The 72089-nt window shown below is 37.8% G+C and overlaps 1 protein-coding gene across 1 annotated transcript; it reads left to right on the forward strand.

Moving 5' to 3' along the window:
- The first annotated feature begins 5654 nt into the window (after window positions 1-5654).
- Window positions 5655-60017, forward strand: tox3 (TOX high mobility group box family member 3). Its single transcript, XM_032561280.1, has 7 exons — window positions 5655-5756; window positions 37041-37106; window positions 46203-46451; window positions 56499-56762; window positions 56906-57136; window positions 57216-57296; window positions 57653-60017. The coding sequence occupies exons 1-7, from the start codon at window positions 5655-5657 to the stop codon at window positions 58454-58456; spliced, it is 1797 nt and encodes a 598-aa protein (XP_032417171.1). The 3' UTR covers window positions 58457-60017.
- Window positions 60018-72089: the final 12072 nt, after the last annotated feature.

Consider the following 72089-nt stretch of genomic DNA (forward strand, 5'->3'; position numbering starts at 1 on the left):
TTCCCAAACTCACAAATATGTATAAAATCAATCTTTCTAATAATATGCTACTCAGGTAAAGATGTTAAAGCAGGAAAATATTTTATCTTCATTAATGTTAGCATTACACTGGGATATTCATGTCAAGCTACGTATATGATACATATTCAATATTTTCTAGATTAAACATACCTTTTAAATGTTTTGTTTTCTGTAGCTAAGATGTTGAATTGTAAGCACATGTGGTATGAAAAAAAAATTATGATTATTTCATGTTTAAATAGTTTTTTCAATGTTTTTTGGACATTTGAATGTACTGTTGGTGGATATTTGACACTGAAGTTAATCAATACAAACTATAGTTTTGTGTTGAGATCTCTAAAAAAGAAAGAAGCAGATCAACTTCTTTAAGGCTCCTTTCTGCAAAACCCATAAAAATGAGCTACAATAAGAGTATTCCTTTCTTCGTAATTTAATTCTCTTGGCTGCTTTCAACATTCTTTAAACGTACAACTATGATAGTAAATTACATTTTTGTAACATAAAGACAAAAAACCCCCACAGATGGCAGAATTTTGTGAAGGTGTCTTGCTGCCAGAATCACACAATATCATGTGAATCAGGGGGTGCACAGTAAATAAAGATTATTAGGTTCATTAATTATTTTTGCATTATTACTCTTTTGTATAGCCATATAATTACTCTGTACCGCTTTAATTGAATCTGAGCAGAAGCCAGGAGGAGATAATTTGTTTTCTTGTTGTCGAATGGCTCCAGTGTTTGCAGGGCTGAAAGGAAATGACATATAGCAGAAAAGCATGATTCATCTGGCTGAGACACTGACAGCTAAGTATCAGAAAGGAAATTAATTCTGCTCTCTGGCTGCAGAGCAAAAAGCATTAAGAACAGGAATAAATAAAAGAACCAAGCTGCCTGATTTGGAAACATGTTGAAGCTTACTTATCTGATATGTGATGTGTGGGAGACTGTTTGGGGTCTTTATATGTCTGTATATGCTGGAGTGAATGAGATTTGATTGGTGGGAGGATCAGTATGCTGTACGTAAAGACATTGCCTCATTATGCATGCAAGTGCCTCTATCAAGCAGGAACATGATGAAAAATAGTTTGCATATGCATCAATATGTCCATAATTACAGAGCAGATTTCCTGGCAACTCTCATGGATTGTTGACCATCTCTAAGCAAGCACTGGAGAGCATTCAAACGAGGATTATCTCCTGCAGCGCAGCACAGCAGAGTTTATCACTCTATGTCATTGATTAAGCTTGCATATACCACATGCCAAAATCCTTACCCACTTGTGCAGGGGCTTCACTTTCTCATAAATACCACTTACACACATTCTCTTACAGACAAACATTTGAATTATCTGATTATGTTCAAATATACATAATCAGACTGAGCAATGAAAATAGCTCATTGCTCAAACAAGTACAAATCTGAGGCGACAAATTGTGGTTGCTGTGTAATAATTTAATCATGTAAATATTGATCTAAACATGATTGTTTAAAACGAAACATCTTATTTAGATGGCCAGAAGTAAATAAAGAAAATCTGTCATTTGCAGACAGTGATTAGGGGAAACGTGCTTGTGTTCGCTTATGACTTCAGCATTGATTTTTATGTTTAATCTGACCTCTTCTATTCCCTTCGCGGTCAAAATGAAATATGTTAACGAGAAAAAACCTATTATGTGATAAGTTGAGAAATAGTAAACATCCAAATTTTGTATTATGCTCCCTTGAACTGGTTAGAATAGGCCCTTAGGCTATGCGAAATATGCTCATTATATATATATATATATATATATATATATATATATATATATATATATATATATAGATTTTTTTGCACAATATAATTCTTAAATAATGAGATTTCACTTTGCTCATTTCTTTACCTATTTTTACTTCCTTTCAGAACAAGCTGTTTTAGGGCGTCTTGTCACTTTAAATCAAAATAAGCCGCTGCTGGCCACACCCCCAACTCAATGTTTACACTCTGTACTTTATACATGAAAATGCACTTGAAACATGTGAAAATGGCTGCAGATGCTCAGTTGTACAACAGTATATCTTGTATATCAGAGTCAGAGTCAGACCCAGAAGAAGAAGTGGGGCTTCCTGCACAACCATCAAGGATGGAGTAAGGGATTTCTGAATGATATGACAACAACGAAAGACTGGTCAGCACTACAGCAGTAAAACCAGCTTACCAAATGTGCTGGAACTCCAAAAGGCTACACACTACTAGGAGTGGGTTAGTGCCCACTTCTTTTGGCTTAATAATCAGAAGGGTTTTGAAAGGCTCCTTTTCCAGACACCAAAAACCATTAACATTGCCAGAAAAATGCTGTGTTGTTTTTGAAGCCATTAGATTGATTCAGAAGAGACCCAAACTGAAGCACGACAGAATGCAAAAAGTAAATTTTGCATAACTGGTCCCCTTTAACTCCTGTCTTTATTTGTAGATTTCTTGCTGCATAGTTTTGCTTTTTCATATATTTTTTTGTATATTTATGGCATCCAAGGTTTTTAGCTGCAGGGTGAGAGCTAAACCAGTTTATTAGACCCATCGCTGAAATTTGCAAGTGGTTCACAGTGTCGACTTCATAGAGAAAAGTATAATGTAGTATAATATATTTACTACAATATTTTAAAGATTATAAATTGCACTTAAATGGTCAAACTGTGCAAAATAATAATTGCTTCCTGGAAACACATTTATCAAGCAAATTACATACTTTCACTGAATGCAAAAATGGTGTCATACCATTGAAACTGAAACCTGAAACCTTGTTCACCATGATGACTTCATTCCCAGTGTAATTACTACAATGAAAAGCCCTGATTGTTAAAAATTAATCCAGCCACATATGTCAGCTAAAAACACATAATCTTACACAGAAATAATATCCAGGCTTCTCTGCTGAAATACAAGCATACCCTGGATATTGATTCTTACAGCATTGCGCAAAGACAGTGAAGAAAGAAGGAGACACAGATGTACTCATGGCTCATGGAGCATGTTTTTTTTAAGTTTTATTTTAGGTTTTTTAGATTGTTTGGCTTTTAAACTGCTCAAAAACATGTGAATTAAGGTTTCAGTAATGTTTAACATCCACATTCATTGGTTATAAATGTAGCAAAAATAATATACAAGACATGATGTTTATGCATTTGTTCACAAGGATCAAAGTAATTAAATGCACAAAAATGACGATGGTCGTACTGTTGCCACAGTCAGAAACTAAAATACACTGCAACGTTGGTGAGGAAATCAGCTAATAAACTTTAACTACTCTGATAAAAAAAAAAAGACTCAAGATTTTTTTTTTGTTTGTTGTCACAACTAAGCCTTGATAAGTATACCACAAAACAAGTTTAGTAAAGTTAAGCTTTCCTCAATTCAGTGTAAACAGGTGGTTATAATGTTTTGTTAGCTCAAGCTTTGTGCTTGATGTTCACATTCGCTTGTGTTTCATGCTTCATTTCACAATTTCTCTATTGAAAACACACTGATCCCAGGAAGTTCTTGAAGAAATTGATCATCTCAATACTTCTGTTACATAAATAGTACATACGAATAGAGAGACTAGTGTGAGGCGTGTATTAATGCTGTTGGTAAATTTGAAGATCTTAGCTTTGATCTTTATATAGAATAAATTGTAAATATACTTCTTTCAATGCATTGTTCATGATTGTCTTAGATGTAAATTCACTTGCTTTTTTTCTTGGACATTAAATCCACAGACATTTAAAAAGAAGAAAGCGAGCAGCCTTTTTCAGCTTTGTTTTTTGTAAAAAAAAACAAAAATGAGGCTACATGGTCAACTTCATTTATGGTTGTGATGGTGACGTGAGTCAAACAGCAGCTTCTCGCTGTGAAGGGAACGGCGCCTATCACTGAGAGAGATTTCAAGTCGTCTGTGTATTTATCACACTTCTACTGAGAATCATGCATGTTTAGGGTTGTTACTTGTATTCTAACATGTATTTGATGCTAATCTTGCTTGAGCATTGACTGAAGACCAGTACAGTATAGTGCATGGTATTTCTTTCTTTACAACATATTGCTGCAAAAACAAAAATAGTTAGAAGTATTCAGAAGCATTATCTTTATGAAATATTATACTAGCTAGGTTTTGATATACTTATTGCATTAGTTTATTTGCAGTAGACTAGTCATCTGTATGCAGGTAGCATGCTTATGATCATATAATTACTCAACTGTTATGTAGGAGCAACTGTGTACAAAATGTTATATTTTGTAATATAGACAGAGTTATTTTATTGTTATTGCTCAAAGAAACATAAGTAAAATTGGAAATGAAATGTCATCGCTCACACAGGCTCCTCAAACACACAAGTGTGTGTTTCTGTGTGTGCTCAATATTTTACAATATTTTCAGTACATTGTAAAACGTTTGGGATATTAAAATTATTTTCCAGTATTACATTTGCACTCTGTTTTTCCTCCCTTAAATCTAAGAACAAGGTGCACTGTAGGATTCAGACTTACTTGTCATAGTCCAAATGTGCAGAATAAGCTAAAATATGTGTGCTATGGAAATTAGTGATAACTGCTTGTTGAAGGAGCATCCCGTTTCTCTGTGGAATATTTTTCTAGTTAATTGGTGCAAATGGACTGGGAGAGTGGGGGTTTCAAATGGTGTGGATAATCCTACGAAATGGGATACAGCCTAAATATTTTAATGTTTTTAAGTGATAACAAATTCTCACATGTGCAATAAAAGTAATCAAACACAACTTTAAGAGGGGACACAAGGATGATATAAACTGTAGCAGTAGGCTACTATGAACAGATGGAAGAAAAAAAAAGAGACGTTAATTGTGATTAATTTCCACGCCAACATGTCGCATGGACTTAAACACGGTGTTTTCATTGGGAGTGGCTTGCTGTGTTTGGGGAGTGGCTGACTTGTTCGCACAGTTGCCTTGTTCATCCGCGGGACAGTCAGGTCAGGCAGAGCGGGGGCACAACTTGGATATCCACTGTACTATGTCAGTAATAGCTTTATCTGTGGAGAGCTGCTCGCCTTCTTCTTCTCCCGAGCCCAGCGCCCAGCAGCGGAGTTCATGCGGACAACAGACTCCTGTTTCCTTTTCACCAACTATTTTCTAAGTTGTTGGAGCGATAAACTTCTGAGAGGAGTATGAGCCGTATCTGAGTTCGCATCCGGTTTTGACTTAACTTTGCGCGTCTTGGTGCCACTTTGTTGCTGATTTCATTCATTTATTTATTTTTTCCTGCGTCCGAAGGGGAGGGAGAAGGAGGTGGACTCGCGCTCAGTCGCCGGTCTCGTGGCTTCTTTGTATACAGCAGCAGCAGCTGTGTGTAAATGCATGTTGGTGCACAGCGTCCGCCGCTCTGCTCCGTGAGCTTCCCGGGCTCCGTCCTACCTTCACGCAGGCTTCCTCAGACATGAAGCGACTGAACCAGGTGTAGAAGAGGAGTACGGAAACTTTACCTGTCCCCCTCCCCGCCCCCAGCTGCCGTGGTTATCCTCCGTCTCTCTGCCGCGCTTTCTCTCCATCCATCCCTCTTGCTCTCTCTATCTATCTGAGCGCTTGGATTGTGAAAACGGCAGAAACAAGCAGGCTACAACTGCGCGCAGCTGCCTCACACGACATGGATGTAAGATTTTATCCGACTGCCGGAGGGAATTCTATCCCCGGAGATCCGTCAAACCTGGATTTCGCCCATTGTTTGGGCTACTACAACTTCAACAAGGTGAGAAATCCCGGTTTTTGTTTTTGGGTTTTTTTTTGTGCGTTGTGTGACCACGTTGGTGCTAAAACCGTCGGTGCATCCCCCTGATTAAAGTGCAGTTAATTTAATTCTTTAGAAGTTGCTCATTGATCACTTCCCTTCCTGTTCTGAAACTTTGTTGCTTGTGCATCGGTGAAGAAAACTGCAGGACAAGTGTAATGACGCAGTGTTACTTTTTTTTTTGTTTGGCCTCATTGCACTACTAAACTCTGACCACAGGGATATGATCCACAGTCATGGGCGCTGTTGCTTTTACGGTTTCATGTTCCTCAACATCAGTGAAGGATCATTGCATCAGCACCTACTGTACATTACAGTTACAATGTGATGAAAAGAAGACACTCTGTATCAAGTGTCAAATGAACTGCTCACTTTCATGACCCCCAGCATGATGCAACTAAATTGCATGGTATAGAAATATCTTTTCGCCCTTCAGCTAAGTGTTTAACAGAGTTGTTGTTAATGGGATTTTGCAAACACTGGCTTAAATTAACTATATTGAATGGAATCATTGTGAGCAATGTCTTATGCTTTTACCTAACACATGATTTCAGCTGTAGTTTGGTATGAGGGTTAATACTGTAGAAAACAGTTTTATCTCTCCAAATACACTGTTTTCATATTTTGTTGCAGTTTAATTTTCAGTTATAAGTGTGGAATTGATAAATCCAGTTTGAGACAAAATACATGTTATCTGCCTACAATAAGTTACATATTTATCAGGGAAGAAAAAAAAACATTAGGCAAGAAATTATTCATACCCCTGACAGAAATAGGTATAAACTAATATTTTTAATTTGAAGTGGTCCAGCCAGATTTCTGACCTGACCTCATAACGAACTTTGGAGGCATCTAGAGATGAGGGTGATGATACGGAGGCCTTCCAAACCCCAACACCTGGCTCTCATCCTCAAAGATAAACTCCCAAAATAGCAGTGGAAAAATCCGAAAAAGTTGGTCCGCAGTTCTACGAAGGTATTTTTGCTGTGTTGCCAGTTACAATTTTGTTGTAATTGATTATTTACGAGGCTATAAATCATTTTTGACATGCCACATCCTTGGAAAATTGAACTGAAACATGTCTGTTTTCTCTTTCAAAATTCATAATTCAATGTTTTGTACTTGTGTAGAGAGATGCCTGTCTCATTTCCTAGCAGAAACAGAGAGATAGATAGATAGATAGATAGATAGATAGATAGATAGATAGATAGATAGATAGATAGATAGATAGATCTTATTAGTAGCTAGTTAGAATAAAAAAAGTATTAAAATCTTTACATTTTCTATTATGAGAAGCAAAAATTACACACCTGCTGTATGTGTTTTTTATGAACAATAGTACCTCGTACATCCTCCAACACATCCTTTCACAACACACACTCACACACACGTCTATGCACTACCCCCAACCCAAATTATTCAGCCCATTTCGTGCAGCTCTGTTTGCTGCTCAAAACAGTTACCAGGTTTGTCTCACAGTTTCATCAGCTCTTTGTCGTGTGGCCAAGTTGTCATATGTGCCCAGTTTCATCATGTCTTCATCACCCCTGTAAAACTTTTAACCACATTTCTTTGTATTGGTATGCATTTTTAACCCCTGCTTGTAAATTCCTTGGGAATAGAGTTTTTATTTTCCATCTGTATCTGTAATTGGCCACAATGCAAAAGGAGGGAGGGTGGTGTGAAGGTGCTTATCCAGTATCTTTACACAGTTACATTGGAGAAAGAAGAAGGGAGAGTACAAAGCATGTGTTCATGGTAATTACATTGCCTTTCCACATTCAGACAAATAGGCCCTTCTGCATGCATCCTTCAATTTATGTGAATCAGTTTGCTGAAAGATAGCACAAGGCAAAGCGGTTTGTCATTCAAAACTGAAACATTACTTCTTTAATCTACTTAAAAGCTGTCACAGCACTTTTTTTCCCCTTTTTCTTTTGTAAACAAGAGAACTTTAAACTAGTTTTTACAGTTTTGATTTGAAATCAGGCACAACTCTTAAAATTCAGGCTCAGGAAATGTTCAGTTTTAATGGCAGCAGAGACAGAAGGGCCCAGAGGCACTTTGAAACATCAGAGATTCTTTTAAATTTACAGAAAAATCCAGCCCGAATGGCACAAACTTAATTAGGTGCTGCAGTCATGACTAATGAAGCTGCTGTTTTTTTGGCACAGAGATGAAGGGGAAACAGAGGTACTAGAGGGAAACATGTCACGTCTTTACTCAGCTTATTAATGCTCATATAATAAATTGAGAAGGCAAAATATTATGGAGTTAAATGTAGGATTGGAATACAAAACTTTGGGTTTTCCTTGAAGCTTCAGAAATGTACTGGATTTGGTTGGAAGGAAAGGTTTTCATAAGAGAGTCCATTTCTATTGAACTACCTTATATTCATATAAAACATGAAAGAGCATATGCCCTCACCTTTAAACAGGAAGTTATGTCATTTTCAATTTACCTGATTATGATTTCTTGTTTCTATTACTCCCTGGTTTCTGCTCATATCTTGTTTTTGTCAAAAAGTTTTATGATCATTGTCTTACTATATATATATATATATATATATATATATATATATATATATATATATGTATGCATGTGTGTGTGGGTGTGTGTGTGTGCATGTGTGTGTGTTTTTAAACCTTCTGCTCTGCTTTGTCTTAGTTGTTTTCCTAAAGATATTGTTTGTACAAGGCTGCTGAGGTTTTGTGGTTTATCCGACAAACTTCTCTGTCACTCAAAGACAAAGAGTTGGTTGGGTTCGGCTGGTTTCTCTTTAGAGTAAAATGATGCTGACTTTACTGCTTTCATGAAAGAGCCTTGGTGTTATTCTCAATTTTATGGCCATCTGGTTGTTTTTTCAAGGTCTTAATAATGTTTCAAATACAGTATCCATTTATTGCTTAGCTTTCATTAGCTCCAGGCGCCAAGAAATTACCAACAGATGTTTATATAAACTTTTCACCTGGACTGGCCCACACTTCTGAGGTTTATTTGCAAAATGAGTACAAGCACTACAGGGACAAAATAATTACTTTTTGCACTGAACTGACTAGGTTTGTTTTAATAACTTCATTGCAGAAGAATATAGACAAAAAGCTTGACAAACAGCTTAATAGTTTTTATGTAGCTGCCAGTTTATTCACACCCATTGAACTTTTTTACATTTTGTCAATTTTTTTAACTGTATTGTGAAAGACCAAAATAGGTGCATACATGTGATGTGGAAGACATAGGATAGTTTGGGAAGCTTTTTATAAACAGAAAAATCTGAGATGTGTGCATTTGGCCTACCAGTCCGATACCTGAAAATAAAATCCAGTGCTTCAAGAAGTCATATAATTAGCAAATAGTCCTATGTGTAGTACTAGTATAAATACAGAGGTTTTGTGAAGATGTGTTAGAGAATAGGAAAGTGGTTTGCCTCAAGCCATGTAGGAGACTCAGCTAGCATGTGAAAGAAGGAGCTATGGTTAAATGGGAACTGGAACTTCACACAAGTTTTTTTATTCATGAAAGAAAACTTGTTAGATGCAAAAGGTTTGAAGTCTTGAGCAGAGGTTCATTTTCCAACACTAAACATAAAGTCAGAGCTACAATGGAGCACAGAAAGCATATTTATGAGTCAGAGTGTCCCAGTCAAAGTCCAGACCTCAAACTAATACAAAATCTTAAAAATTGCTGTTGATAGACAATCTTGCAAAGAAGAATGGGGAAAGTGTTAAGTCCTTCAATATGCAAAGCTGGAAAAGACACAAAGCTGGAAAAGACACAAAGCTGGAAAAGACACATCCCGACAGACGAGTATAATTGTAGAATGAAGTGTTTCTAATAAATCTTGAGTCAGGGGGCCTGCTTTTACAGGATTTGATTTAGGAAATGGGTAGTAGACCAGAGGGACCTGGATGGAAAATAATTTTTACAAACAATTTGAAGTATGTTATGTAATTGTAATTTAACTTAAACATAAAACCAAAAATACACGTTTGTGATTGTAACAAAATGTGGAAAGGTTAAAGAGAAATACATACTTTTTCTAGGCATTGTATCCATCCTTTGGAGCTCTGTAATATTATTTTTGGTGCCAATGAAATAATAAAAAATACTTGGATTTTTTTCTCTATAATTACATGTAACTCCAGTTAACATCCTTAAGTTTTTACCCAACTCCATATTTAAACTAAGTCTTAATTTATAGCAGTCTGCAACTTCACAGTTAAGCAGATCCCTTTTATTCCATAGTCTTTATCAGAATGGCAGATGCTATGTCATTAGTGTCCACCATTCCCCTACAGTATGTACATATGGATTAAGCATTTTGTGTACAATCACTATGAGTTGGAAAAAAGGTGTAATTTCCACTAATCACAAATAAATTCTTTAAGGAATGCTGCATGGTTATAGCTGTGGAGAACACAAAGAAAAAAACAAAGACCTTCTGACTAATTGATTTAAACTGCAAACCTGCAGTAAAATGTAAAAAATGTTGCTCCTCAGTAATGTGAGTTTATTTCTGTCTACATCTTGCTTATTTGTTATTATTTTAATATGGAAAATAAAAAGAAGAATTTTTTCAAAATCAACATTTTCTTACTACTTAGCACATTCCTTGTAGACTGGCTGTTTATTCAACTTTGCTGCTTAAAATTAAATTGAATGATTTTGCTGCAAACAAATGTAGCAGTTGCTCTTTTGACAAAGTAGCAGGTCAAGTTGTGTTTGCTGTAGTGCTAAACCACACAAGCTGTTGCAATTAGTAACCACAACCATTAACCAAGGTAAACAAATAAAGGAAAGTCAACTTTGACTTGATAATAAGAAGTCTTTTTCCAGAAATGTTCCTCTTTTAGTACACTTGTTCAACTTCCTTTTAACCAAATGTAGATAATGTTCTTTGGTTAATTTATTTATGATGTACTTTCCATTTTATTGCCCACTCACATATGCTATGAAAAACGAGCTGTGCTTTAAAATGACATGATGCATTTATCAAAGGAAGTTACTTAGTTTGTAAAATATACTGTCTTTAGAACAGTGGACATTTTTTACAGAAAGATAAGTATACAAGGGTAAAATTGTATACCCTTGTATACAATTTTACCCTCGGGAGGCAGGGAGGGGTTTAAGTAGGAAGCTGAGTTACTGTACTTCACAACAGCAAAGCCCTGGGTTAAAACCTCTAGGGCTTTTTTTGTTTTGCTGTCCTTTCTGCTTCTGGAACAGGGAAAGGGTTAATCCTTTGCTTGACCAGGGGCCATGTTCATCTTTCCCATGTACAGTCCCTGAAATTTCATTACACAAATTCTAAACATATCCAAACACAATGTTTGCGTATGTGTTGGTGTGTGGGGGTGTGTTGACGAGGTGGAGCGGTGTAACCTTAGAGGCTATCCAGTTTGTCCAACTTACCAGTTGATGGATATGACTCCAAGGTGTGTTAAAGGTTCAAATGTCCCAGAAAAGAAAAGCTGATGTGTTTTGCTGAGTCTTTTAATTGCAACTTGTCAGGGGTGTACATCAGCAGATTTATTAAGCACCTAATTTTCCTACTGAGACAAAAAAGCGATATTTTTAGCTTGGTGTGTTCATAGACACGTACTGTACTAGGAGGTTTTTGCCTGTAAGAAGGAGTTTCTTTGTATGGCAGACTGAACTACATCCATGTGTACCGTCATTACATGTTCACATTCTGATTGCTATGAAAATCCTGCAGGTCTGCAGCTCCGTATACATAAGGTGTACTTTAGTCCACTGTGTTGATACTTGTTAAATTCTAAATAAACGGATGCATAAAGTCTTCAAGTTCATTTAAAGTTCTCATATGGAAACACTCTCAATTTTACTTAACAGTATGGAGAACTGCAGAGGATATAAAACCACACTGACTGGTTTATTTATTAGGTGAGTGTGACAAAGGCAGTGAAAATTTAGACAGACATTGGGCATTACCCAGATCAGCACTCATAAAGACCTCCTGTAATCATGCCATCACTGCTCATAAATCCACTTCATTACATTTCCTCATGCATTACTCACTGTGGTTCATTTAAGCAGACCTCACACTCTGAAGCTAGAGACCAAAGAGCTTCCACATGGCTGAATGAGTTACAGTTAACAGAAATCATTTTTTGGTTTAGTCAAATGTTCTTAGCTGATCATTTCATGAAAATCTGCCAAATGTGCAATCATTTCATTCTTAGGTCTTTACGCACTGACACATTTCTTCATTCACACTCCTTCAGGTTTATGAAGAGTTAGTTTTACATCTTTCACTGTTCTTTTTCAGGTGATGTGCTGTGCAAGTGCCTCCTCCAAACAGGGTGTGTTCAATGACTTCCAAAGAGTTCAGTTTTGGTCTCATGTGTCCTCTATTCTTCAAGCATATCTCTGACCTGTGCAACATTTCTATAGCAAACTTTAAACTTGCTCTAACATTCCTTTTTTTTTTCAGAAGTAGAGTCTTGTGTGGTCAGAAGGCACAAAAGACTTTTCTATTACACTACAAAAACACAAAATCTTACCAGGTATTGTGGTTTAGTTTCTAGTGAAAATATCTTATTACATTTGAAACGAGATAAAACTAACTTAAAAGTCATTTTTCTCCAAAATATAGGAGTTTGTTTTAAGTAAATAATTCTTTAATATTGATTTAAAAAGTACTACTTCCACTGGTAGATTATTTCACTTTCACTGGCTTCACATGTTCTATGTGAACTTTTTCACCAACATTAAGAAATTATTGACTTATAACAAGCTCCTATTTCTTTCTGAAAACTTGTAAGTTAGTTTTGTCTTATTTCAAATGCACTTTCATCATCTTTATTTGTACTAGAAACTAGACAATACTTGGTAACATTTTGTGTTTTTGCAGTGTTGGACGCACTACTTATTGTTTTCATGTGTCTGCTAATTCCAGGCCTAAATTATGACCACAACATTTCTCAATGATCAATTCAGAACTTAATAGACAGTTTTGCAACCAGTACAGCCAGAATATTTTGCCACAATAAGGTCTTAGAAGAGCTGGTTGGTTTTATAACTTAAGTAAATCAAAACAAATTAATGGACTATGTATGGAACGCATAAAGAACTGATGGTGCAAAATGGCAGGAAAGGTGAACAAACAAACCAGCTAATATTTATCAGTATTTATAAGGCAATCCTGAGCCGTATCTGTGCAAATTTATACTGACTGGTTTAGTGCCAAGATATGACATAAGAAGCTTCTCATGATGGTGACTTTCACTAGCTCAATTATATACTTATAGAGAAAACTATTGTTATGGTCCATATTTATTTTCCCTGCTGTAAATTCTCACATTTTCACAAAAAGTATTAAAGCTTCCTCCCCTTTACAAGATGAAAAAAGTCACTTTGAGGAGAAGTTGTCATTTAGGTGGCAGTAGCTAAACTTACCCACATGACACTGTTCAGGTCAGTGAGGAGGGGCTTAGTTTTAGGATTTCATCAACTTTAAATGAGACTGTGATTCTACTTAACACAAATAACAAAAGCACTTGGTTTATGAGAGTCCTGCTAAGCCCTCTAGTCTGCATGTCACACAAATGAAAAAATAAATCTGCTGCTCTGGTTTGTTTATCTGGTAAGGTTCAGCAAATAATCTCCAGAACTAATTTCAAGGAGACATACATCTTTTAAATACTCTGTCCAGTTAAATCAAAGCAAAACATGGGCTAGTTTTATGTTTCCAGTATGATCTATTATTATGGTTTTCCATGTCTTTGACAGCTTAAACATTTCTGACTCATAATACAAACTCCCCATGGGCCCCAGGAAAAAGAAAAATCAGCTTTTTCTCTGAATTAAGCAGTTTTCTAAAGGAGCAGTCAATCACTTCGGGTTGGCTGATTCAATAAGTGTTGTGTCCCTTTAGTGGTTAGCCTTGCTGTTAAGACCCATTCATTTTTAAAGCTTTTCAGAGTGGCAGCCATCCCATGTTTCATGTATCTAATGTCCAATTCTCTTAATGGGCTCACAAACTGTATCAAAACACTTTGCTGTTTTCCTTTTAACTTGACTTGAGCTTGTGGCTCTTTTCAAGCAGCCCAGACCACAAACAGATGCCATCCTTCTCACACAGTTTGGGTAATGCTTTCTAGCCATGACAACTTAAATTCATTGCTTCTATTTTTGTATTAGGTTATTGGGGCCTGCCATGCAAAGCAATGGCAGGAACCTATTGCTATTGTCGGAGAAAGTGTTTCTTTCTTCTTCTTTATTTTTCTTCCGTAACCGTTAATGCGGCTCGTACCGCTGGGTGCACACCTACAAATGAGGTATCAAAACGTGCAGAAAATTCACGCCATTCCAGCTATTACTTTTGGTGGGATTTGGGCTTAACGTGGCGACATAATTCGCAAAAAACTACGAAAAAAACCCCATTATAAGTCAATGGGAAAAATCCTAGAAATACCCTATTTTTGAGGATTTTCTGTGTCGTCACAAATTCACCTAGAAATGCCATTCAAATTTCATTTTGTAGATACGTCTGTGATCTCTTCGAAAGTGAAGACGGCTCGTCGATACCAGTTACGGTTTGTCCACAATTTGTCTCTAAGCGACCCAAAGTTTCTCATTTTTCCTAAAGTTAGAGTGCTTCTCTCGCTGATTAGAGTGAGAGATGAAGACAACTTTTTCAGCCCAAATCATTTTTGAAATCGCCATCACGCCCACAAATATCGCACGATTGGTATCAAAATCGGTCCTGACATTGATACGCCTGTCTGCTCCGGTAAAATGTTTTCGAAATTTATCTAGACCGTACGGTTTTCTGTCACGGTGCTTCAGAGCAAAGTCATGCGACAGGATTTTCTGAGGCTCTCAGGCTCTTTCACTAACACTTCACACCTTGGTGTGAAACTTATTTAACATAGCAACGGATCTCAAGAGGCTATTGGCTGCTGATTTGGACTACAAATACGCATCGCTGTAGTTCTATCTATCCTCAGTTGAAACAGATCAGGACTGAACTGGCCTTTAGAACTAATTGCTGCTATGGGCTGTATATAACTGATTTAACTCAGTAACTGTTACACATGGGATTAGTTTTGAACTTTAAAATGAAGCTTAACAAAAATTTCACAATAAAAGCCTTGAATATTTTTACATCATGTAATTGCTCTTTTTGGCTTTATTTGACTTTTTCATCCAAAGCACTGTTACACATGGTATTAGTTTGGCCCTTTGAAATGAAGCTTAACAAAAATTTCAAAATAAAAGCCTTGAATATTTTTACATCAGAAAATTGCTCTTTTGAGCTTTATATAACTGATTTAACCCAGCAATTGTTACACATGGGATTAGTGTGGCAATTTAAAATTAAGCTTGATGAAAATTTCAAAATAAAAGCCTTGAATATTTTTACATCAACTACTTGCGTTTTCAGCATTATATAACTGATTTAACCCAATGACTATTACACATGGGATTAAAATAGACTGTTTTGCATGAGCAGCAGATAGATCCTCTATTGCACATGTGTCAAACTCAAGGCCCGCGGGCCACATGTGGCCCGCTACGTCATTTTATGTGGCCCTCTCCCCCCTACCACCGTTTTACAGCCCCATTGATTGACTTAAAATAGGTTTTGAGCACGAATTGACTACAAACTACATATCCCATAATGCCTTCCGATTCTTACCAACCAACATTACGGCTTCTCGCCACTAGAGTGCAGCAGAGTCACCTCAAGCTGATTATTAATTTTCCCAGCGAATAAAACTGAAACATCGACAAGCTAACAAGCTAAAGAGCGAAGTCCCGTGATGTTTCAATCGAGGACTTTTACCGTCTACTGCCCCCTGATTTGATGCCACAGCTTCGACTCCATGCAGCTCGAGTTTTTTGTCCACGTTTGGAAGCACCTATCTGTGCGAACAGATGTTTTCAATAATGACTTTAAACAAGACCAAGCACAGGTCGCGCATTACTGACGAAAACCTACACGCCGTTTTGCGGATTGCCACAGAATAGAACTAAAACCAGACATCGACGAACTGACCAGGGGAAAACGGTGCCTGACATCCGGCCAGAAAACATTGGTAAGCACAAACAAACTACATTGAAATAGAATGAATGTAAAACCAAAACTCAGTATACTGGAATATGCATATAGTTTATTGATTTTGCTTGTGTTTTGTTTATTTACAGAACACAATGAGGATGTGTGTGAGTTGGTGACAGGGTGAAGAGGGATCAGCGTTGTGTTCAAGGACAGGCAACGTCACCTCATTGTTTTGTTCTTATGTGAAATGCATGTTCGTTGTGTAATAAATAACGAAAAAGTTTTGTGAATGAAGTTGAGAGTTAATATCAAAACTTGTTTTTTATTATTTGTCTGCTTATCTTCAAAGCAGACAAAGAATAATTTTCCCAGCGAATAAAACTGAAACATCGACAAGCTAACGAGCTAAAGAGCGAAGTTTAGCTGAGCAGTTTAAAAATACTGAGCATATTTTTAAACTGCTCAGTTTAAAAATACTGTAATTTTTAAACTGAGCAGTAATTTTACATCCATGCAAACTCAAATGTAATATTTAAAACTTGAATACATAAAATCAGTTATTTAACAATATGAGGTGTTGTTTAAAAATAAAAAAGATAGCAATTTCTTTTTATTGCAGAGACATTAGATTCTTAAATTTATGGTATTCTTTAAATGTTGTAATTTTGGTTCATTGTAAACTTTACCTGTAAAAAGTTTGTAGAAATCTTTAACATAAGGTCAATATATATTTTTAAACTGTAATATGTTGTGTGTGTGCGTTATTGAAAATTTATATTTGTGACAATCATTAGGTAAATGCTAATGAACTGCCTTCCTGCAGTTTATGAGCATTGAACTGTTACTAAACAGTTCCATGCAAGGTTCATTAGCGTTAGCATTTTAGCTTCAATAAGCTATTAGCTATTTATTGTACTTTTTAGCAATGTTTAGTATACTGAATGGAGTAAATCAATTACAGAAAATATCCTAGTGATTTCCCACATACTGATGAAAGCAATGACGCTAACATTAGCGTTTCTGCTGATTTTAGCTGATATACTTACTTTATAATACTGAATGGTGCACGTCCGCCTCACTTAACGTTCTTGCGATTCTCCGCATGCCACTGATTACGTTGCGGCGTTCTTTAGCATCGATGCCGATTTGTAGCGTGACAACGCCGGGCCCAGACCCACGGGCGCGCCTTGGCAGGCCCCGGCTAAATTTCTTCCGAAATTTTCTAGTTTTCCTTTTGCTGTTCTGCCTTTTTACTTATTTATTTTACTCTATTGTTTCTTCACTATATACAGGGATTTTATAATATATGTATTAATATATATTTCATATCAAATTTGTCTATGAAATAAGTATTTCTCATAATTTCTTTCTATATTTAAACTGAGCTGTGATTAAAATGAAGCAACTTATATACAGAAATGTCCCTCACTGCATCAGCCCTTATTTTTGTAATTGTTCCTCTAATAAGAATAGCGCAGGCTGCAGGTGTGTAGTATTACATGTTACACAGTGTGATTAATCCTCTCTCTTTCTTTCTCCCTCACCCCCTCTCCCCCTGCATCACACATTCCCATAATGCAGCTTGTTACCAGGTTGCACTAAAAAGGCCTACAATAGCAGCAGGTGTGCAAATATCCCTCAGACCCATTGGACAAAGAGCTTAAATAATGCGGGTAAACAAAACTTTTATTTGAATGCTCAAATAGAAGGCATGTTGAAACAACTTGCCTCGGGGTTCAAGCAAGATTACCTTCAAACAGAGCTTGTTTATGACATGTACTGGTGTACATGCAGCTGGAATAAGCAACCTTGTTCCTCTTTTTTTATGTGTAATTCATTGTTAGTGTATGGAGGCTAGGTTTTATGACATTAATGTTTCACTGCCCCCAGAGATGGGGACTTGAGTTTGCGACTTATACAGGAGTCGCACTTAAATCACAAAAACAAGGTCTGTTTTAAATCTGCAATCTACAGACTTAAGATTCACTTGGCCTCCTGATCTGGGAGATGAGACAATTAGCAATCTGCATCTCATTTATTAAGAATTGAAAAGAAGTTGGTAGGTTTAGCTCATTTGAGTGAATGAGTCATACTGTGGGAGGAAAAGTATTAAACAGCTACCGAGTTTGTCCGTTTTGATTTAATGCTAACATTGATTAGCATTTGGAGAATGTAAGCAACAGACCACAGCTTGGATAGAGATGTGCATATATTTCATTTATAAATCAGCAACATTGGCAGACTGTGGATCATTACTGACTAATAGCTGTTCACTCTTTCTGTTGCAACAAAACAATGACCACAGAGAAGACTGATTTGGTGCTTCAAAATAAAAGCACTCCCTGTTTGAATAATCCAGAAATAAACCTTATTAACCTGGAGTTAAGAGCACCATTTTTTAAAGTATTATTTAAATGTTTTAAAAAATCTAAAAAAGGTTATAATGTGTTAAACTAGACTAAAGGTTATGTGTATAAATAACCTACATAAATGCAAAGCTTTACATGGAATTAATGCCATGTATCTTAAACGAGAATTTGGTTAGTAATCTGTTTTAACTCAAAGTAATTAGATCTACTACATTTTATTTAAAGCCGTATTACTGTGATACAGAGAAATTTGTGAGAGATATTTGTGCTCAAAGTTTTCATATTGTGTGAATATCATATTGGATCCCTCATAAACAAGCTCTGAACCCGAACTCTTTTTTGACACACAGTCAGTGTATTAGTTATCAAAAGTATTTGGTACAGTTGTTACAAAGAAACGCGAGGAGAGACCACATTTTGTGTGGTTCAGCTGACCTGTCAAGTAGTGAAAGAAAAAAAAGTGTTTCTACAGGAATGTGTTTGCAGTTAAGTCCTGCTTTAATGTCATGGTTTGTCAGAAATGTATTGTTTGTGGAGGACAAGAACAAACGAATTTAATAACTCGTGTCTTCTCTGTAATTCACGGTCCCCCTTTCTTTCCTGCTTAGTCAGGAATTTATCACCAGTTTTACAACCTTTTGGCCCTTTTCACTGCCTGAAAAGTCTGGTGTTTGTGGAGACTGTGTAAACCTGACCACAAGGCACAACACGCTGAACTTTTTCAGTATTGATCTAAGATGGCAATCTTTCCCTAACCCCTCACCCAGAGCTTTTTACGAGTCCCTCAGCCACAAATATATTAAGCATACTTGATTTGTCAAGACTGTGTCCTTTAGGGAAGACAAATGAAAGACGTTCTAAGTTATAAAAAACACAGATGACTTATTGTTTTTACATAATTATTTTAGTTATAATTGGCCATCAGTTGCCCTTGGTTAGATGAGCATGGCTCTCAACGTGTTACTGAAATAACACTTCTCTGAGATTTTCCATTTGATGAAAATCATGCAGTATTCATGAGTTTCTCGAGCTTTTATTCACGTGCACAATCAAAAGCAACAATGCACATGGCCACAGTGAAAGCTCTTGCCAGATAACAAAGGTGCATTCCCTGAAACCTCGGCTGGGAGTGTGAATGAGGTTCATGAGATTCTTGAGCCAACTAATATTTTCGAGAGTTGTGGTCAGGGCTTATTCACAGCGTGGCCTTGTTTGCTGCCTGTTTCTGCTGGCTTATGAACTCTCACATGCGGTCATACTGTGGGATGGCAGCAGTAGAAACGAGATCAAGGTCTGTGAAGCCTCAGCTTTGGCATAGTTTCCTTGCCTGGACAGCCACTCATGGTTCTTTCAAATGACATTCTTTCCATGAAAACTGATCTACCTTCTCAACATCGAAACCACTGGCTGCTGGTGTACCTGTGTAGTACCTGCACCCTCTTAAATGGGTGCCACCAACATTTTTCTAACTCCTGCTGGTAAACAAGAGGGGGAAAAGACTAAAGAAGCACTTTGTTTTAAAGGTATTTCAGGCAGCTGATTAAAGTGGTAAGTTTCAGTTAACCAAGGTTTACTCTCTATAATAAACCACTTGGAAAATAATGACACTATGCATGGTTTTATGAAGGCTTTTGGCTGCTCAGCTAAGCAGTTCTGACCTTCAGCAGTTCCCCCAGCTACTCAGAGCGATCCTTCTGCACCCGCATGGTGTTCAGACTCCATTAGGTTCTGATATGAATCCAAGAGAGTGGAACTCTGTGTTTTAAAATATGGTTTTGTCAATGAAGTGTCACCCCATATTCAAGAAAGCCATATCCAGTCGGGGGTGTTGATATCTGTAGACATCACAGACAGGCCAGTGTCAATTTACACAAAGTTCTGTAAAAAGTGCTGGAAGTTTCACAGTGTAACATGTTTTTAATAAGATGCCAGAGCAAGTGCTGGATTTACCAGAGATTTCTCTGGCTGTATAAAGCAACAGTCTTCCCTCAACTGTTGCTGTGCACTGCTGGCCAGCAGGGTGGCTATATTTTTTTCAAACTTGCAGAAAATACAATTTTAGTTTTTAAAACAAATATTGACTGTCCTGATGTGGAAACTAAAGCAAGCTCCTCAGTCACTCTTATCAAGGTAATTCTGCTGTAAAACTACAGTTGGCGAGGTGCTAGCTGTTTTAAATCAAAGCACATAGAACATGCACCATACATATGTATTTTTAATACTTTTGGGAAACTAAATCATTGTGACACAGGCATAAGAGATGATTTTAGCATTTTATGCTGAGTTTGGGGATACCAATCTTTCTTAAATCCTTTTGATTTTAATCTTTGCTTAGATTATCACAGATTATAGACAGTAACAACCAATTTCAGATCTGTTTTAAATGAAAGCACGTACATCTTGTATTGTATTTGTGTTTAATATATTTGTCTTTAAAGATATCCTTACATAGAAATTTTAAGATACTTTGAATAATTAACCGAGTTTACTGTGCTATTTAATAATTAGGATCAATAGGAAAGTATGTAGGACTGATTTGAATTTTTTTTTTTGTAGTGCCTTTAGACGACATTGATTGTGAATTGGCGTTCCATAAATAAACTTCAACTGATTTGAATTGAATTATCTTAATACTTTATTACAGTGAAATCTGTGTATCTTTCATCAGCTATTAAACCGTAAGAATTCTTGTATTTCACCCATTTCTCCGTACTAAACCTCAAATCAAAATGACTAAAAATGTTCTCAACTCAGCAAAAGACCATTAAATTAAGTTTCTGTTAGAATTCTGTGAATGATAATTGGTCAGTGGTTTTAATTTTAAAGCAGGACATATGGACAGTTCTGAAAATGGCAGTATGTTGTATGGTTAGATTTTTTTAGGTTGTAGCATGCATTGAAAATTGGCCTAAGCCTCCAGTGTACAATTACCAAGACCATGTCTAGCTTGAAATATGTTGGACGTCTTAGAAAACAGTAAAACTACTTTTTTTGTCTTGCAGCACAGTATGGTATCAATCCTTAATGTTATAAAAATCAAAGTTTCCTAGTAATTGTAATGGTAAGCTGTTTATTTTTGTCAAACTGCAGAGTGAGAGGGGTAAACACATAAAGTGTTTACTTTTAATTATCAATTCAGGTGCCTGGAGGTTGTATTTGAAAACTGCTGATACTGAAATAGCTTTTTATAATGGTCTGCAAGGATTTTGCTAATCAGTGCCATTTTTGTGCTGTGTAGGTGGGCTTGGCTCTAAGCAGAGGTGCATGCATGGAATAGGTTGGACGATTCAGCCATTACCTAATGCACAGAAGCAAAGTCTTAAAAGCTTAATTTATTACCCATGTATTTCCATTTAATTTTGATGAACACGCTTGAGCATAAGTTTGTAGTGAGATAGGCAGTTTGCATGGTACTAATATAGTTATTGACATAGATGACAAGCAGAGAGACAGCCCAGTGTAACACATCGCTGCTGAAGTTTGCATACATTTTCAGAAGAGCGCATCCCCAACAGGAACTAATTAACTAATAAAAATAATTGCCAGCTTCTTTCATTCATCACTACAGCCTCTCATAACAGGCAAGCTTCAAGCAAAAAGAACAAAGTCGTACATAAATCAAAGTAGTTTCCTTTGCCAAGCCAAAACCCCCTGGGAGGCACCTTGGTGCTTAATTAAAATCCAGGAGGATCATGTTTTAAGTGTAGGTGAGCAAGCACTGAATAACAATGACAAACAATGCCCCAGAGCATTAGTTGTTTAGTTTGCAAGAGAATAGCGGTATTTTTGTTTTATTTTGTCTTTCCCTTGTACAAAATAAATGAGATTTAATGTGAAAGAATAAAGCTGTTTTCAGAGCAATGTGGCAAAAGGATTTTTGTGAGCATAGCCTTCACTGGCTCCATGAACTCTGAGAACCAGCACTGACATTATAATCTTATAATTACACATTCAGGATTAGAATGAAAAAGCTCATTATTAGACATTATTTGATGGCTTACCCTTTCAGCTCACTGTTTATCAAGCCCGCTTTAAGCCTTTCAGTTCCTCATGCATAGAAACCAGCTGCATTATTTACCTCGATGATTGTGAAGAGTCACCTACAGACAAAGTAAACTTGAAAATGGTACAATTACAAATAGCTTTTTTTTCACACAATCTTATTTTTTATCTAACATGCTTTCAAAGTTGAATGAAATTTGACAACTTAAGATCGTCATGGAATAAAGATATTAAAGCAGCAGTTGAATAACAGAAATATGAGCTAAATTAGAGTTACCAGTATACTGAATTTCAGCATCAATCCTGCAACAATTAGTAGGATTTTCATAAATCTAAATGCACATTATGTATAATAATGTTGTATGTGAAATATTACACGGACTAACTTTAAAGACGGTAAAGCTCACAGAAAGTGACGGGCGCCTCATAGTTATGGGAAAAAGATGTGATGAAAACATTAGGCAAATCACAACCAAAGTAAACAATAAAATCCCAGCTATATGTCAGCATCATCCTTAATCCAAACCTTCATACTATTATTAAACATGAGCCAATGCAGGTAATATGAAACAAAGCAAGGCTGTTTCAAAAGCAAGTAGCTTTTGAGGTTGTTGTTATATTGTGCCATGATGCAATTAATTGCATGTTTGTGTAAGGATTCATTCCCCCAGCCCTGTTTGGTCCACTTTAATCAAACTCTGGTTCATTTGCCTAGGAAGTCCGGTTTGGTTGGGGAGGAGTGAATGAACTCAGATGACGACCAAACAAGTGATCAAAAGCTTCTTGGTTTTTGTGCAACATTCTTGTTGTGGTGGTTTTATGAATACTGTACAGCACTTTGGTGAAATTATAAATAAATTGACATTGACGCTGACAAAACAAATGCATGATCTTTTCATGTTGCTTCCATATGCAGTTGTTGGTACAGCGCCACCTCAGGTGATTGGTTGAACAGGGTTTTCAAAGATTGTGGTATGAAAGTGAATCAGACAAAACTAAAAGTGTAACAGATGGTCCAATTTTGGTCCTCAGTATAACCAAGTCTACCAAACATGTAAATATCAAGTAAATATATTGGTAAAAATCCATATTATTTTACAAAGCAAAAAGAAATGGACCAAAATTAATTTTGGTTACATATTTAAAAATTTTAATATTCTGAAAATTATTTCAAGTAACAGGATTGACTTTCAAAACTCTTAAAATACTTACAAAGATGTGTGTTTTAGAATACTTTTTTTGAAATTGCTTTCAAAGATATGTCTTTCTAGTGGTTTATGTCTGATTTTTAACGTTGGTAAAGTACTTTCTGTTACACTTGACTGTATGAAAATTACTCTGTCTATAGTTTTATTGACTATTTTGGATTTATTTGGCCAATCTCCATATTTTATTGCATGTCACCAGTGGAAGTGATATTTGAATTGCCAGATCTGACATTTCTGCGCCGACTGCTTCCTGGTTTTTTGCCAGAGGTACACTCAGAAATGATCAGATGAAAAAAGGATGAGCAGGACAGTTGGAATATAAACTGTCCTGCAATGATCTGTCACTGCAAGCGTCATAATTCTGATCTGCTTTGGCTCATTGCTGAAGTTAATAAAAAGAGGAGCACATTTCAAAAGGAGAATGTGTGCAGTTGTCTGGAGGAAAAGAAAAACCCTCTCCAAAGTCAAATCAGCTCAATTACAAAACTCCGGAGAGCTATCCCCAAGCAACCCTTCCATGGGCTAATCAGTCACAGCAAATTGTAGAGGTGAATATTTCAGACTCTGCCGATTTGAATAAAGACATCATGATTATTTCACCATTGTATTGTACACTTGAATAAATTTCTGAGGAACCTGCATAAACTACAAAATTCCTGATCTAAGAAGGAAAGGGGGAAAGCGGGCAAGGGAGTAAAGCAAGCACAAGTGCTGTCAGTCAGTGTGGTGAGCTAATTGGGTCGATCTCTTTAGTGGAGATGAATGAAGAGATTAACTCTCCCTATGTGTCCAGTGAATCTCCCCCTCTGGCTCCAGGTAAATTAGCCGATGACAAGTTGACTGTGGGAATTCTGTTCCTCACTCCGACTTAAGGCAGCAATCAGTATGTTACAGTGAATCTGCCTATTAAACTAAAATAGTTTCTCATGATTGGTTTTGTTCATTTATGCTTTTTTATGGCTAATCTCAGCTTACGGGTTTTCTTCACAAACTGTGACCAGAAAATCTCGTTGTCTTGCATACATTTGGATATATTTCTACCTATGCATGATATGGCAGTTCCTGATGCTCCCTGTAGACTGTGCACTGACAGAGTATTGGTAAAGCAGGTCAAACCAGACTAATGAAGACAGATGAAGAGTGATGGGAGAACATGTGCACAGGAAGGTGCAGCAGCACAGCAAACCAGGCTCAACTCTCATTTATTTTAGTGGAGAAACTCACAGCATGGTCCTAAAATAGAGGTCAAGGCTCAAATACAGAAAATGTGACTGACCCCTTTCTTCAACAATAGGATAAAAGTACTCAAAAGGAGCCTCGGTCAAAAGAGCAAATCAATAGCACTAGGAAAATGGGGATGTACACAGAAAATGTATAACTGATTGTGCAAACAGCATTTTGTCATGTATTATTTTACAAGACTTGTGTCTTTATTTGGAAACTAATGACTAAAATAGCTGTTCTTGACTCTCCTCACACTGGCGGTTATAAAACAGAAAATATTTTGGATCTTACTTGTGTTCTCCACATGTGAACTCTTTGCTACCTCCCCTCTTTCTTTTGCTTTAGGAAGACCTATTTCCACATGCCGGGGCTCCAGATTTTCTTCTACTTTGATCTCCAGCCTGTCGTTTTACACAGAGTAAAGGCATAGTTGTGAATTATGACAAAAATATGTCTATTGTTTCTTTGTTCTAAATCTCCATAACTGTCACCGCAATGATATGGGATCAAAGCTGAAGCGTCGTGTTCACTGTTATTTAAATCTGGTGTCTTAATCTGAAGAGTAAAGTAACATTTAGGGTTTAAATACTGTTAAAAACACCAGAGAAGCACTAAGCCGGATAGCTGCTGTCAGGAGAAAAACAATGACTGTAACTCAACAGCTGTCAGGTTTGCTAATGATGTCCTGGTGCGCTGTCAATCTAGCAGATGAACGGACAATAGTATGCCAAGGAGAAAATACTTGAAACAGCTAATTGCTTCTAAGAGCTCACTCAAGCATTCTGTAACTACTCTGTGTTCACAGATGTCTTTTCCAGCTGCTGTTTCATTATGGACCTTAAAGACATTACAGACTAAATGCATTTTTTTATGATCCTTCATTGCTGAACATCAAGTATTTATGATCATAGGTGCATTACTGCAGCCACAGCTGACAGAAGAAAAGAAATATCTAAGGATAGCATCTGTATTCCATTTAAGCATAGCAACTGTATTTGTGCATCTTCATTATTTAGCCTAATTTTCCCCCGTCATTCTGTTAATCTTTGCCAACTTGTTGATTGTCAGTTTGGAGGCACATTTCTGGAGACGAGCCCGAGAGTATTTGCAGCCGGACCTCTGTCAGAAGCGCCAAGCAACACAGCCACAAATTGGAATGTGGTACAGTTCTGGGAAAGTAGCCAAGATTTAAATTAGACAATAACCTCTGCTCTCTCTATATTGCCTCTCTTTTCCAGCTGCAGGCCCAGCTATTTGTTTAATACAGTCAGCCCTGTAGTATATAATAGACTGATATATGAGTCACCGCTCAGCAGTTTGTGCTTTTCAGATTTATAGAGATTGAACAACGGGCCAGTTTGTGCTTACTTTGGTGCTCTGTGAGGAATAACAGGAAAAAGAAAGTTGCACAGCAGCTTGGAAAGTAAGGAAGGCCTGGAAGTCTGGTACGGGCAGGGGCGGCGCCAGGAATTTTGGGCCCCATGACAAAAAATTAGATTGGGTCCCCCCACCCCCTGCGCAACTACTGTTACAGTTTCTTGAGTCTATCTGACCCATCAAAAGCATCACAATTTTAAAGGCTTGCAACTGCCTTGCTGTCTTTGGTCCAATACTGATACTAGCACAATATTTACTGCTAGTGAATTTTACATGCAACAGTCCACATACTGCATGCAAATAGGTTGCTTAATTTTTTTATTATTATTAGTTTTATCTCATTGAAATGTCTCTTCCCACTTGCAACAGTCACAAACATCATGCAAAATATACATAGAACAATCCAGACTTCTCAAAAAATGCTATGCTGTTGCATTTTATTCAAGCTGCAGTATATAACTTTAATAAAAAAAGTTTTCTCTATTTGTTAAAGTTGTCACATGTTGTGACAGTTTGCTATGAGACAGATAATCTGTGAAAAAAATCAATCTCAACCTCCTCCCTGAACTACTGTTGCTAGCTAAAGTAATGCACGGTTCTGACCAAAAACAACCAATCAGAACCAGGAGGAGGGTCTTAGTGCTGTTAATCAACTTCATTCACTCACTGCTAAATGTGCTAATGGTGGAGAAACAACTTATTGTTATAGGAAAACTGTTTATCTGCCATCATTGGTAGCTATGCTAACTAGACTGAGCATTCACAAGCTGTTGTGAATGCATAGCACAGAGCAAGGGGGAGGGAGGATGCGCAGCCACACGAGATTGTGATTGACAGCGCTAAAATCCGCCTCTCCTGCCTCTGATTGGTTGTTTCTAGATAGCAGGGAGAAGGCAGAGGAAACAATTTTTTCACAAATTATCTCTCATGCCATACTGTCACAACATAATGACAGTTCAAACAAATATGTAAAAAAAAAAAAAAAGTTTTTTATAAAAGTTACATACTGCAGCTTTAATTTCACTTAGGAGAGGACGGGTCAGGAGGGACGTGACAACATGTATCTGTAATTTAGATGCAAGCCAAGGTAAAACTGTGGACTGGCTGCAGTTCAGACAGGAGGCTGTTTTTTAAAATCATTTTATAAAGATTGTTTGAATTTCTGTCAGCAACAAATATATTGTTTTTGTTGTGTTTTTGTAGTGAGATTTCCTGGAATGATGCTAACTAGGTTGTCATTGGATACAGTGTTGCTCACCTTTTTGACTGGGACAGAGGTAAGGGGTTTATGTTGGTATCAGGGATTAGAGATGCTGCTGACTGACTCACCTGTTGTCAAGTGTGGTAAAAGGTACAGGGACAAGTTAAATATATGAATATCTTGGTATTTTTTTTCCTTAATTCATTAAATGCTATGGAGGCAAACAGTAGTCTGTAGCTAAGCTAACTATGCTAAATGGTTGATAATCTCACACAGTCTACTCACCTCTCTTGGGGAAAACTGTTACAAATAGACGCTCTTGTCTTTTTCTCTCTTATCTTTCTATTTTTTTTAAAAACTTGACTTTATTAATGTCACCTTCAAGCACGCTAAGCAGGAACAAACTATTTAACGCAGATACGGGGGGAGTTAAGTGTAAATATGAATGTGTGCTTTTTAGTCTGGGAGGGGTAACATTTCATTTTTACTGCTAAAAACAATAAAAAAAAACACAATAACAGTAGTTGACAGGGCCCCGATTTTTTTTTCTATTTCTGTAATTTTTTCATTTTTTTATGGGGGGGCCCCTGTGGTCAAGGGCCCTTAGAATTGTCACCACTTTTCCCTGGGTACAGGATTCAATAATCTGGGTTATAAGGAAGAGGGTTCAGCAGACTGCTAGCTGGCTGCACACATAGCTACAAATTTCTTTTACAATTGTCTGTAATATTTTAAATCCTTTCTTATGTTGGTTTTAAAATGAAATTTAGACCTAGTTGCTTATTAAAAACTTCAAAGTCAGACCGATTGGGCTAATCCTGGACCATAATGATTTTTTGATTTTGTTCCCTTTGGACTATAACCCAGTAAAGAGGGAAAACAATTTAGCAGAGTCCTTTGATAGAAATATCGGTTATAAATCCAAGCGAGGATTGAGATGATAGATGGGAACACATTGTGAATTACTTTTTCCAATCACGCATCACAGAAAATGTTCCGAACCTTCATCCCACTATCACTAAATTGAAAAAGTGCATCAAAATACAGACCAAAAATGGTGGAAGTTCTTATTTTAGTGCAGTTACCTAAATAAGAAAAAAATCTGATCAGTATACTTGTTGATCACCAATCAAAGGGAAGCAAAGAAAAAAATGACAGATTCCAATATCTGGCTGATTGATTGGTCCATCTGTACTCTCTATCATACAAGAGACAGAAATATTTTTTTTGGTTGTTTTGTCTGCTCTAAAATGTACAACAACATTTTTGTTCACAAAATCATATATAGTCTTCCACTGACTTCACAAGATAAGAAATAGATGGCTGCTCTGAGTTCATCACTAAAAGCTCTTGACAGTGCACATTCCCAAAGCCATTTATAATGAGTGCATTATCCAGTAGTGGCACACAGGGAATAGGAAAATGCATCAGGGCTGGCGGAGTAGTGCAAGAGAGGACTTCAGCTTTCAGTTGAGCTTTATGTGGATCTAAGTCCCAGAGCTCATAAGAACTTGACAGATCAAGAGAAATAGCATCATGGCCACTAAAAACAAACCTGCTTGTCTTCTTTTGTCTGATATCTGGGCATACAACTTTTACATATTCGGTCTCCTAACTGCACATCAGCTTCTTACATTTTAATCGAAATACAGCAAAGGATGCTTCATTTAAAGTCTACACCTTTACCATCTAGGGCTGCTGAGAGTAAACAGCCCTGAGAGATAGCTTAACAGTTAAAGAAAGACAACATCGGCAAGCCGAGCCTTTTAGATGCTGCTTCCTCAAGAGCTGTGTGTCCATGAAATAGCAGCTTTTGTGAGGAAGCTACACCATGTTTCTGAAGCCCTCTCCATCACCAGAGCCCCTTTGTGGCTGTGGGCCAATGGCTTTGCACCCTGCTAGATCAAAGATGGAACCCCATTTAGCTCGTGCTTTCTTTTAGGATTTGCTCTTAAGAGCACAGAGCAATTTTAACTGCGAGGGGAAAAAAGCCGGATGTTGGATACCGACCTGCATAGTAGTGAGACTGCAGGGCCCATTCTACTAGTCCATTATGAAAAATACTGAGAGCATCTTTGTTAGAGCTGCATTTGCAAGGCTTAAGCTTTACAGATAAAAAGCAAGAATTCTGGTAAAGATGAGTGTTTTTGGTATGTTGAATTGCAAGAATATATACTTTTTTATGGCGTTATCCGGATAAAACCATAGTCCGATGAAATACAATATCTAAAGAATCAAAATAACTGCAACTAAAATCCTCTATTAGAAAGTGAGCTGCCAAATCGTGGAATAAATCAGAGCAACCGGGTCAATAGTGAACTCTTCTCTAGTTCCATGATAATAGACAACATTTTTCCGTGATAACCAGTTCTGACAATCTCAGCTCTTTTTGTTCATTATTCCTCTAAACACAGTTCACATTTAAAAGCTTTTTTCCGAATTCTGTTTTGACTCTGGGAACATTCATTTGCAAACTATTCGCAGAGCGTAAACCATACTAGGTGTGATATTTAAACACATAAACACATACATTAAAATGTAACAGTGCAGGAAGAGATTTATGTGTAAAAACCACCAAAAGAAAAATCTGTAGACATGCAAGTATACGAATTTAACAGCGTCAGATAGAGAATAATATACATTATTTCAACATCCAGGCAAAATGTTTAGAGAATCCAATATGTTCTTACATAGAACAAGAAAAAAATATATTCCTAAAAATATAATCAGCTTTTTCTGTTTGAAAAGTAATCACAAAGATTAATAATATACATGCTGAAGATTAAGGATCCTAATTATGGATCTCTTAATTAACTCCTTTGGATAGTGGAAGAAAAGAAAAGAAATGTATTTGAGATGTTTGGCATCTTATCATCTACCACAAAGATAGTTTAAATAGAACAGAGATCATAGGCTCTAATTTGGAGCCCTGAGGAACTTTTATTGATACTGATAGAAAAGAGAAAGATCTGATATGATGAGTACTGTGTGTTATTTGAAAACTAGATGTTGATTATTTAGTTTGTTTATCAAAGCTGTGTGTTCAACTGTGTTGAAAAGGAAAAGAGCATAACTTTAATGTTTTAATGACATATATACTCTTTTAAAAACTCTACCAACATGTTTGAAATTCTTTACATACAGTTGTAGCCATTAGATTCCTAGGAATGTGAGGACTATGTGCTTTGCAATGGGACATTGTGTCCATGTCTGTCCCCTACAGTAGTTGTCTCGATGACTAAATGCTTGAAAAAAACAAGTACCATTTGTTTGAGCTTGAATTTAAGCGGCTTAGCACACAATAGGCCATTACCGGATTAACATCAGCATGTGTTGTCATCGAGTGATTCATAATTTACTAATATTAGCACCTCTGTGCCTAAATGTTCCCTTACAGAACAAGTAGGAAGGCTTTACTCTGTTGATACTGATGAAAAGAAAGCATAATGACTATTAAGAACTGTTATTAGATTTCAGTGTAAATGCCCTTGAGTAAGTGTTTCTCAGTGAACAAAAATGTTCTTTAACAAACTACAAGATATGACTTTGTGCTAACAGTTTACTCTCCTGTGATTGGCAGTCTTTCTGCCTAAACCAATGTGGGAGCCCATGCAGGAAAATTTATTCACAGGCAAATCTTATTCAGAAATCCTTAAAGTGACACACAGATTTCAACAGTGCCTTTCACTCTGGTTTGTTTACGGCTGCATGTTATCACTCTTTTACACCATGTCTTTGCTGGATATATTTTTAGCCGCATGGAACATGAACGCTCAAACTGTAGTTTGCCTTTCTACTGTCTTTCAACAGTGCCATAATGACTGGGGAGCCTGAAAAAACATAATGCATATTTGCTGAGCTGTGAAATAGCTTGTAAGTTTTTTTTCTTTATTTTGATAGGTAGGCTTGTAATTTTGGTTGGCAATACAAACTTAGGTTTATGCATCGTGACCGAAATATAATGCTTCTGTTCCATGTAGAGCAGTTTGAGGCTCTACTTTTGGGTTTTGTGATTCCATGATATGGACAGGATAGGTTTATCCAGGATAGGTTTATTCTAGGAAAGCAAGCTGCCATGACACTATTTGAGGTCACGGTGGTCTGTGTGGTGTGAAGGAAGACAATCAGTGCACAGGTTGAACAACTCTGTCATCAGTTTAATTCAGATCTCACATAAGACTTTCTGCACTGCTGAAGTAGTACTGACATTTAGAGGCAAAGAAAAAGCGAGATGCTTACAGTGAACTTCCCCTCAGTGGCACCTTGCGTTGTTGACGACCAGCAGTCCTAATGGTAGAAGACAGTGCTGGGCTGGGGGGGAGTAATGATTTTAGCTTTAAACTGAATTACCAATCGATCGGCCTGCAGATTAGAACTCAGCTTGCTGTAGACACGTGGAGTCGCTTTACAAACTGACCGCTACACACATTTGAGGAAATATATCTATATCCCAGTTTGGGCACTGCTTGTGCAGCGGCCTGTTAAGCGCAAAAAGCCTTGTGTTTATCATAGAGGTGACTGAGGGGTGTTTGTGCTGCATTAGGTTGTAAATATTAGTTGAGAATGAAACTTTTTCAGTGGCTAGAACTTTGTGATGCACTCAAGTGAGTAACTGAAAACTAACAGCAGGCCAAGCTTTGACGGAAATTGCATAAAATAACACAAAGCAAACGGCCGGAGGTTTCCCTGGATAGAGGGCCCGGTTTTAACTGTAGTGTTTTCACAGTCTTTTACTGAGGCCACTGGAGAACGTATTAGCACAAGTGTCATGTTCCAGGGAACACATGCTAGGCTGTGATTACTGGGCTCAAGCTGAACTGTAAAATCACTTGTCAGCAGTTGATTTGTTTCTGGAAAAAGCCTGGCCTCTTGATTGAATTAGTTTGGTGGTTTTCAGTGGGGAGCAAGAATGTGTCCAACTGTGTTACTCACTGACAGACAGCACTGATATTGTGACGTGTTGGTCATACTGTAAAACCAAGGGGAGTTTTGTTAAAGCTTATTTAAGAATTTATATTGGAAGAAGGCATTTAGAGTATTTTTTGTCAGCTTATGTTAAATAAAGTGGACGTTTTTCCTCCTGCAGTGTAAAAAACCCCGTCACATTTAGCTGTATAGATGGGAATTTGTATGCATGGAATGAGCTATAAGAGGCTCTTCAGGCATGGACTGTGCTGCTCTTTGTTGTCCAGTTCATGTTTACTGATAGGATCTGTGTGGTTACTCCATCATATTGAGGGTGAGATGGGGTCGTGTTGGTGCAATATTGTGTTCGCCCTGAGGTTGAAATAATTTTGTTTGCTGTAATAGCTGTAAAACACCTTATTTCCCACTGGACGTGCTTTCATACAAATACTTCTATGCAGGGATTGAAAAAAAAAATACAGAGCATTCAAACCACTCCAGCTGTAGTTAGAAACAAAAAAACTAATAATTCTGTAACTTTAGATTGCACCTGCTCTGTCTGATAATGAATGACTGATGGTTTTGCAGTGATTCAGCAGTTGTGCATGATATTTTGAGAGTAGGGGAAAAAATTATTTTCTGTGGATTTGAAGAAAAACCTAGAAATGTATATTCATGTCTTTCACTGTGCGGCTGCTTGGTTTATTCACTGTGTGCGTGTGTGTGTGAGATCATGCAGACACTGGAGTCTTTTCACATCAGGATCAGCGTCCATGTAAGCTCTTAATTCTCTCGTCTTAAACAGTTATAGAAGAAATGTGCTGCTGGTGCAGAAAGAGAAATAAAAACACTGACTGCCTGGCATTTGCTCTGCCATGTAGCCATGTCTGTCTCTCAGCTCGATTCATTTTACAGAGAGCCTTTAGCTGAGAATCCACTCTGTTAATAAAACCCTTAAAGGGCCACTTTTCTATGGCTTCACTGGGATTCTCCTCTGCCAGAACAAGCAAATCAAAGCAAGAATGTGACATTTTGTTTTGTTTTTGGAGCAGTTTTTTTTTCTCTCAGTGCAAATCCTTGGATTTGTTCAAAATGTCCATTTGCAAAGCTTCTTCCAAGTTGGCGTACATGCCGTTGTTTGGCCTCTTGCATGGCAGCCGGCACTCTCATCTAGCTCGTCACATCATTTTAATTACAGAGCCTTCATTGTCTGCGCTGACCCATTTTAGCGTCAGCTGCACAGACCCTCCAATCACACTTAATTTCTTCTGGCATTTGACTCAATCGGCATTGCTGCAAACATGAGCTCTGAGTGCCCCTCTCTCCGCCCCCAACCCTCACCAGAAAGGAACTGGGAATAACAACAACAATCTCCTCTCTGCTCTCATTGCGGCAGCCGGACCAACATGGAGTGAGCTCTTTAAGATTGATAACAGTGGCAGGGGACATTTCCTAGGATGTTAGTCAACGTTCTCCAAGGAGATTGGGAGCTGCTCTTAAACAATCTTTTAAACACAGTAAAATATGACTCAGAGAGACAGAGCCCAGGGAGATTCACATCACTAATTGGCACTTGGACTTAACTTGATTGTGTTTTCTCTAATGAAGCTAATGAGATTTGGATCAATGTCCATGCTTGCAATGTGTAAATTAGCCAAATCTCTTAATATGATGTTTGTTGTTAATGACTCATCACTTTTTGATTTAGACACATGGATATCTGTAAGGTTGTCATTGCAGAAGTCAGTGGTGTGTAGCATGATAAGTAATTTAGTTCATTATCTGTGGCAGTTAATGTGATCATCACATGTGATGGTAAAGCTTCAGCATAAAAACCTGCAACAGTTTTACAGCAAATAAAGAAGACAATACTGAACACATCAATGATTTTCTCAGTAAATGTATTTTGAAATCAGGGTATTGACATGTAATTCACACCATATTTCTGTAGCAACCCGAATGATCAACACAAATTAAGACATCATTTGTGACATATTCAATACACTGAATACATTTCACTAAGTGACTTTAATATTGTCCCTGTACCGACATTTTCAGTATGGAGATTTTTCTTCAGATCTTGAAGATTCTGGGACATTTTTATATTATAAACTTAATTTATTTCCAAAGATTTAATTGTATTCAAATCAGGTGAATGACTGAACCACTCCAGTAGCTTTATTTTCTTTTCTTCCTCTGCTACCCACAAAGAGTTTCAGGAGGAGTTTGCGATTATTCTCTTGGTGGAAATGCACCATGTTTAAGCCTCATCAAGAATGCCTCAGTATATTTTTCCCTCAAACATGTTCTGTTGCTCAGTTGTAAATGCTGAAGTATGTTCTTAACATAGTTTATTTTGGTGTTTTCCACAAAACTGCAATGGAAACACATTTTGTGCATCATCCCAGTTTGTAAACAGCATCAAAACGCTGTATTGCAGGCACTGGCTTCCTTAGCCAATGCATAGCTGTCTCCACCAGAGGTCTCAAAGCATTCCTCAGTTCATCAAAAGTTGAGTATGTGATTTAGGCATATTGAATTCATAGCTCTTCTGTAAAATAACTGATTACAATTTCCCCAAATGCCGCATTTATAAGTCCCCCTTCCAAGCATAAGAGGCTTGTTGCTCCAACGCCGGAATAAGACGCTGACGTCTCCTCTCATGGCTGGTAGTTGATGAGCTTTAGTGCCATGGCGGAAATATATAAATATATCTGTTCTAAGTGTTTACATTTGTCGCCGTCATGATTTTTAATGACACATCACATGAAAAAGCTTATTCACATGGAATTTTAATTGCATTTCTTATTTAATGGAAACAATGCAATTGCGACATTGTGTTTTTTCAACATTAGCAGAATATTGAAAAAGCTTTTGCGTACATTTGCAATGGAAACGCAGCTACTATTTACTAACATTACTCATCGTTATCATAAAAAAACAGTTTTTGCTACTTCCAGGTTCCTCTGAAGCTCTCTGTAAGTAGCTATTCACTGGTTATTCTGCTATTTTGCTCCTCCGTGAGACATTTTGCAAGGAGCACCTGCTCATAGCTGGTTTATGATGAAATAATGGTTATGGATTCAACAGAGTGCAGTGTAACATAGGTTTATTTTATTTTTTTTGGTTTTGACTTGTTATCACGTTCAATATTTACTTTACCGACTGCATGTGAAGCCGACAAATAGGAAGACTACAATTAGCTAATCTCTGCTTTATTGTTAGGACACTCTGTATTTTACCTGAAAAGTGTTTAACATGAGACATTGTCAGCTCCCTTTTCGAAACTGTACTCACAGAACCAGAAGAAGCAGGGTCTGCCCTGAATGTAGCCTTATCTTGTTCTAAATCAGAACAATTTTCTTAGTGCGTGCTTGAAGAGAGAGGGATATCGCTGGGACTTTAATTTATTATCTAAAAGAAGACGAGGAACAGAGAAGCACTTCCAAGATAAGGCCATGGTAAGGTTAATTACCAGCCGAGTGGCTGACGTAACCCAGCCATGTCATGTCTCCAAGTTACACACAGCTGGGCAGTGAAGGAGTTGTAGCAGTTGTAGCAGATGTTTCTCTTTGGAGCCATACACTTTTTCTGTCTGAACATTTTGACAGAAACTATGTAAACCCTGGTTTTTAAATCAGATGTAGTTCAGTGGGGCAGCTTCAGGCTAACATGGCACCAGAGGCCCGGGCGGGCTCGAACCACCTGCTTCAATAACGACAAACAGAGCTCATGGCGCCTCTACTCGTTGTTGCGTACCACAGTTAACACTTCTGCAGACTTCCCACTCTCTCTCCAGGGCATAGACTAATTAATGGATAACATTTGCAGCTGATTAGCAGCACTTCTTTCTGTAATTACATTCTCATACTAACCACTCATAAGAAAGGGCGTATAGAATAAAACCCACAATGCTCATTAAAATGTTCTCTTATTTAGATCTTAGTTTGTTACCATTGTTGTTTGGTGAATATTCTGATGAGGAGTGTTTTGAACTTGCCGTCATCCACAGTTTTTAAGTGAGTTTGTAATAAATGCACAGAACTTTTATTAAAATGGCATTCTCAGTTGAATCTCATAAAGATGTAGCCTCGCCATAATTCTGTCCTCCCTGAGTTGTGCAGACTGTTTGCTCTCCTCACTCTTACAGAGGTGCATTGTGCTCCTGGGCCCAGCTGCTAGCCCATAATTCTTCATTCTATGTCCCATTGTTTCTACCTGTCAGCGCAGTCGTGTCTCAGAAGAAACAAAGTGGCTACCATTTTGCCAGCAGGCTATGTGTGGGCTGGGAGAGGCGGGAACATGTTGTGGAAACATGTTATTTCTTTCCAAACTACAGGGTTTTAATAGCTTATCAGTTGCCTTAAATACTACCCAATCTTTACAGAGTGGGACGCACAAACTCTCTATTGTTTCCCACACATTTATATGAGCCATGTAGGCACCGGAGTTAAAATTTTTATTGCAGAAATTATGCATGAGAATGATGAAAGTTAAATAAAAAGGAAACCCAGCTGTCACTGACCAACAGTGTACCCCTCCCACAATAAACACACCCTCCACCTCTTTATTTCCCTCTAGTATCTCTCCTCCCATAGGTTATTTGAAGTTAATAACCTGCCACTGCATCCTGATACTTGGCTTTGTGATGCAAACATATCCTTAATTGCCATCCCATAAGAGCTGAATAGCCAGAGCAGATTCTCATTACGCTGGCTTGAATTGGCCATGCCTCTCTCATGCTTCTCAACGAGTAACAATAACAGCAAAGTGGCAGAATGCGACTGTGCAGGTGGTGGAAAGGGTTAATGCAAACGTTCAAAATGTGACAGTTTGTGTGAGTGACAGACGTCTGTTGAGAGAATGGGGTTGCCCACTCAATCCACTGGAAGTCATTGACTGATTGTGTTTTCTTTTTCTTCTTATTTATAGTTCCAGAATAACAACAATTACATGAACATGGCGGAAGCGAATGGCGCCCTTCTCGCTGCTGGGGATGTGAGTACACTTTACTTTACTTTTGTCCAAATGTCCTTTAAAATATGTCTGTGCAATTAAATGTGTATTTTGATTTCATACAAAACAACACAATCATCCAAAAATGTATATTACTCATATTAGTTGGCCTCATTCTGCCTTTTCTACATAAATGGGGGATTTTCTTTATGTAATTTTTGTACCAGTCAGAGATTTTATGGCCAATTTACTGTAATTGATTTCATACCTACCAATATAGATTTCAGCTGGTTCTAATTTCGTTTTAAGAAAAACAGAATTTCTACCCTGTAGACACATTTAAATTTGATCTGTTTTAAAGATAAACATTTTTAGCAAAATAGAGCAGTGATTTCTCAAAAACAACGCAAAGTTACAGAGATGTCACTCTACATCAGCAAACTTCTATAACTTCTTCTATAACTGTTTAAGTAAAATCCTCCACTTACTGCAAGAAGGTTTTGTAAATGAAGATCATCTAAGAAGAATAACAGCAAATCTCATTTACATCTCACCACACAGACTGTACCTCACTAACTTGTTTTTTTTTTTCATTTGCAACCCTGAAAGTGTAAAGTGTAAACAATATGTACACAAAAAATAAAATTCTTTGTCCAGCTTAATATTAAATAGAAAAAAAATTCCTGATATATGTTGGACTATTAAACCATTAATACTATATATATATAAACAGCAATTACAGCAATGTAATACAACAAAGACGACTCATGCATATATATATATATATATATATATATATATATATATATATATATATATATATATATATATATATAAACATATATTCATATTCTAGGTGCAACAAATGTAAAAATTATATCAAATTTGAGCAAAATAACTGATTACTATTGTTTTTATAATTGATTAGCTATGCTATTAGCATATTTTACCCAACAATTACACATGTAGCAATTTGAATTCCAAACGTGACCACCAGTTGTTCACTACATCCTTGTAAAATGATAGAAGCATACTCCTGCATGTTCTTAAATACATACAGGCAATGAAAAGATGAGCCAGTCTCATCCTACATTTTGGTGTCAGAGGTAACTGCTTTGTGATCTCACTATAAATGCACCATGTATCCCCAGCTTTCTGAGATAATGCTGCATCTTCCAAACACCTGTTTCTTTTCCTCTTTGTTGAGCTATAATAAAGGAGCAAAAAGACATTCCCCAGTCATATCACAGAGCTCTAAGTAGCTCTATCTGTTGGCACTTACAAAAAGTGAAATGTCAGCAACAGGATTTTGCTTTAGAGTTGCAGGAATAATACCGTAACATTCTTCCAGTGATTCCTATGGAAGTCTATTGCTGCCTCTGTGAGCTGTAGTCAACCTAACAGTGAGCTAAATTTACCCATTTTATTCCCCCTCCACCCACTCCAGTGCCCTGTCATTAGAGACAAGAGTACCAAAAATACCCGTCGTCCTCTGTGGCTCAAACGGTTCAATCTCATTCAGAGATTGATCTGGCTTCAAAAACCACAGCAAAGCAGTATCGCACTGCTCCAAAATACAGAGATAGATGTCATTGTTAACCTCATTGTTTTCATTCATGTCAACTGGGCAGCAGAAATGCAACTGTGACACACAAGACCAAGCAGCTACACACAGATACACACACACCCATACACACACAGTGCAGAGCATGTGACCTTGTCTTCATAGTGGCCTTCTCACAAAGCCACAGAGCATTAGAGAAGAAGTCTAATTTTCCCCCACATTTACGCTGACTGGGCATATCCTCTGTATCCACGGGCCACGTAGGCCCGATGCAGTGGGGAACACATCGACACAGTATGCTTGGAGAGCGTTCAGCCCCCAGCTGTGAGGGCCCACTGCGGCGGTGACGGGAAGAGGGGCTTTCAGGGGATCCTTGATACAAACAGTCCAACTCATTTGCATTTAATCAAAAGGAACAACTGTTTCCAGTGTTAGGGCACAGATGGTATTGTGCATTTAAAAGAAAGAAAGAGGGAGACAAAGTCATAAACATAGATCATTATTCCTAACATTGAAGTTTTCTATTGTGTGCTGCTGTGTGAGCTTTTGCCTTATATGTGACTGGATGTGCACTAAAAATGAAGGATCCGTTATTATTGCTCTATGATAAATAGAAATACTTTTACTGGATCAAATGGTATGATGAGATGTATATTTATGTTTTTATTGAAAAGGCCCTTAATTTAAAAAAAAAACAACATATCGTGTCCATAACTGACATAACGCTATCTTTGGCAAAAATCTTCAGACTGCACATTACATATTCCATCTGGCTATGATTCAGCTATTCATAAACACAATTTTGTAAAGTTTTAGTCTTCAGTATTCAGCTAATATCCGAAGTTTACTCGCACTGTAAAAAATAATTAAAATCCAAAACTTCTCTTGGGTGAGTTAGAATTTGCTAAATGCCAGAAAACATAGCAAGATTTTTTTTAAAACATTTTGTGACTTACTTTGAATTCAAACTTTATTACATATTTGCTCAGAATCAGGGATTATTGTTTTTTTAAATTGCATGTGTTAGGTCAAACGTTTTGAGTATAATTATAGTGTAAACATGGCAAGCATCTTAAAATTGTTCTCAAGTATGAACCAGACTTGTTTAGCCCCATAGTTGGTTTCCAAATCCCTGACATCATCATCTGTGCTTTCCTTCATTGTATAGAGAAATTTTAATCATTCTTCATGTAAACTCTTGAGTTTGAAGGCATTAATGAATAAATCTCTGACACATTATTTCTCTCATTAAAGTGGCATTTAGCAAATGGAATTAGTTGACATAAAATGACATAATGACATAAAATGAGAAGTTTAATTTTATTTAACTTCAGACAGTGAGAAAACAGCGTGTATGTGTCTTTGTATTTGGTGTATGTAAACTTGTGGTTTCAACTGTAAAAACTGATAGAGACACACCCCAAAAGACTTGCAGCTACAGTATAATTGCAGTGGAAGGTAGTTCTGCCAAGTATTGACTCAGAGGGGCTGAATACAAATGCTGCACACTAAGTTAAATAGAAACCTGTTTATTCTCATCTGCTGTTTGCACAATGTGTATAGTAAATCTCATGCTGTATATATTGCTCTGACAAGAAGCTTCTACTTCAGAACAGCAGCCCTTTATTTGCTGTGTTTGGATGGCCGGTGTATCATTTACCTTATGCACTTAGAGGATGAGATAAGATGACCTTGGTGTGCCTGGTAAAGCTCACATCGTAGCAGGGAGAGGTTGACTGCCTCCCTCAGGGAAAAGGGATACTGTACACTGCGATTGTATTCCACTCAGATGCATCACTTTACTCTTGCAATCAAATTAGAGTCATGTAATGAGCTATAAATATGTAGAAATGGACTACAAATGATCCAAATTTGAAATAATGCTGATTAGGGGTGCCATGCCTGATGTTGTCATTTGAGTAGCTCCACTCTGCCTGTCTAGATATTCGAAACTGGATCTTCAACCCCGCCTGTATTGATTCCGAGGCCTATTATAGGCAGTAATTGCATGCTGCTGCCTTTAACAAGTCTTGGTTATTGCATCTGTGAATTGGATTACTACGTTTATTGAGGGACTGGGACTATTGCCTGAAAAGCCTTTTCTTGCTCTTTGTCCTGTTATTGAAAAAGGTATCATGGCATCACCATGATAAAACACTGGAAAGGCGTTATTAACTGTTTCTCCCATCTGTTTTCTTCTGTTTTTTTATGTTTCATTAAGTTTATAACAAGTAATATTAAAGGGGATGTTTTATGCAAAATTAATATTTTGCAAATTTTTTTTATACTTTCATTTGAGTCTCAATTTGAGTCGGCTTTTATAAAATATCCTAGCCGTTTTTTAGCAAAAAAGTTACTTTTTTTGATGTCTGGAAAATTAGCTGTTTCAAAAACCTATGAACTGTTAAGTCACAGCCGACAGGCACTGTGCTGTTACCTAGCAACCCCAGTGAAGACCAGCCCATCACCTACCAAGCTGAGCTCCATAACATTTGGTCAGCTGGTTTTACCGCTTTTTGCCCTGTGCAGCGGCTGCTGGAAAACACAAGTGTTTTGCTGTTGATTAACTGTACAGAAACCACGCTGCATTCTTGTTGGTTGTGCATGAGGCTTTACTAATGCTTTTCAAAGATGTACAATTGCATATTTGCACATTTGTTTGCAGCCATTTTCATGTGCAAGTGTAGACATTGAGTTGGGGCCAGCAGCAGCTTATTTGGATCTGAAGTGACAGTCTAACAGCAGACATTCATAACGTGGAAACACCCTGAACAACTGCTATCATAGAAACTGACTAATAAAATAACAAAGTGTTTTTGTAAAGAAACCTAAAACTGAAATTGTTGATGTTTCAAGTGAAATAGTGTTATCAAGCCAAAATGATGTGAAGCAACTGTAACTGTAGAACATTTTTGATGAGGTAAAAGTAATTTGCTGGTCGGACTTTTGCTCTACATTTCTTGTTTATTCCCAGTGTTTTAATTTGAAATACAAATATTTGGGTGACACCGAAATGTATATATTTTTTCATTTGTTTACATTTTACTGAGGTGCATCCATGTAATCCCAGAGAGAAATGTATCTATAGGTAAAAATATGGAAAAAAGAATTCAGACAAAAAAAATAAATAAAATGTTAACAAGTGAACTTCAGCATTTAGCTCAAGTTAACACTCTAACATACTACTTATAACTAAATCTGTTTTTACAACAGGACTTTAAAGAGAGTCCTGTTGTAAATCTTGCATATTTTGTCATACAGTATCTTTGTTGGTTATGCTGACACAGACACGGTTACCACCAAGGATAGACAAGTGGGTATTTCCCACACAACTGTTTAGGATGCTCCCACAGGGGTAAATCAGGCCTCTCTGTTACATGCCCTGCTCTGCCCTCATACAACCGAACTCTGGCTGGCGGTGGAGGCACACACACACATCCACATGCACACTACTACTCTCTCTGTTGTGTTCCCTCTTGCCCACCCCTTAACATGTACATGCCTGCACACCCAAAAGCCAGCATCTGACTTGGCACTTAGCTGGGCTGAGCCTTTCAGAACAATTTAAATGGATAATCAGGCTGGTGATGCAAAGAAAGTGGATTGTGCATCTCTTAATCTCCAAACAGAGCTCCCTAAGCTGCTCCTGGTGCAGAATTAGACTGGCTTTATGCGAAATGACACCAGACAGTGTGTGACACTGTAACACTCTGTGGGTTCCAGTAAAATCTGGCACCTCTACCCTGGGGAGAAGGCTTTCTCAACACAGACAGCTGACATCTTCCATAACCCCCATATGAGACACAAACTCCATGTCTCTATTATCGGTGCCCCTGGTGTAGATGTTAATTTGCATCATCATTAGCAATGAGAGGAGAAGCACACAAGCACGGTCTTTGATACTGATCTTGCTCCGTCCACCCTCCCCCACTGTAATATTTTGTTTCCCTCTGTCGTTCTCCATCGTCTTCCTCTGTGTTTTAGAAGACAGTAAACACTAGCAGTCTTCTACACTGGCTAAGTATCTGTGTTATACTTAAAGGTCGCTGTCATGCTTGTGTTGTTCTCTTTCAAAAGTGGCTTCGACCTCAGCCAACTTTCATCTTTGACATTTGTTTAAAATCTCATGGTTAAGTTCATAACTTTATAGCACAGCTCTCCATATACTATCCATTATCATATCCATTCTAATTTATCTTATGCAATGTAACTACAGGAAATCCTAGTTCATTAATAGCACATGTGAGCAATGTTTTACCAAATACTTTTATACTCTTACTTGAGGAGTTTATTTACTTTTACTTGAGTGAAAATATGTTGAAATGGCATTTCTCTTTCTTGCCATTTCATACAAAAATTGAGTGCAATTTTTGGGTACTCTATGCATCTCTGCCCCACACACACCCTCCCCGAAATGGTAGCAGCATCATGCTGTGGGGATGCTTTCCTTCAGAGTTGATGGGAAGCTGGGTGGAGCTAAACACAGGGAAGAAAACCTGTTAGGAACTGAAAATTGCTTGTGACTGGGCCAGAGGTTCACCTTCCAGCAGGACAAAAAGTATAATCACACAGTGAGAGCTACAATGGAATGGCTGGATGGTTGCATATTTGATTCCAATTGGTTAAAATCCAGACCAAAATCCATATAAGAATTTATGGAAAAGAATGAAAATCGATATTCATGCAATGAATGGTTAAAAAAAATTCAGTCTATGTATGTTAGAAAGATATAGTACAAAAGAATATGGTTTAGTTCTAAGTTTATATAAAAATACAGTCATAGTTTCATATCTGGCTGCTGAGCACTCAGCGAGACTGACAGAAAGCATGCAGTTTTCTGCTGGAGTTATTGGAGTGGTGTTCAGCTGTCTTCATATTGCTGCATGATATGATCCAGATGAGACTGGAACCAGATCCAAAGACTGACCCTGCTCTATGTGGGAAGCTGAAAATGTTGAACAAAGACTAAAGATGGGTGATTTTTGATGTTTTCCATTTGCTACTGGAAAATTTTCCCATGATTCAAGACATTTTGGTTTGGTTTGGTTTAGACTTAAAATATTTGCTAATGTGCCTTCTGCTGAACACCTGCTGTAAGCTACAATCAGTTTTCTCTTTCTTGTAATCGACTAAAAGGAAACTATGCAAGAACAAAGCACTGACAGTATTAACTCCATATTGAAAGTGTTTATTATTGATAAGGACCTAACATTTTCTGTGCTACCAAAAATCACTACAAATTTGAATCTGGCTTCCTGTGGAAAGAGAACTAATTCTTTAGCCCAGAGGGAAGAATATAAAGTGGCACACAAACAGTCATGGAACAGGGGGAGACACTGAAAAGGGAAGCATAACACTCTTATTAGCTCTGCCTTCTTCAGTTTTTGTAAAGACAGCTGCCCTGAGTAGACAATGAATTAGTTTCAAGTGTCAATGTGCTAAAGCAAGCCAGGGGAACATTAATACTCCCTAATCAAGGTCTGTGTTGGCATATTCCCTTTCTTGTTTCCCTTCTGTTATTCCACCCCTTACCAGACAAAGAAAGGCAGAGCAGAGAAAGACTGGATTGTTCAAGTTATGTCTGCTGACTAATGTTAAAGTGTTTAATACACCTCGTGTTTTTGAGTGAAAAACCTTTATATATGCACGGGTATGAGCTTTATTTGCATTTACATAATTGCTAAGCCTGCAATGCATAATAAAGTACTTGGATTTAAACGCCATCAAGGCTTAGAAAAATGTAATAAATTCTTTTGAGAGTTGCATTCAGGTGTGTGTAAAGGTGAGTCAACAGATAAATGGATGTGCAAATAGCTGTAATCCAAGATTATTTTGTTGGCCAAATGGTTTCACACCTGAATTCCTCTGAAATTTAAATATATGATGAGTAGTGAAGACAGCTTATCTCACAACGAGGAGATAAAAGTGACCAAGAGTCAAGAAGCTCTTGAAGTTTTCCTTTCAAAGTCTGAAATCAAGAAATATGTAAAAAATAAAATAAAAATGAGGAAAGACAGCTCACTTGAGAACAAAAATGATAACATTATCTGGAACACTGAAAGTGGACCTCAGTGCATAACTCCAAGGAAAAGGAAACAGAAAAGTCTATAGCTCAGTTTATGTTCATATAGTAGAGGCTTCCAAGTTAATTTAACCAATGAGCACAAAGACGTTAAGTGAAATGCTGCCTGTGTGCAGCTGTTTGGAGACTTAAAAAACAGCCACCCTGTTGAGGGATTTAAAAGTCTCCCTTTATTCCAGAGCAGTGGCAAATGGACATTGTGACAAGAAATTTACTTAGAAATTAAATCTGGCACCATTTAGATTGAGGTATTTCTCTGCTCCTGTTCTTTCTAGCATTATTCTGATGTACACAGTCATCAACTCTCCCTTGTCACCAAATTGTAATAGTAAGCAATGCAGATGTTTTTCAAACTTATATGTATGTCTACAGTCATTTTCTAACATTTTGTTTGTCCATAAACCCCCCTCACGCTAATACTGCTTGTAGTTATTTGAAAGTCAGCCGTCATCTACAGTCGAACATTCACTCCTTAATTTAGCTCAAACGTAAAAAAATAAATCTGCTACAACTATATATCAGTAATTCCTGAGCAAAAGAACCACTCAAAATGAATTTATGTTTCATACTACCATGGTTATAATGTGACTACTAAATATGATGTTACAAGCTATCTAATTACAAGATTCAGAGCTTTTATTCTTTTTAAATACATTCTACAGTAGATACAGTTCAATATTTTAACACATTTAAGCTAAAATAGATTTTAGCACAATGCAACATAATGTTCCAAGTATTAGCATTGAAAACCATGTCAGTTTTAATAGGTGATGCGGTATGTGTGACTCAGCAGCAGAAATGCCTAGAACTTCAGGTCACATGCCGTGCAATAATGTGGTCCCACACTGTGGTCATTGTGGGAAAATGAATATTTTGGCCTTGCACAGAGAAGCTTATTGCAATATTACAGATGAAAACAAGACCCAAGTTGGTGAACAGCCCCATCTCCAAGAAGGCACATAAGCAAATTAAGCGTGACCAAAAGCTTTAATTCGAAAGGCAGAAGGATTAGGCTGTTTGATGAGCAGATTCAAGGGTGCAGGCGAGGGGGAACAAAAAGAAATACTTCTGGCCAGGCGTAATAATCTTTGAAAATGTTCTTTAAACCCATCTCCCTGTGACGTGCATTTTTCCTGCACTTCAACCCAACATCTTCCATCCCCAAGATTAAGGGCTTTTATCATGTATCCTCTCTTTTCTCAGTGATTGCTGCTTGATATTTCTGCTTTTGACGTCCTCCTCCGCATTTGCCTTTCACATTTTTTTCTTCCCCCCTCAAAGTGGACTTCAGTAGGTTTAGGAAATGTTAAATCTAACCACTCTTAGAGGCAAGTGTGTTACCACTCTACTAAAACACTCTCCGCTTAAGCAGAGCTGTTTCATTTAATCCCTAAAGGTGTACTTCCGGCAAATTTGATAAGACCCACCACAGCAAACGCTTCACTGCATTTTACTGTTTTATGATTTTCTCCTGTTTTCTTTTCTTTTGCAGACTTTTCATACGCCCAGCTTGGGGGATGAGGAGTTTGAGATCCCTCCCATCACACCTCCACCTGAGACTGAGTCCAGTCTCGGACCTGAAGTGAACTCGCCCTTTCCAGCGATGCCAGAGCCCCCACCTCAACACAGAGGTCCAATAATTCCTCAGTTTCCCCCACAGAGTCTGGAGCTGCCCTCAATTACCATCTCACGCAACATGATGGACCAAGAAGGGGTGTCTGTCAACAACGGCCAGCATGTGGTGAGCACTGCTATAAATTATGTTAGTTTTTTTTTTTTCAATAATAAAATTAGAAAATTCTAATGTCCCTAAATGAAATCCAGAGATTCTATGTAAATGAATCTCAGTATACAGCTTGTCTATGAAGGCAGGGGTTTGCTAGAGAACATTAGAGATCAAACAACAATATGTAGGAAATGAAGTTGTGGAGAAGTTACAAGCAGACTTGAGTTTTAAAACTACAACCCAAGCCTTGTACATCTAAAGAGATTGATCTGAAAATAGAAAGAACATAGCACATCTGCAGACCTATTAAAACATTGCTGTCAGGTTTGGTGGACATCCATGACCAGGAAATCTCAGCAATAATCCTGAGGCCTATGGTAGCTTTGAATGAGTTTGTGGAACTTTGGAGATCCACAGCTAAGGAGGGAAAATTTGTTGAAAGAACATTATTTGTGCACTTTACAAATACAGCTGTGGTGTCAAGAAGTGTCAAGTAGAAATACATTAAAGATGTTTTGTTGCTCCGTATGATAGGAACAAAATCAAATATTTTAGTATATGCCCAACATGCAATGTTGAAGGAAGAGGGTAATTCGCAAAAAACAAACAACAAAAAACATGAAGGTTGTAAAGGGTTAGTGACTGGTGCAGAGACTGACCTCAAAGCAGGGCAGCAAATCTAAGTGCACAGCAAGAGTGCTATTATGGTTTAGGTAAAGGTGTTTTTGTCAAACTGGTCCAATGAAAGTCCAGACCTACACCCAAAAAATGGCAAAAATTTACAGCAAAGTTGAAAGATGTTCTCCAAAAAAACTTGCAGCCTTAGTTGTAGAGGAATGAGGGCAGTGAAAACATAAGCACAGCACATTTTTCAGACTTTTACTGTCAGAAAATCTTTAAAAGACAATTATCATTTTCCCTCTATTTCACAGTTCTGCTCCGGTTTGTTTGTCGGTCATAAAATCTCAATGAAATATATTTGCTGTTGTAAAGTTGTGATGTGACAAAACACAAAATGTTTAAGAGATGTGTACTGCAAAAACCCAAACTCAGTTTGAAATGTCTGTAGTTTGTCACAGAAGCATCCTGTATTTGCAGCCGCTGCTCCAGATGAGATTTTTGATGAGATATGGAAAATGAAAAATTATGATTTAGATGGGTATAGTTCTGGAAACCACTGTTTTAGGTAATATAATGTCACCTTCACAGCTTTTTGTACACATCTTGTTGTCAGCACATCTGGCACAGCATCTGCCCTTGTTTACAACACAGGATCTATGTAATCACTCTGAGTAAATGTCATGATATTATGTTACTGCGAAGATTCAAAACACAAAACAAAAAACAAGAAAAATTACCATGAGTGTAGATGACCCCTCCCACTGCAGGATGAACAGATGTGAAGAGATCACAGGTGTTGGAGTACAAAACACATTCATCTCTGCTAGGACAGTGAAAATGGCACACAAAACTACCACCGTTTCTCATACTTATTCATGTTTTTTTCAGAAGCTTCTTTTGCCAGAGTGAAAGCTAATACATACTGTTAGTCAAAAATATTTAGTGTTAGTTTTGTTTCTGTAATCTACAGATTTTAACTAATGAACTTACCTGCCGTTTAGCCTAATCCCTTTTTTCGCATTGTATTAAAAGTACAACTTCACTAAATTATGTTAATGTTCATAGACAATCATTATAACTTCCCTATAAATCTAAAGTGAGAACCATTCACACATAAGTTTGATTAGGGTCATATTTAATTAGTAGCATGAATGATCACACTCAATAAAATCAGATTTTAGTAACAACTCAGAGCATCAAGACCTGCAGTGTGAACGTAGCCTAAGAATTAATTGGAGATGTTAGATTTTTGATCAGATGCAGACTTGGAAAAACCCACAAGTAACTATTATGAATGAAGATTAATCCCATCTTTTCATAAAAATGTATTTTGGGGACATCAGGGAGACTCTTGAGCTCCACAAATACACCAACAATAACAGCTTCTTTTTTTTTTTACTTTAGGCATAATGACTGTTTGCAATGTCACACCTAGACTCAATGTGTTGTAGGTGCATGTCTGAAAACCAGTGGAATTTAGTAATTGTTGAGAGACTTTTAACTTCTGTTAGTGATACAAAACTTTAGCAATATGTTCTTCTCCATTTCATGCTTTAAGCACAAATTGAACATTTTTATAAATAGAGATCCTAAAGTGCTCTACAGTATATGTATCACTGGTTTAATGAGAAACAAACCGTCAGAAGTGCTAATGAATTATTTAAACCTCCAGCCTTCATTACATTCTGTATGCATGGAGGTTATATTGCCAACTGAACTCTTGGCTGTTTAAAGAGCTCTGACTGTACCAGTCAGAATTCAGACTTCTATGGGAATTTTTGTATCAACAATCTGGAGCTTGGAAAATTTGATTTCCGAGCACCAAGTGAACACACCACTGTTTATCACTGTCATTTCCACAATCTTCCAAAATTACTAGTAATAATTATTTATTCCAAAGCTTCCTTGATTTCTAAATTCAACAAAATAAGATTATTAATCTCAATGGATGAATGAGGAACCTTCAATGTTCAAGACTCCTCATGGTTTGAAATGCTCTGTAAGATACTGATTGCTTTTGTAAAATCTGTGATCCTATGAGACCAAACTAAGTGACCTGCTAAGACACAATGCTTTAGGTTAAAGCTCACATCCACACTGTCTGCTCTTCATTAGAACATACTGATGATCAAATTTGGAACTACAGATTAAAATAATCTTGTTCTTCATGTAGATATGGTGCTGCATATTGTGAGATTGTCATCTGAGGGTGGAAATGCATTTTCAAATGCCACAATTGTAGAAGCACTGAGGAGGAAAAATGGAAATGTCACTGGCTGACTAGTTGTCTTACAGACCTATTACAGAAATGGAAAATTCATTTAGGAGAGAAGAAATAAAAGAACAAAAGCGTGAATGAGGACACAATGATACCGGTGCCGCATTTACTTTGCGAGCCACAAATCACATTGCATCAAACCAAGCAGTCATTATCATTAGAACTGTATGAATAAGTGAAATGTGTGTTAGAAGAGCTGCTCTCACACTCCCTGCTCTCAGATATTTATTTACATTCCATATGGGAAGAGGCTATAAAATTTTTACCACTCTTTTTCTTGCTTCTATTCATCTGGCATATAAAATAATTGCAGCTTTTAAAATATCTCTGCCGCATATAGTAAGTTAGCCCCAGAAGGGTTTTTGCCTAAGGAATTTTCATTTCATGGTCAGTTAAGCTTTCTGCATCTGGAAGAAACGGAACCTCGACACAATTACATTCCTGACTGTTCTGCCGACTTGCTGGAGGATTAGATTTGATTCTCAAACATTATTCCTCTTTAACACCATTTGCATGGCTCATGTCTCTGATTGTGCAGAGACTCTATTAAAATCTGAGGGGAGAATATGGGTCTGTGCTCCCTGCCTACCGGCATTGTCGCTGGCACACTGCTCACTTGTTATCAGTCATCGCACATTGTAGCCCAGCAAGGCTTGTAGTGGCCCTTCATTTTTCCTGCAAATGGGATTGATCCCCAAAAGTCTTATGATGGTGTCTATAGCAACTCTTTTCATCTTTGGCTTTATCTCTGCTTTTGCTTTGAAAGCAAAGCACAACTCCTAAATGAGATAAGTAACAGCGTCGTTTGTAGGGGCTTCCATATACAGAGACAATGATTTACGCAGGCCCTAGGAGAGGTGTTTTGTCATTTTGTCAGCACACTGATAAAGGAATGACAACCTTATATACATGATTACATTCTGTATTATTTGTTGTGGCTGCAGGGGCAAACAAATAAACTGTGCACTATTGCAATTACATTTTTCATCAAGCCTCCATGCTCATATTTTCCAACACTTATTTTGCTTTCTCTGTGTTGGCTTACTGGTGCTGACTACTTTTGGTGTGAAAGTCTCTTTCTTATCACAACTTAATGAGAAACCCATTCAGTGAATATACCTGGGCTGTTTTCAAAAGCTTCTTCCATGCCAGTGCATTGCCAAGTGTTGTGCTAATTCCTCTCCCCTTAATGTTGAGCGTATGTCTTGTAAATTGGCCACAGATGCTGGGCTCGTACGAAAAAGAAATGCATTTTCTCAGCTGCAGTGTGCCTAGCAAGCCCTGAATCTGAAGTCATTATTTATTTAATCTGCTCTCTTAACAAGCTTCTGACTCTCATTTTTGTCTCGCAGCATGTGTCCCCCTGATTTGTGATTGAGTCTCAATAGTGCCAAATAGTACTGGAGTTAGAGCTGCCAGTATTGCTTTATTCACAATTTCGTCTCGATTTTTTTTCCTCCCTGCTGCACAGCGAGGGTCTGTGGGTTCCATTTCAAAAAACACCTGGTGCCTTCACCACATTTTAGGGTTTTCTTGACACATGTAAGCGTGTTCTGAAATGGGCTGCGTGTCCTCTATGATTGGATCCGAAGCCTACAGTAGTCAACTGGTTGGATTGGATGTTAAAATCAATATTCAGGGGATCCGAGCCCCGCTGTCTCATCACATTTACCACCATGGGGTGACGCATTATGTATTTTTCATTTTATTCATAACTAGCTGTTTCACATGCCATTAGCTTTACAGCCGCAGATACGCTAATATTTAAGAGCAGTGAGTTTTAGTCATGCACGTCATGTAAGAAAACAGAGAAGCTAAAGAGCTACTGAAAAGAGCGCAATTAATGATTTTTTTAGTACAGATTTATCAAAGTATCAGTATCACTTTTGCAGTCAAAAATATGCTTCAAAAATATGGTTAAAAAAGTTAGTTAGCAGAATAAAATATTTTTAGCATAAATTTTATTGTTTTTAGTAGTACAAGTAGTCATAGTAGTGTTACATATGATATTAAATATGTTTTATGCTTTTAATGGAGACCTACTCTTATTTAGTGATGCTGTGCTTCCACACAGATTGTAAGCTATTGTAAAATATGTTTTTTGGTATTCAAAGCAATATTTGCTTTTGGCTCTTATTGTGCCATTTTACTGGAAGTTTTGTTTTTGTTTAAATATCTATAGCTCAGATGTCACATAAAACGAGTTGAATGAATTAACCGAAGTTGGTGGTTTAGCCAGTTTGGGTTTTTACAACCTGAGAGCCCACCCAGAGCCATGCTGCTGATTACATCATGCTTTGGTTATTTTCAGATCTATTAATAACCACATAAATCACCTAATCATCTCATTATCCCAGCAAACAGATGCTCCTATGTCTCTATCTTAATTTATTAATGCCATTTTAAACAACAAGGGATGTTTGAGAAAATTTCACAATCCTCAGTAAAACTGAAGCTAACCCTGCTTAGGGAAAGATTTATCAACACCATCTGGCAATATTAAAATAGCCACAGTTTTTAATAAGTGAGTCATAAACAGTGTTATACATTTAGAGGGGAAAAACATCAACTTTACCTGGAACTTTAGCCACTGACCTTTCCTCTAAGACAGGTCCTATCAAAATAAATAGTGGGAACACAAGAGATGTTAATCCAGTGTTAAGTTGATGTTAAAAAACTTTCATTCAATGCAAACTTAACAGCTTTTTCATAATAATTAGGCAGATCCAAAACAACGGCAGTGGAACGAGAAGGAACTGGTTCTAAACAAACACTGGAACCAGTTTAGCACTAGAACCAATTAGTTGGTAAAACAACTGAAAACAAAACATTTTAAATAGATGAACAAAAAAAATGCAGTTATTGTGTATGGTTTTAATAGTAATTTCTTTTTTTTTTTTTAAAAAGCAACATTAAGTGTGGAAAATTTGATTGCGTTTATTAATTCAACTGTATCATCTCAAGTTTGTTGTTTAGATATCCTTGGCAGATTTCCAGTGAGTACAATACCTTCACTACTGTCTGGTCAAAGCCCACTATATCCTGAATGAAATGGAAAATGTGAGCACTGTTGCAGAAAGCCTGTTTTTCTACACATCCCTCTTATCTCCCTTTCAAGCCACGAAGCACTGACATGAGTTGTACATCAATTTAAGAGAGTGGATTTTTTTTCTTCTTTTTTTTCACCCCCTTCTCTTTCTTGACAGCAATTGTGACATATTGGGTCAGTCAGAAATGAAAAATATTCATGCAGGCATGCAATACTTGTAATGAAGTCTCAGCTTGACCTTCTGCATGATTGATTTTGTAATTTACTTTTTTGTAAGGTTCTCAAACAGAAATGATGTCATGTTGAACAAGTTTTAAATACACATAATCTATAAAAGAGAAATGGTAGAGAGGGGTATGGGTCAGTGGCTGTAGCAGACCGTGGGGAGGAGAGGGAGCCTATCGGCCTGCGAGTCCGAGAGCAGAGGCGAGCAGAATGAGGGAGATATGTTTTTAAGTGCGGGTTAGGGGTGTACGAGACATATAGACTGATTTTTTTTAAGACAGTGAAGTGTGTTTGACTGAGATGGCACAGAGGGAGGGGGGGAATCATCTTCTGCTGTTCTAGCCTTTACCGGCATTCAAAATTCCATTTTTCTCATTTGGCTTAAGCACAGGCTTCAGCAGGTTGCAGAAAATGGAGGGGAAAAAACCCCCGATGTACCCGTTTAGAAGCAGCGTAAAGGAATATGTGCAGAGCGCTGATAAACTATCTTTAATAGGACTGACCTTTCATGCTGGCGAAAGTTACTGGGGGATTCATCCTTATAATTACCATATAGATGATTTTACCCCTCTCCTGCCATGGAACATTTCCAAGAGCTCTGGCATTGATTGAATGGAAATTGAACTTGTTAACATTCTTTTCAGCCTGTTACAGCTTGGCACTACTGTTCATAAATTCCACCCAAATTCAGATTTCCAGTATCTTAAAAAAGACTCGAGGCTGTTTTCATGGGCATCAGTGTTGAGATTTTTATCACCCACTGAATGCAAAACGTTGCATTCAGTCCCGCTGCAGTGTTTACTGTGGAAAAGGTTTAGCACATTGTCAATACTTTGTGATTTTATTTATTTTGTCCTTGCTTCCTTTTTTGGAGTTTAAGTGGCTCCAGCAAACAGGATTGGAAACATTGTTTGCTTTATATGAAGCATATGACTGGCAGCATTGTGTTGTTATTGTTTGCCGTTTCATCTTTGACTTAGAAAACAACACAGTAGGGAATATTACAAATGGCATTTACATTCAGAAACCCTTTAATGATTAGACAGAACATTTCAGCTTCATAGCAACACACACAAAGATGGAAACACACCGACACAAACATGTAATTCTAAATAAGGGGGGCACATCTGGCCGCTGTGTTCTCAAGATAAAGACTTATTTGCAGTTAAATGATCATTATCAAAATATCTCACTGCTCTGACTGCTGGTGATACTGCAATCAAAATGCAAATGAGCAAGCTCAGGGACAGAAGTAAACATGAATTTGTCACATTTATATTCACAATCAAGACATCTGTTACTTAATATATCTAATTTGTCAAGCTTTCCTTTAAATCAGGAATTCTAATCCTGGAATTTCTTCAAGATGCACTGATTAGGATTTTTTTCTGCGATTTTCTTTTAATTTATGACTTAAAGCATGTGTTCCGAATCAGACCCACACAAAATTTGGAAATAAATATATTGCTATGTTATTAATAGTCTATATATTTTTTTGTCCCTAAAACTCTGAAGGTCCCTTCAATTGGTCAAATACTTTATTTGCAAGGAACGGTCCCTAAATATACCATTCAAGCAGTTCTATGCCATTGCAGTATTGAGTGCTTTGATGCAATATCCAGTGCAACTCTGTACCCAAATTTTATCTGATTTTTACTCAACCAAAACAAACCATATGATCTATATTGTTAAACTGTGGACAGCGGTGTTTGTTTTGCTGAATGTGCAGCATCTATCTGGAAGCCAATTGGGAAAAATTCACCAAATTACTAATCAGAATTGTCAACATCTTAAAGTCAAAACTGGTCCTTAAGAATTGTCCAAAAATGTTATTACTGTATACAGATGACCACAACTAATGGTGTGTGCCTTTGATGATTGCAGATGGTACAGAACAAATTGTAAACCATTTACTGCTCAGTAATGACAATGGCCCTTGCTGAAATGTAAATCATAGTTGTTTGGTTGCAGGTCTGTTTACAGCAACATTTATTTGCAAGATTTCCAAATGGGCAGTATCACAACCTTATTGCTTTGATTTATTTCCCCAGCTTTGCCCCACCTTTTGTAGAAACCTGCTCGCACTTGTAAATATAAATCTGTTCTCACTTGGCATATTGTATTTATGATAAGCAGGAGACGCAGCATATGAGAAAGAAATGGATTGTAGATCCAATATGTGCTGTCTGCAATAGTGTTACAATATTGTTTTTGAAGACGGGCATTCATAAGGTTCTTTCAATAAAGCCAGGTGCATGGGTTTATGATGTGTTGATGTTGGGAGAGATTGAGTTTGCACTGCTGAATACCAGATGGATGAACGCAGGGAGAACAAATCACCTTTTCTGTTCAAGTCTCCTTCTCTGTTTCATGTCAGCTCTGCTGGCTCCCTGATCAGTCTTCTCTCTGGAGAGCTAGCAGAACTTGTAATTTCATTCTTGTCACAATCAGTGTAAACATGTTGTTTGTAACATTAAGAGACTTTGAAGAACTCAATGTTTTAGTTTGACCTGTAGAAAGTCTTTGGCTTGATACCTTCAGATTATGATTCTTTCCAGTAAAACATGTGGCATGAAAGGTACACTTCTGCAGCGTTGCAACCTAAAATAAGGCACATATGTGTTACTAGACTAACTTTGTGGTATGTACAAAGACTGTTCAATGTGCCTTTTAAAACTGCAGACAACAGTTCCTTTGTGGCGTTAAAGACTGGTAAATCTAAGCTCTGAGCTATGATTTAACCGAGAACTGAGCTGGGTGGCCATCCAATACTTATTTGTCAGGATAATTTATCATTTCTTGTAAGAGACATTTAAGAGTCAGGACATCTTGACATGAGATCTTCCACATAGCAATCCACCGAATCGAATGACCCATTTTCAGGTCTGGAAAAGGGAAACAGGTTGATGAGTTTGTGCAGGAGGGTGTTACACCGAGTACAGCTTGAGCTCAGAGATGAGTCTTGTACAGACAGATCAAGGCGCATGAGGAACATTAGTAATAACTGCAATGACACAAAATGCATTACTATCTGCAGAATCTGTATCAGGTTCCTCTTTATGCAGATCATTTACTTTACTTAAAATCAATTTTGTCACTCTTGTAGGTTATAAAAATAAATGTGCTCAAAAGTTCTCTTTTGTCTTATAAATCAAGACATATTTAGACAAAAAAATTTCTTATTTATAATAACCTCAACAAGCCTTCCTGAAAAAACAAATGCAGTGGAGAAAGACTTGCATCTTCTTTTATCAAGTTAAAATTGGTGCTAATTCTCACGTTTTGTAAATTCAACATTATTCAGTCCTCCCCAATATTTATTACAATTGAAGTTGGTTCATAGAGACCACCTGTCCAAGTTCAACTGAGTAAGGGTCTACTTGATCTACATGACTTGATAATCCCTATGCAATTTTTGGAGCTAGGTTTTCCATACCTTGACTAAGGTCACTGACTTAAAACAGACCATCAAACCTTTACTTGGAGTCTTTAATCCAGTGGGTTAGCAAGATAAACATATTACCTACGCAGAATATTGGGTTAGGTTCTTGCGGGTCTCTTTTGGCAAGCTTTGCTATATTAATGAGATAGAAAACCACTACCTCCCTCATCCCTATTAATCTGTCTTTCAGACATCATATCTTTTCTAAGTCTTAAAAAGATTCACTGTTCTGCTCCAAGTCATTATGTTAAATTTGATTGAATCTGTGGTGCTTTCCTTACATGTTATTCATAACTTAGGAATGCTTTCATTGCATTAAAGCAGATTGATTTCATATTGATTTGGTTATCAGCTGTTTGTTTTTTATTTTTTTGTCTTTATAAAAATGTTTCAACTTTAAAGGCAGTATTATCGTCTCATCTTACCCTGTCTTTATTTTTCCTCTAGAATATTGGGCCCGGTCATCTGCGTCAGTATCCATCTAACCCGTCCATGGTCATGAAGTCCATCATTAGCATGAACAGTCCTAATGGCATGATGTCACGGAATCAGCTGTCCACCATCAACCAATCGCAGCTCAACGGACAGCTGAGTTTGAACATGGCTGGACCCAACATCAACCACACATCGCCATCGCCCCCTGCCAGCAAGTCAGCCACGCCGTCTCCATCCAGTTCCATCAACGAAGATGACCAGGAGGACAGCAACAGGGTGAGTATCTTCCCATGTTCAGTGCCTTCTTGAAAAACAAGTGTAACTTGACATAAGTGTAAGGCAACGAATGCACAGTGGCCTGGCAACCTATTTTACCAACTTTAACTGGGTTTTATTTTTAAACTTTTCTTTCGTTTAAGGTTATTGGGGAGAAGCGGCCAGCCCCAATCGATCCCACAAAGAAGCCCAAGACTCCTAAAAAGAAAAAGAAGAAGGATCCCAATGAGCCCCAAAAGCCGGTTTCTGCCTATGCCCTGTTCTTCAGAGACACCCAGGCTGCAATCAAAGGTCAGAACCCCAACGCTACCTTCGGCGAAGTGTCCAAGATTGTGGCCTCCATGTGGGACGGCCTTGGAGAGGAACAGAAGCAGGTATTGTAAAATTTTGATTTCGTCATCTGAACGTATCTGCAATTTTTACTCATTTAGATCTGCTTCTGTCTCTTTAAAGGTTTATAAAAGTAAAACAGAAGCTGCCAAGAAGGAATACTTAAAGGCCCTCGCTGCTTACCGTGCCAGCTTGGTCTCCAAGGTGAGAACCCTTTGTTTGTTTACCTCAGAAATGTATTTAACAAAGAAATATTTTACTTGTGGGTAGAGTACCCAAAATTGTATTCAAGTAAGAATGGCACTACTTCAAATTATTTTTACACAAGTAAAAGTAAAAAAGACTTATGAAACTAATAAAAACTGCTGGTGTCCACCGAGTTTGTTCATTCAGGGAAGTTACTCATAGTGAGTGGAGTGTACATCATAATAAAGTTCCTCAAGTAAAAGTAAAAAGTACAGCATAGTAAAAAATATTCCTAAAAGTAATTGTTTTTTCAGAAAAGTTACTCAAATAAATGTAACTAGTTACTACCCTTCATGTTTCTTCACTTTTTCCAGGCTGCAGCAGAATCAGCTGAAGCTCAAACCATCCGAACCGTTCAGCAGACCCTGGCCTCCACCAGTCTGTCCCCCGGCCTGGTGCTGCCCACGCCCCACAACCAACACCCTGCCATGCCGTCGGCTTCCCAGGCCCTGCAGCAAGCACTGCCACGGGCCATCGCCCCAAAGCCTCTGCAGATGAGACTAGGGGGCAGCCATGTCGTGACTTCAGTCACAGTTTCCCACCAGAACATGTCCTCCGGGATGCCTCAGCAGCTGCTGGGCCAGATGGGTGCCGGTGGGCCCATGGCGGCAGGCGCACAGTCCACAGCCGTGTCTCAGATGAGCCCACCCATGCAATCAGTGCAGCAGCACACCATGCAGCAGCTCCAGCAGCAGCAGCAGCAGCAACAGATGCAACAGCACCTCCAGCACCATCAAATGCAGCAGCAGCAGATGCACCACCAACAGATCCAGCAGCAGATGCAGCATCAGCATTTCCAGCACCACCTCCAGCAACAGCTGCAGCAGCACCACATGCAACAGCAGCAGCAGCAACAACAGCAACAGCAGCAGCAGCACATGCAAATGCAGCACATGCAAATGCAGCATCAACTGCATCAGCAGCAGATTCAACATCTCCAGCAGCAGCAGCAGCAGCACCAGTCGCAGTGTTCTCCACCGCAGCACTCTCCTGGTACGCCACATTCAGTGGGAGGCTCCGCGTCTCTTGGTAGTCCGCAGCCAGCTCCTCAGCAACATCCCCACCCCTCCCAAATCCAGGCCCACGCACAGGTCCTCTCCCAGGTCAGCATCTACTGAGCCAAATGGAAATCCTAGGAATAGAATAAAAGCATCACTCCATGTTGCTTTTCTAAGTTGCACTTAAGAAGTGTGTAAAATTTAGAATGTTATGTAAAGAACCTGTTTATTGTTGTAGACAGATATGCACATACATGTACAGGGGGGTCACCATGTTAGCTGGGGGTTTTGTCTATGAAATAGGCTGAGAACTGACAGCAGCCTGTCAGGCTGAGCGCCCAGTGGTTGTTTGTGACGTCTTTCAGTTGTTCGTTTGAACCGACCGGCTTCACAAAATACTGAAAGACGTTTATCTCCCACTATTTTATTTAACAATAAAGCTTTATTTATGAGGCCAGAGATGTGAGATCAGTACAGCGCGGGGATATTTGGAAAACATTTTTATCACTCCTTGCTTGGACTGAGTGACTCACTAGATCTTCGCTGGAAACCAGGAACCCACACACCAAGTCTTTGTTCCCACACTGGCCAGTATGTACAAGACTTTCTTTCCTCCATCTTTCTTGCAGATCTAACTGTTCAAGTCATCACACGGGAGGTGGCTCGGTGATATTTAAAGACACTTTCAAGCTATGTCACAAAAGCAGACAATGTCTTTGAAGAATGAAGAGAACTGGAAATAAAAGGTCTTTGGAAGCAGTTATCTGGATGAATGACTGAACTGACAGAGACAGAAACTGCCATAAATCATTTATGTCATCACACCATCAAACTGTAGCTGTAATCTGCTGTACATGTTTTGTAGAGAGGGGAGAGACGAGATCTCCTGTTTGCAGCAATTCACCCTCCAGACGATTTGCCCAAAAGTGTGTAACTGGCTTTTCCCACCCTTTCCCCATCCAAAAAAATAACTTCTTTAATTAATCTTATTGTTTTTATGTCAAATGTATAACAGTTAAATTATGTTTTTTTTATTATGCGTAAGAAAGGGGATATTTTATGGTAAACACAGATTTCTGGATCAAGGTAGATGATTTAAGGATCCTTGTATTTTTACTCTGCTTACCAACACTGACATTGATGGAAAAATACTGCAGAGCCAGTTTGTTGCACTGCCAAAGCCAACTCAAAAGATATTGGAGTTTGTTTTTGTGGGATTTCTTTTTGTTTGCCAGTTGTACAAAAGTTCACGAGGGAAAAAAAGAAAATGTAAATTTTTTCATATCACCTGTTGTAAAGTTTTAATATGTGAGGCTTTAATTAAAACATTGTTTTAATGACCTGTGGATTGCTGTATCACATAGCGCATTTCTGCTCTTTTATACTTTTTTATGAGTTCCAATAGCAATTAATTTTCTTTGTATTTTGCTTACAAACCAAGTACAGTTGAAAACTGTCCCTAGGATAAATGCATATTGGTATGGAGTTCTTGGAAAAAAAAAAAAAAGATGTTTGCAGCTTAAAGTAGGAAACGTAATTTAATGTTGGAGTTTTTTGCGCAGCCATGAAGACAATTCCAGAGACATTCCATCACTAATATGATCGTAGCCATAATTTTGTATGAAGTATTATATATTTCTTTGTGTCTCTGTTTAAAATTAAACTATCAATCAAATATTTATTCGGAGGAATCAGTTTTTTTAGGCCTTCATTTCTATAAAATGCTTTTACATCCCCTTGTTAGCTACTAAATGCAAACATATTACAATACCTGGCAAATGCTTTTTAAAAAAATAATAATTAAACTTTTTTCACGTTTTGTTATATTGTAATCCAGGCAGACAGGTTAGGTTATAAAACAATATCCCAAGCTTTATAACATTCAAAAGAGTTATATACAATACATCTTTCAGCAACAGAGAAAGTATCACACCACTACAAACCTATGGCCATATAGAATAGAATAGAATACAATAAGATAATTCTTTATTTACTGATCCAGCGCTGCACACAAAAATCTGTTGACAACTATTAGTAGTACAACTTTACAAATCATATCTTTATGGCACAGTGTAAAGAAGGAAGTCATTAGAAATCTCATTTGCAGTTAGCTGCATGCTATGTTGCAGGAAACAACAAACATGCGACTGAAGATGATTGGATAAACCCAAATCTTCTGGTCTACATTTAAAAAACATCATGTGTTGAAGAAAGCTAACATTGCTCATCACCCTAAAAACAATCCATGCAGTGATTATTTAATTTCCCCTGGGATCAATAAAGTAGTTTTGAATTTTTTTTTAAACATCATGGTGGCAGCTAATGCTGTGTTTTTTTTGTTTTTTTTTTCAGCTTGGGAATTTGGTCAAAGTTTCGATACCAGAAGATAAACTGCTAAAGACTTCAGACTGAGCCAGACAGATTGAAATGGTTTAGATTGAAGATCCCTTAAGTGTTAGAATGGCCCAGTCAAAGTCCAGATCTAAATCCCATCAAGAACATATGGCAAAATTAAGCTTGGTCTATTTAGACAAGAACAGGCAAGAATTTCAGCCTCTATAGGGGCAAAGCTGGTAGAGACTATAGTGTGCGTCTAATTGCACTGAAAGGTGGTTCTACAGAGGGGCTGAATGCATATGCAATCCACTTGTTTCAGATGTTGAGGAGTAAAAACTTTATACTTCATAATTATTACCTAATTTGTGTAAAAAAAAAAGTCTGTGGTTGCATTGTCACAAAATGTGAAAAATCGTTAAATGGGAAGCAGTACGTCTGTGAACCATTATACACATTCTCAGTGGATCAAGAGGTATATGAGAGAAATATCTGTATGTTTTTGTATTAGGGCTTGTAAAAGGAAATCATTTAAAGTGATGCATAAGCATTCATGCTGTCTTCAGTGTGCTGCTCTCTGTTTCTCAGTGTTTTAAATTGGACATGTGTTGTAGCTGTGTGTAGGAACAGAGCTGACGCTGGACGAGGTCAGCATGTAAACAGGCACTTGTCTCAATAACAGTCCCCCTTCTCACACACCAGTGCATTGGATTCTGCCTTTCTTAGTCCCTTCAAAATCGCTTCATTTCCAAGACATCCCCAGGGGTTTGCTGAGCTCCCTTGAATAAAATGGTGTGCGGGGGAGGGAAGGCAGGCAAACAATAATTATCATATCTGCACAATAGGCTGTGAATCCATTGGCCAAGAGAAGACCCTTCTTTTCCCCTCCTTCACAGCAGTGGAGAGATTTTAAACATGGGTTAATGGTAGTTCAAATTAGATCAAGAATTTACTCCTGAGCTTCGCTGATAGCAGCTTTGAAGAACGTTAAAATTTTCCGTTGTTTTCAATTAGTCAGCTTTCAGGAAAGCGTTTGGAACCTGGAACCGAGGCCCGTCGCCGCTGCTGCAGCGACGGGTTCTCGAACTCGGGATGGAAATGATGCCTGTTTCGCTGCCGTGATTAATTGCGGCATCTGTCCCGTCAGAAGCCCGAGTGAAGAGGTCTGCAGGAAAGCAGAAAATAAGCACTGGCAACAGTCTTAAAGTGCTTATGATGAAATGAAAATTAAAAACAGCAAGTGCTTTGCATGACCTGAATCCTAATAGAGAGAGAGACAGAGAGAGAGAAAGGAGGGTGGGAGAGGGAAGAGGAGGAGAATGTGAGAGCGGGTGTCCATGGATACCAAACACACGCTTTAAAAACACACAGTAATGAGGCTCTGGGAAATCGCTGTTATTATTCTGAACAGATTCACAGCAGAGCCCATTAATAATGCATGCTGCTCCTTGTTATTCCATAACCCCTCAGTACTGCGGTCACTGTGTGTACAAATATCTCACAGCCAGGGTTGGAGTTATGGGACTGTGCAATAAAAAGGTTACATATATTTTCAAAACTCTGTTATCCACACACATCATTTACAAGAATAATACACTGCTCCTCCTGTAATGGAGCTTGTGGTAATTTGAATTGGTGAATAAATAAATCCCCCCTGTTGTATGTGATACACTTTTACTTATTTATTTTTTTTCTTTTCCCAAAGCAATGTGATCATAGAAACATGAAGCAATCAATATCCTCCACTCATCTTTCTTCCTGTCCTCATCATTAACCAACGCTGATGAAACGCATGAAGGGCACCATGACATTAATGTGTCATTTGAGTAATGCAATCATGAAGTGACCTAATTGTCCCCCTCTCTCCCGCTGAGGTCAGTTGTTCGGCACCGTGCCGAGGATGACTAAGGAGTCAGATGTGGAAGCTGAGGGATTGTGTATTTTAATGATTTATTTGGTTCCTTTGTTGTTTTCCCGTTCACTGCACAGATACAATGCAAGTGGAACAAAAGCCCGGCTGACACTGACCATCTGACCATCGCGCCCACAGTGCAGCCCCTCTCACGTGTCTGGCCACAGATGCAGAGCCGGACACTGGGATTCGACAGCATCAACTTAAGAGAAGCACAACAAAACCGAGTGTCTTTATGCTCCTACTGTGGCTCGGTGCCGAGACATCCGACCCTGAAAGCCCAATGTCAGACCCACTTAACAAGAAGAAATTAAAGCTGCAGTCAAATGCTTGACTACATTTAAGGAATTCTTGACCTTGTGGGGATGATCTTCACAGAGAAAGCTCCTGACCTCTGAGATGAATAGTAAACACTGTTTATTAGGTGGGGGTGGGGTGTGTTGTTGTGGGCTCTGTTAGGCTGCTGAACTGCTGACATCCTTGACATGTCGAAGTTTGTTTAGAGAACTTTTGACCCGTCAGACTGAAGAAGCAGCAGCTGCAGCATCAGAGCAAAATTAGCAGCAAATTCACTTGAGTTTAGATACATGTAAAAATAAATAAATACATTGTTCCTGGAGGCTGCTATGTTTTCTCTTCATTTTAGCAGATATTCTTTTAAAAAAATTAAGCCATCCCAATAATAACCGGCAAAATAAAAATCACTAAATAGCCAATTTACTTTTTAAACCCTAATGACCACAAACCTAAAATCATTGAACTCCTGCTGCAAATTAGGTTCAGTGGAAAATTGCTCAGGTGTTTGAAATTAACAAAGAGCTAATCCTAAAGTTCTTTATTTTTCAAATTCAGAACAGAATTCCCCATATGAGCATAAATATGAATATTATTAGAATCAGCTGATGCATCTAATAATGCCCTTGATTGGTTTAGTTGTTGCCATGACAAAACACTACAAATACCTGAGCTGTTGACTATAAGGCTTCATAGCATGATAAAATGTCTAAATAATTGTTCCAAGAGTTCAGAGAAGAGATCGTTGCCTTGTAGAAACAAGGTGCTAAAAAAATTCACCCATCAGGAAATACAGCTCAAGTTTATAGTACAGTAGAGGATAAAACAAAACTACATCCAGATTCCTTGTGGTCATAAACTGCAGACTTGACATGATAGGTTTTCAGTTTCCACAGTAAGGCAATTACGATACTCTGAATGCTCCATGCCTGAACTCCAGGACGTTCCCATCTACTGACCCAAAGGCACGTATAGAGTTTTTCTCAAAACTTCAGAGGTTGGTTGAATAGGGTTGGGGGTTCTAGTTAAAGGTGGGCAATATCTCGTCATTGATCATTTATCGTGATAAATTTGTCATGATTGGCTCATGTGTTTTGTGAAGATTTTCATTCATCACTGTCGCAACAATGATCTTTAAAAACTCCTAAAACTGTTGGGATTGTTATTTTTACTATTTTTCTCCATTGATGGTGCATCAATAAATATGAGCAATTGCAGTTAGATGCTGCTTTTTTGATTGCATTTGTAATATTAGATGTATTGAAATACTTAAACTGTTCTTGTTTGATTTGTTCATTACAAACAGCTGCAAATTTGCAATTTCGGATGAACGATTTAAAGTGCACCCAATTGTTACGTATTACTTGTGTTTGAAAATGCCTCTCATATTTTTATTTCCTTGGTTATTTGCCCAGAAAGCAGATGGACTGATTCAACCTTTTTATTGAACTGCCATCAGGTGAGCCTGATATGTCACACAGAAACAGTCCGTGTTCTGCTAGTCGACTGTTAATGACTAATCTTCTCTTCTGACGAGAGTAAATGATTTAACAGAATGTAATTATCAGTATGGGATGGAAACAGATGCTAGTTTGTGTTTAGCTCATGCAAAGACATAGAGAACATTCTGAAAAGTATTTATGCCACCTGGACGTTTTCATAATTCTATGTATGAGCTTTATGTCTCTCCCAGCTTTGCCAACTCTTCTGTTCAAAATAATTAAGTCAGTCAGAGTGGATGGAGTGTTTTGACACAGATTCTCAATTGGATTTATGTGTTAGAATGATTCAACTCCTCAAGCACATCAACAGTCATATTGAATAAATTAGAACATGCCTTCTGATGAGGGAGATTGTCAGATTAAAAGTGCCTTTTGAAAATAACATCTTTTAAGCAGTAAAAATATGCTTTTTTATTACATCCACATTTCTCAATTAAAAAATTTTTTTTGGTCTGATATAATATTCTTATCTTAAATGTGAAGTATTCACTAGCTGTCGGAGTGGAACATCATCATAATTAACAAATGAAGACTTGGAAAACATCAGTCTATGTTAGGAATCTATGATATCTTTCACTTCATGAACCAGGTAACTAAAATAAGTTTTCTTTACAATAACATCCCAGTTTATTGAATACAACTACACATGGCTCAAATTTTTGCAGCCTCTTACAAGTTTTTCTCTTAGCAACACTTACCATCAACTCTGACCAGCTCTTTTAGCTGCTTAAGAACAGCATTTACAAAGTGGGCACTGCATATTTATAGAGATGTGCGGTGTTGTTTTATCTTCACACCTAGTTTTTTGCATGTAGTCCAGTTTTATCTTCCATGTTTTCTGTCTCCTATTTAGTTTGTGACCATCTATAAACAAGGCTTTTTATGGCGATTACTTTATTGTTGCTACTCTTCCAAAAAGATGAGATTGCGAAGGGAACAACTAATAATGAGTCTGAAGACATGTTCTCCAGAGCTGTGCTTTCCTGCAGTTTCCCCAGAGCCACCATGTGTCTATTGACTGCTTTTCAAATTAATGTTGTAATTTTCTTGAGTTGTCAGTAAAGGTGGATGGCCAGACTTTGGCAATGCAGTTGTGCTACACTCTTTTTCTGTTTTTAGTTAATTGACAAAAACACTGCAGTGGTTCAGACATTGTTCTATAACCTAATCCAATTACAGACCTTACTGATCTGCATGGTTCTATTAGGTAAATAATGTTCCCTAGCAAACTGTTGTGACTTTCCAAGAACAGCTGAGATTAAATTACACACCAGTCATTTATATTTACTATATACAGTATGTGTATGAGACTTTTAAAGGCCTCTGGCTGCAATATATTGTATTTAGAGAATTCAATAATGGGGACTGAATATAATTTTTTGGCACACCAGCGATCATTTCACCCCTCTTCACAGTTATGCACTACTTTGTATTTGTCTATCACATAAAATCCTTTTAAAATACCACAAAGTTTGAGGTTGCTATGACAAAATGCAAAAGGGTTTGAAGGGTATAAACACTAAAACTGGACTTTTTTCAGCTCTTTAAATATATTTGAGAAGCTTTATGCCGTCATAAAAGCATAAGCCAGACATAGAGCTGATAAACAAATCTCTATTATGCTGCTGTCAGTCATAAAGGTCATGGAATAAACATCCATAGGAAAATGAAAACTGTTTATACTCACTTGTCTCTATAACAATAACAGCAGTAAAAAAACATTTGAGTAATGACCTGTTTTGTTTTAGCTTATTTTTCCTGAGTTGGTCGTTTTTTTATTGCACATTGTTGAGTTTTTGCAGACCGAATGGATTTGGAACACTTTATTCTCTGTTGCATTATACAGTCACTTAAAAAAAATACTTAGCAAGCTGTCAGCGATCTGAAAAAGCTTTCTTTATTGTGACAGATCATCATGCCCCAGAGGTTGACAGATGTCCCTGTGTTGCATGGAAATGATTGCAGTTTCTTTTTATTTGGACTTTGTTTGGGTTAAGAATGCAAAAGCTCCCACTCCCCTCCCCTCGCTGCCACTCTGCGATTTATTTCATCAGTGTTTTATGGGCTTTCTGTTCTGCAAAGGTTCCCAACTCTGAAATTGCCTTTTATTGCAACTTACTTAGCCTGTTAATACAGGTTATTACTGAGCCGACATGTTTCTATGGCAACAAAACTGATAAAGTGTACCAGGAGAGTGGAGTGATAGATTACATGTGCATACTGTGTCACATCCAATTAACTCAAACTGACTGTACACCACATTATGCCACGACTTTGCAAGAAAATCAATAAACGTGGATGGTACCCAACAAGGTTCCCCCCCGCCTTTGCTTCTTTCTCTTCATCCCTTACGACGGCAGCAAAGCCAAGACAGATCATGCCACTAGGATGTCCCTGCTGCTACAAGAGGCAGGTGCTGTGTAGACACCATTCAAAACTTAGCCTATTCAGTCCAACTCCTCTAACGCTCCATTCATGCATAGCAAAACACCATCTGCTCCTGTTTTGCCCGGAGCAATCACAGCTGACCAGAAAAAAAGAGAGAAAGAAAGAGAGAGAAAAAAAAAGAAATCTATGATAACAGCTGTTGCAAAACAAAAGCCAAACAAAGGGAGAAGGAAAAGGTTAGAGACAAGTTCAACACCAGAAATGACTCAGTGGAGAGGACGAAGGAAAACATTTACTCTAGCTAAGAGTCTGGAGGGGGCGGGGGAATGCCGTCCAGCAGAGAAGTGAGGAAAGGAGGTTAAACGTGAGGCGTTTTTATCTGCAGACCAGTTAGACTTGCAGCAGTTCATGCAGGATCAGGTGATAAAAGATTCAAGCTGAGGATGATTCTTCTGCACAGCAGACTCTCGGGGTGCAGGAGCGGAGGCAAATGAGCCGTCGCACTACCCCTTCAGAGTGTTAGGATGAGCTATCTGAAGCAGATGTAGGCAAACACGAGGAACTCAGGAGGGGCACAAAGCTAACACTCCACATGCTGTATGGATATGATGCCATTAAAATTATATATCAGCGCTGTAACCAAAAGAAGCCTCTATCACTAAGAAATCTGTCAGAAGATTTCTGTGACTTTCTAAATTGAAAGTGATTCAATTGTGAATAACATCACATTTTCAGGCTATCAGAAATATGTGATGTGATACATTCTAATCAGTCACGGATTTATGTAAAATCACGTACATGTAAGAAGAAAGGAAAAAATGCACATCATTTCTCACATTAAAAATACAAAGCAGTACATATCTTTAGTGTAGTGCATACGAACACCTAAGATCTGACCTTTTACACAATTATTTCCGACAAGAATTATTTAAATGCCTTCGCCATGATTCAAATTAACCTTTTATCCAGCCAGTGACGTCATAATCTTCAAGGTATGCATGTTTTTAAGACCGTACTATTCTCTTGGAATAATAGTTTTTCTTTATATATATGTATGGTCCTGGAATTTAGAAAATAATTAAAATCTATGAAATAGTCCATAATCAATTCACGATTTCCCAGAGTGTTATAATGTGATTAATGTGATAAACTCAGAAATAGAAACTAGTCTCTTCTTCAAAAAAAGATTAAATTTGTGAGACCTTGAGTGTGTGAGGCTACTTCCAGACTGAAGCCTGGCATATTTCTGGTCACTATGGGATTCATGGAAGGTGGGGAGGACCCAACCACATTCTTCCTAAATCCTCTTCTGATTTGTGATCACCCCTGGTGACGTGTTTTCTCCCAGCAGCTGTGTAAATGCTGAATCACACTGAGAAAGAGTCCAAGACATTGCAGAAGAAAATTATTAATAATCACCTTGTTAAATCTCAAGTGGTTTTTTTGTGCATCATATGCTTTTTTGTATTATTTTGCCAAAATTTTGACAATTTTTGTCGTGTTTTTTCCACACTCTTCTACGTCCCTGAGTGTCTATCTTTAGTAATGTTTTTATTTTCTGTGTCCAGTTTGGTTCCAGAGTAATAAAACGTGGAAAAACATCCAATAACTTGAGATGGATTAGAAAGCAACTACTGACCCCACAGACACAAAATGAACATCAGGTCAGAAACAGCTTTGTGTTAAGATTCCTCTTCATCTGAGCTCAGATTTGGACCAGAGTAAGGCCTTCTTATTCTCTTCATAAGGCGGTCTTCTGGTTGAAAAGCTGACAAATTCAAAAATATTCCTTCCTTGATTACATACTTGTTTTTTGTTTCTCTTCTCCTTCCAAATATCATGAGATATCTTAACTCAAAATTAGGACAAGAATTTAAGAGAGAGGTCAAGAAATCTTTTGAATAAAAGTGAAGTTTACTCTACTTACATTCAATTCAATTGAATACGTTATTATTCCTGAAGGGAAACTAATATGTTTAATGTTTGTTGTTTTGTTTAACCAAGCATTAGAGAGCAGATCTTTGATTCATTATTTCTTGATTAAGCGTGGCTAAACTTAGTTCTAAATTCATATTATTATGATAAACATATAAAGTATATGATATTTCCCTACTTCATACAATTCCTCCTACTGATAATTTTCTTATTAGATGGAAGTGATTTTTTGGGGGGAGGGGAGGAAATTCTTGTCTAATCCTGTCAAACAAGTATTCAGGAGTAATTATACAACATTATAACATTATTATTTAAATAGCCGAACATCTAACCATTGGTGAATATACATTAATTTTACTGTGGCTGTGTAAAACAAACCAAACTATACACAGTGGATGTGTGAGTGGGGCCTAAAGTTTCTGTACAGTCCTGCATTGTGATCTGACTGGCACCGGTTCCTCGACCCCGAGAGGCCCCCTGCTTGATCTGATGCCTGTCTGCTGACCTAGGGGAGGGGCCGCCGTCGTAGGTGAAAGACGTAACAGCTTGCATGCCTCCGGACCTCAGCTACCCGTACAGGCGGGGAGTTGGAAAACCACTGTTTGAGCTGCATAGAAGTTTCACAGTGGCCACATACAAATCTGACAAGACCTCAGTGCGCAACTCAGAGGGAACCAAGCCGTTAGGTAGCAGTTTTAGTTTTCGATGGAGCAAAAATACAATGGGAGCACAGGAAACAACGTGATCTGCTCAGGCTTGTGCAGATAACCAAGTTTTATCTTATCAGGCTTTGTGCTGACTATGAACAGACCTGGGTCTAATTGCATTTTCACTAATTGAGGACATTAAAATAATTCCTTTATGCAGCAGAGCCAGATGTTTGGGTGTGTTTACTGCCTGCAAAACAAGTGAAAAAGTGCAGGCAGGTAAAGCGTGTTGCAGAAACTCCCCATGTCCCTGCAAAGTAATTTACAGCCTGTCAGATGCCATGAACCAACAGAAAGAAGGGCCACAATAAATTCAGCACATGATTTGCAAACGTATTTTTCTTCCAATTTGACTATGAAACATGCAAATGTTTGGGTGGCAGCCTGTTGCTGCGAGACATGTCATAGGTGGAGCTTTTATTTATAAACAGAAGCTCGCGTGACAGTTGATAAGTTGATTTGCTTAACAAAATCTCTCCTCAACTTCTTTCCAGATGACCGCTCACGCTGGCTTCTTTGTTTGCAACTCCAAAGATAAAGTTAAATACACAGAAAGCAAGCGAGCGGGGTGAAAATGTGAACATCTGCTCCGTAAGGTCACGTCCCGTGCGGTGAACTCTGCAGAGCAGCTGACAGTGGCAGCATGGATGCCTGGACAGTGTACAGTAGAGACAGGACAGAGGACAGGCTCCAGCCTTTTGCCATTAGAGGTGATTTGTCTGCCAAAATGATTCCAGTCCCCAGTAGTTTTATCGGTTTAATGCCCTGGCAGCGTTCATTATTTCTTTGCCGTGAGGGTCAGCCTCTCTTCTCCAGAACAAGTGTGGGTTGTGTTTCTGTCAAAGATGGAGGTTGGGGGGTGGGAGCTTGGTGCTTGACCCGCAAAGCCATTCAGCTTTCAGAGTGATCCATTGTTTGGGTCCTCTCTTTGTTTGGCTCCTGCAGAGAGCGAAGGGGCCAACTGAAGGGGAGGGAAGGTGCAGAGCTGGGGTCTTGCTGTATGCCAGGGGTCTGCACTTACCCTCAGCACATTATCTCCTACAGTTCTTGAAGTTCTAAATGGCTGAACTGACAAATGTGTGTTGTGTGGATGTGTTTGGGTTCCAGACTGATACTTAAAACGCTGTAATTTAGTCTGAATAGTGCTCTGTTTACCCAAAGAAAACATTACATTATTTTTATGGAACTTGTAATTTTTTTTTATTCCTGCTTGTGTTAAATGTGATATTTTATGGATTTTGTATCACACTACATCATTGGTTCTCAAACATTTTTTTTGACAACTACCTCCAAGATAAATACTAGCTGTCCAAAGTACCACCATACTGACAGACATTTTAAAATAGTAATAAAACAGGACATAGACTTTTTTTTGTTGGGTTTGACGTCATCTCTAGATCCAGCAAGGGAAGAAATATTCAGTTTATTTGCATTTATCAAATACCAAATTTTCGTCTATGTAGCACTAAAGGCAGCCCAAGTTTCACCTGTGGTAACTGCACTTTGAACTGCCTTGTTGCTGAAAATGTGCTAAATAAATAAAATTATGTTTATGTCTAACCCAGAGGTCTGCAAGTAAGATGTTGGATTGTTTTTGTTGTTAGGTGCACCAGTTATTCATGCCAAAAGAAAAAACATATCAGAGACAGACGACTGAAGATCAAGTATTTGTGCATATGATGACATTTTTAAGAAGGTTGACTGTGATAAATGATGCTTATGATGTGAAACTTGTAATTATTTTTGCTGGTATTAATTCTTGAGAGATAGAGAGGTTTTGCTACCATGCTACAGTGTGACAGCCATATTGAATTGAAGTAACACTTTCCTTTCAGTAGCTCAGCTTTTTTGCTGAGGGGACAATAATCTTAATTTAAAGTTTTTCTGTTTTATATCACAGATTTGACTGTTGTATTTTGAGTTTTTCTTTTCATTTTCATTCTTTGACATAAGAATATTCAAATTTGCTATAAGACATTCAACACACTATATATAATGAGCAACAAAACAACATAAAGCTGTCCCATGCAACGCACCCGATATCAGTATTTTGAGATTTGATTTCACTACTCCACACCAACAAATATTTCCACATTTTCCAAATTGAGCCCCAAAGATCTTAAAACACAGATGATAGAAACCACAAAATCAAGAGTAATGGGGATCATTAACTAATAGAATATGTTCAAAAAGTTCAAATAATTTTCAAAATGGAAAAAGTTGAGTAGAAGGTAAAATATACTTTTTCAACACCTCAGCAGTGACACTGGCTACTTGAATTATTGATATTTAAGAAATGTTACTGTATGTGAGAAAATATTTGAAAAACTTAAAAGACATTTAAGATACAAATGTAAAAAGAAATGTTTTAACAACTGACTGTGTTAGCCTAAAATTTGTCTGCTGGGTGTGCTGCTGTGCATTTCTAGCTCTCTACTGGGATTGTGATTATTGGTCAGGAAAGTATTTAGACAAAAAATAAAACAGAGCAAACAAGCAAAAAAACAAACAAAACAAACCCAAACACACAAGCTCTACAAAGGTTAGAGGTCCCATCAGGATGTCTCATACTCCTAAAATCAGTCATAAGGAATGTACCTAAAAAGTCTAGCTTCGTAAGACTGTCTTGGTGGTATGATCTAGTCAAACAGGGGCATATGTCTGAACGTGACCAGACCTTT

Source organism: Xiphophorus hellerii, chromosome 4 (genome assembly GCF_003331165.1).
Source record: "Xiphophorus hellerii strain 12219 chromosome 4, Xiphophorus_hellerii-4.1, whole genome shotgun sequence".
NCBI lineage: Eukaryota > Metazoa > Chordata > Actinopteri > Cyprinodontiformes > Poeciliidae > Xiphophorus > Xiphophorus hellerii.

Excerpts from the sequence above, each read along its gene's own strand:
- tox3 (XM_032561280.1), top strand. The coding sequence starts at position 5,655 with ATGGATGTAAGATTTTATCCGACTGCCGGAGGGAATTCTATCCCCGGA. Across the intron at positions 56,763-56,905 it reads ACCAGGAGGACAGCAACAGG|GTTATTGGGGAGAAGCGGCC; the intron begins GTGAGTATCTTC and ends CTTTCGTTTAAG. Across the intron at positions 57,297-57,652 it reads GTGCCAGCTTGGTCTCCAAG|GCTGCAGCAGAATCAGCTGA; the intron begins GTGAGAACCCTT and ends CACTTTTTCCAG.